The sequence below is a fragment of the Ammospiza nelsoni genome, chromosome 3 (assembly GCF_027579445.1).
Source record: "Ammospiza nelsoni isolate bAmmNel1 chromosome 3, bAmmNel1.pri, whole genome shotgun sequence".
Lineage (NCBI taxonomy): Eukaryota > Metazoa > Chordata > Aves > Passeriformes > Passerellidae > Ammospiza > Ammospiza nelsoni.
The window spans coordinates 48,553,461-48,625,549 of record NC_080635.1 but is presented as its reverse complement, the minus strand read 5'-3'; the positions used below and the strand labels follow the sequence as shown (position 1 = coordinate 48,625,549).

The 72,089-nt window shown below is 39.3% G+C and overlaps 1 protein-coding gene across 1 annotated transcript; it reads left to right on the top strand.

The window, feature by feature from the left end:
* Window positions 1–19,767: 19,767 nt before the first annotated feature.
* On the top strand, window positions 19,768–45,045 carry SAMD5 (sterile alpha motif domain containing 5). The gene is made up of 5 exons (XM_059467663.1): window positions 19,768–21,413; window positions 24,937–25,049; window positions 35,989–36,046; window positions 36,551–36,658; window positions 44,971–45,045. Exons 1-5 carry the CDS (start codon window positions 20,712–20,714, stop codon window positions 45,043–45,045), a joined length of 1,056 nt encoding a protein of 351 aa, XP_059323646.1. The 5' UTR covers window positions 19,768–20,711.
* Window positions 45,046–72,089: the final 27,044 nt, after the last annotated feature.

Below are 72,089 nucleotides of genomic sequence, written 5' to 3'. Positions count from 1 at the left end.
CCAGTGAGGGGTAGCATCCATCACTGTTTTCTAGTCTTGGGGATAATTTTTTTTCTGTGACACACAGAGCCTCTCAGATCTCTCTGTCTATGCACTTAACCTTCCAAAAGGGATTCAGATTTTTCTTTGGTCTGGGTCATGAATAAAATGGTCTTAGGAATGTAAAGCAGGCTCTTGCCCATCCTCTGAATATTGCCTTTTCTTTCAGACTTTAAGACTGTGGTCAGTAAATTATCTATTACCTGCTCTTTCAAAAGTCGAGCAAAGCTTAGTGCAAGAAATTTTAGAGCCCTTGGATTAAAGCAAAGACCTTAGCTAGAAGAAAATCAGTGTGTGTCAGGGTGAATAGGAAAACTACTAATGGTGACAATGGCAAAAAGTCAGGCCATAGCTAGCTGCCTTTATGATTATTTGATATGTAAATTATCCACTTGGCTGAAAAAGGCAAGAAGAGAGGAAAAAAATGCACTGGAAACTATAGTAAATTATAGGTATAATGAAAATTTGTTTCATTATTTTGTCTGCATTTTTATTTAACCACTAAACTGTCCTGAAGTTTTGTCTCACATGCCTTTAAATTTTTCAGGATTAGAAAGTGGCTTGCTCTTGTGAATGTCCTTGGTGTAAAAGTTTCTCTCACAAATCTCACGGCTTTCTCTCTTGTAAGCATTTAATGGGCTTTTTGTATGCTTTTTGAAGTTGAGTGACCTTGTGCCATGCACAGTCTTCAAAGGAATGTGAACTGATGACAGTGAAAAGGCCATACTTTGGGGCCATGACTTAATTTTGGAGATCTGGTATTGCTGCAGTGAGTTAAGCACAAGCAGCAATGCTGAAGTCTCCCTCCCATTGCCTTCCTTCTCATAAAGAAACAGCTGTGACTACAGAAAACACCCAACATTAGATATTAATTCACATTTGAGGAGTTTCATTTCAAAAAATTCCATGAGCAGCGTGCCAGGATACTTTCTACCTTTCTGAGCTCCACCCATTTAATTTCTTCATTCTCAGCACCATGTGAATAGCAAATGACACACAGACCTTGCAGTAGTCTTGTTCGTCCACTTGTTTCTATATAATCAGTCATAAAAAACAGTCTTGGTGTAAAATTTTCCACATTTCTCACCTTCTAAGTTTGAACTAGCTCTTTGTCATTTTACCTCCAGCAATAACAAAGTTTCTACAGAGAAAGAAATTGAAACCAAAACAAAGCAGAAAAATAAAGGACTGCACTAACCTACCTTGGAGAACAAAGAATAGTTGATGGACAAGGAGAAGCCAACAGTGGTATGATTTTCCTCTGCTCCAAAAGAAATATTTGGGATATTGATCTCCAGAGACTTAGTTTGTCCTGGCACTGGAGGAAAAGAAAACCTCTAAATTCTATGGAAATACACCTGGAAACTCAATAATTATTTCTTGCTCTATTTGTTTCTGTGCAAATAGTTCTGGTTGCCAGCATTTCTACATTGCAGTAGAAATCGTCTTGACAGGTTGTAGGTGGTGGGGTGGGATTTCACAAGAGTCAATGGCTTTGTTAAGTTGTAGTCAATGTTATGAAAGTACTTTTCCACGGCTTTAGGCACTCTGGCCCTGCTTCTTCTCACTGCCTTTCAAAATATAGACTTGCATGTAAGTCTGTATTAGGTTAGATTATTTTTCCTGGTTTTGTCAATTTTTTTTGGGGGGGGGCCATTTTTTTTGTTTGTTTTTGGCTTTGTGGGGGGTTGTTGTTCTTGTTGTTTTTTTTTTTTTTTTTAATCAACTCCACAGATTGAAGATTGTGTCACTGCTTCTGATATTCTAATCCTCTGGACTGGAATCTTTGAAAGAGCTGGGGTGCACAAACTCTTAAGGCTGAATTTTGACCTTACAATATTTCAAACCACTTCCAGGGCTCACTTAAACAGAGCCCCTACCTGCAACTTCCACTCCCTTATTGGCAGTAGACTCCCATCATCAAGTCACAGTACTTAAAAGACTTTGAAGAAAACAGCAGGTTTTGTTAGTAGATATAGTAAATATCCCATTAAAAAAAAAAAAAAAAAGATCTATCTCTGCTTTGTTATTGTCTATAGAATAAGAGCTCTTAAGTCCCCTCTTCCTTGTCACCATGCAAGCTTCCCAGTCATAGAGAATAAATGCCTTATAAAGACTGCAGTAAGTTTGAGTCAAATGTATTGTATATAACCAGGGGTAGATCCCCAAAAGTAATTTTAATTACATAAATCTGTACTTTTGAAGAAATTATTGTTTCTTATTCTGTTACTTAGTTATGGATCAGCAGCACCACAGCACTCTGTGACACTCTCAAAACTCCTGAGTAAGGTATCTTTCTTTTAACTCCGTGTTTTCTTCCTCTTAGCCATTCACACAAGAGCCTGTTCTTCCTTGTACCCAATATGAACTTCTAAGCCCGTTTTCCAAATCTCTTCTGACCAATCTAACTCTGGTTTAGCATGTTGTGGGGAGTGGGGGGTGGCTGACTGCTATCACAGCTTTCTAAATGCAAACATGCAAATGACCTTCAGTTTATCCTTCTTCAAATGCCTCTAAGCATAGCATGAATTTCCCCCAATATTTAGACTGCTAATACCACCACTTTCTCCAAGTCTCTAATTAGTATTTGCTTCTGTGTTGGTGCCTGCTGGAATTAATTGATATTTGTTAGATGCTGAAGGGCAGGAACATATGGTGCCACCTTGTGTGCTGTGCTGATCTATATGAAACCCTGCTGCTGTGACTGCTGAGTCAGTTCTTTCCTTTTCTCAGCAATAGCAGTAGCTTCAGGACTGACAAGTAGGGAAGGTGAAAGCATTTAACCCATCGTCTGAGCAATGTGGTTGCAGCTGCATAATAGTAATAGCTGCAAAATAGTAATAGAAAGATGCTGGTAGTGAGAAACACTCAGTGTTAAATATCTGCTTTTCAGGCTATACTCAAGTCAGGAAGGCTGCTTTGAAATAGGTTGATTCTAGTCCCCGGGGATAAACTCCATTATGCAGATGAAGTACATTGATATATTTCTGGAACACTTTTTTTTTTTTTTTTTTTTTTTAATTCATTTACTGTTGTTTATTTTTGACCAGAAGGAAAACAGGAAAATGGCTCCAAGGCTGCACTGTGGTGCTCATCAAGCGTTCGCTAATCTCTACCAAGTTTATCAAAGTTGATCCTGGCTATGAGTTACTGGGGCCTCTCCCACAAAGCATGTCTCAGTGGCACACAGGAGCCCAGCTCAGGAATACATTACCCTGGTTTCTATGTTTTGAAGAGATGGAAGAGGGTATGGTGGCTTTATGTAGAAGGCAAACATTATCTGACACTGTATATGGGCAGTGAGGTGTGAGGAGAAAAGCCACAGAGCCCAGAGGCAGGAGGGGCTTCCAGAACCACTGAGCCATTTTTATTCCTGCCCCATGACAGCTAAGCAAAGGCTGAGCTGCTCAAGCTCCTGTTCTGCGTGTCTGACAGGGGCCAGGTGCCACTTCTGCATTGCACTGACCCATAGCACAGCTCTGCTCCCCAGCAGTCTGCCACAGAGCACAGGGCACACACACACATCCCTCCTCAGGAAGCTTTGCCCTTGGAGGGATCCTTGCCCTACTGCATCCCCCAGCCAGGGATGCTGTACAGCATTAGGCAAATGTTACTTCTTAGAAAGCGAGGGCCGGATTATAAATCCGATGTGCTGCTGCAGGATTAAGGGATCTGGTTTTGTACTGCAAGTGTTGTGGGTGTTTGTTTTCTTTTAGTTTGTTTGTGTTTTGGTGGGTTTTTTAGTTTGGGTTTTTTATAAACTATCCTATTCAGGAACTGGTGTTAGTATTATTAGTATTAGCGTATCACTAGCTTCCTGACTCCTTCGTTCGCTTGCTCTCCTTCAGAATAAATAAACTGAAAATACACTGAAAAGCCCTAAAAGAAAATAGGGGAAAACCAAGTGTGCTGCCAAACCTAAACCTAAACCTAAACCAAGGTGGTTCCTGGGAATGAGAGGTGCTGAAGAACTAAATGGTCCATAGCTTTTGGCACTGATTCGGCACAGCTTGCTCCCAACTCTTCAGCAGATTACAGTACCAGGGAATTAGTGCAGAGCTGGGGGGGAAATCTAGCTTTGTTATTCCTAACCCATCCAGCTTAATCCCTTCTTAGAGAGAACACATGCATTGAATAAAACTTTATTGGCTTAAAGCTGACCAATCTATTGAGGTGGTTTGGGGGTTTCTTTTTGTTTTTTTTTTTTTTTTTTTTTTTTTTTTTGTTATACTGTGTTGGTTTTTTTTTTTTTTTGGACTTAAATACATGTGTGCAATCAAAAGTTGCATCCACATTTTTGTCAGCTGAGGAAAACCACAAATTGACTACATTTACAGACAGAGGAAGGTACTGTTAAGGCAAACATTCAATTTCCTGCTGAGAGGCGGTGAATCATAGCTCACAAAGCAATACACATGGAGTTTTTATTATATTGTAAAAATACTGGGGTGAATTTGTTGCCTGGAAGAAATGAAATGCAGTGAGATAGTGCAAAATGCCTTAATTTGTTCCTTGCTGACATGATGTATTTTGGATAGCTTTCCATTATATTACCCTAAACAGCTGGACATTGGAGTTGATTGGATATTTTAAATTTTCATAATTAATATAGTGGGGTTTTTTTCTGAGGGAATGGTATTTCTAGCATAGCAAAGGGTTGTTTTGATTTCCTTATTTCTCTCATTTATCTTCACATCTCTCTCACTGACTTTTTATTTCAGCACCTTTTGCTTTTCATGGGTCTTTAGTTCCATTAAACATCCAGCGCTAATTAGACTCTGTTGTCTAGACTGTACCAAACACTTCACTCAAAATCAAAGAGCATTTAATTAGTTAGTCTACAGGTTACACCCTATCTTGCAACATTAACACAAATGAACAGTTGAAATGCTTGTTACAGCCCAGCAAAAATGAAAAAAAAAAGCTTCTTTAATGGCAATCAAGATTTTAATTTCGTTATTGATGAAGGCAGGCATGACAAGTCCCTGTTACTCAGATGACTGTCGCTGTTTGTGGTGGAGGGAAGGCAGGGAAGCAGTAATGTTTATTTCTATCCTTTCCCAGGAACAGCTACACAGACAGAGCCCCTTGCCTGTGCTGAGCACTCACGGGGTGAAGCCACACGGTGGCCTTGACTTAGCACAGCCTGCCACAACCATGGGCAGGATCCATCAGATTTTCACTCCTGCGGTTATTTGGGATCTCTGGGTATTTATTCTGGCATTCAAATGGGGAGCAATGAAGTCAGAAGCAATGGCTAATATATCATATACTACTGTTTGCAGTGACTACAATAATAGAATGCAAACCATATGCTGGGGTGCTTCAAGAGGTTGAGGGAGGTAATTCTGCCTCTCTGCTCTGCTTTGCTGAGATGCCACCTGCACTGCTGGCAGTGCAAAGTTTACTAAAATTTACTAAAACTCCAAATCACCAAAGGAAGTGATTTTGTGAAAATTTTATCTTTCTTTCCTTAACAAAAAGGAAAGAAAAGGAACTCTTCTGCACTCTAAGTTGCCCCGGCAAAAAACCAGCAGTCATGAAAAATCATATGAATGACATCAAATGTCAGACATAATTCATGATTTCTGAATATCCTGGATTGAAAACACAATGGTTGCTACAGAAGCAAAGCACAGTAGGCTTTTTACTGAAGGAATTAAATCTCAAGTAATTACTATTCAACTGCTCAAAACTATGAATAATTATTTGCAGTCTCTGTAGTGGTCTGAGTGTTGCATTGAAAAAATGAAGATGGCTAAACAAAGCCAAAACCTTGATCTGAAAGTGCTTTAAATTTGTATGATCTCTGGAACACTTGGAGAAAAATATCTGCTGAAGTGAGTGAACAATTCTCAAAGCAGTACAGGCTAGTGACCAGCAATGTTTTCCAGGCATGCTTTACCCCTCCTTCCTTCTCTCCTCAATAACAATCATCTAGCAGCATTCAAAAAGGAAATTACTTCAGGTTCAGAGTCTGCCTCTATTCTGAAAGACATTTAAGTGTCTGTTGAAATCAAACTCACCAAATTAGCTTCTTCTTGCAGATGTATCTACATAAGTCATCTTTTCAAAGAAAACTTGTGCTGAAATATGCAGAACTGCTCAAGATGTACTTGAGATAATTTGCTGATGGCATTGGTTAGGCAGTGCAATCTAGAAGAGCTAGTTCTGCAAGTAAAAAGGAAAATAAAATTAACTAAACTGCTGGGTTAGCCCTTCAAAAACTTGAAAAAATATTTTTGATAGAGAAAAGAACAGAAGCAAAACAGAATTGGATTTATGATGCTTAGCTCACTAGTGAGCTTCAGAATCTACACTTCAGTCACTTGCTTTGGTTCACTAGCATTGCTAATGACGGAGACAGATGCATTTGTAGAGTCCCTATTGTCAAATGAAATAAAAATGATATTGGCATTACCAGTTTCTAAATATTATCATTTTACAGTGCTCTGCTGTCAAGAATGATTGTGCAAGACCTCTCTTTTTCTTGTTTATTCTAGCAGTAAAAACCTGATGAAATAAGGAAGCTTTAACTTTTTCCTCATGAAATTAAAATCTTCAAAATTAATCTGTACACTGACAAAAAATAGTATATATTCCTGCTCAATGTGTTTCTTTTTTAGTTTGTTTTTTGCTATAATAAGATCTTGCTACAGAAAACTTTTAATATGATTACATTAAATGCAAATAGGGAGGGACCACATATACTGCTGCTATCTCTGCATGACAATTTCCAATGGATGTGCAACGCCATGAGTTCTTCAGCTCCTGGCTTGAATCCACTTCTGTGGTCACTTCAAAGCAACCATCAAATGCCACACATACAGGATTTTTACCCAGTGCAGCAATTTTGCTCCTCTGGTCTTATCAGATTAATTTTTGCTCTTACACGAGGGGTCACCAGATATTACTGCGCCTGAGTGGGTCGCAGCTGGTGAGAGAGAGAGACGGTGAATCTTGTATCTTGATCAGAAGGCATATTTATTAAGATATTATATATAATACATTAAGACTATACTAATTAGAATATAGAGAGAGGTTTTGCAGAGCTGCTAGCTAAGCTAAGAATAGATAGAAAAGAATCCACAACAAAGTTGTGTCCAGGGACTCAGTCCCCTAGCTTGCACTGGTGATTGGCCCTTAATTATAAACATAGAAAATGAGCCAATCAAGGCTCCGAAGACAAAGAAATCCGAAAGAAAGGATTTCTGTGGAGAAATGTCTGCGACATCTCACCTTTCAAAATTGTATAAAATAAAAGAAAAATGCTGATGTGGAATGAACAGGAAATTCCTTCACCTATAAAATATAGAATACTAATAATTCACTAAAACAATCCTACAATATAAGAAAATTGCAAAATACAATGTAAAGAGAATTTGAGTCCATGCAGCTGAGTTTCAGGAACAGTCCAAGAGCCGAAGTTGTTTCCCTTGGAATATCTGAGAGTCCTTTTGGTCCTGAAACAGACTTCTGCAAAAGAGTTCCATCAATAGTTATCAAAAACCATTGACAGTCTTAATACAATTTTAAACAATTTAAAACAATTTGTACAATTTTGAAATGTCCTTTCTGGCCTTTCAGTGCTTCAGCGCTTCAGAGCTGCTGCCCTCTATTTTCAATCTTTTTTTTTTTTTTTATTTTTTATTTTTTTTTTTTGATCGAAAAGCAAAAGAGCAGCAGCCGGGCAGAGCTGTGCCAGAGAAGGAAAGGCCCTGGGGGCCCTGGCCCATGCTGGACCAGGAACCCCAAAACTGGCTCACAAAGGAGGACCCGGACCGGTAGGACAAACCAGAATCCCCAAAAACATAAGGAGGCCAAGTGATGGCCCTGGCCCAGGAATTTCCTGAGCCAAACGGCCCAGGCCAAACCCATGAGGAAGGCTCTGCATATCCACAGGCCTGAACCCTGCTGCCAGCACAATGGCAGCACGGGTAGTGAGATGCTTCCTTTCCCCTAAACCACTGAGGCATGCCAGCAGCAGGGAAATAAAAGCCTTCCCCAGCAATCCCATCTGGGGTCTGGAGATGTTTGTTTCCCACAGCAAACCAGCTATGGTCTCCTCCAACTGTGCCCTCTCCCTCTGCAATGCATCAGGTTTGTCTCTCATCCGCTCCGTGGCATCATCCCCATCCCCTCCGGGCTGGGGATCAAAGGCAGAACTCTCTGGATGCACCTGCCCCCCCATGCCACTAGGACACAAGAGAGGCGGCGGCCTCCATGGGACAATCCCCGAAAAACCATCCCCGAAACCGCCGAGAATGCTGATCTTAAAAACAGGCAGCTGGACTGCCACAACAGTGAGCTGGCGGGCAGCCCCCGCTCCACGGAAGGAGAGAGCCCCCTCCGGGACGGCTGCTGGGGCAGTCTCTGACAACGGCAAAGCCGCTGGGACGTCCGGTGGAAGCAGCGGGGGGGAAGCCGGAACTGGGGAGGGAACCGCGCTGATTGTGGGATCAGCCGCGGGCTGCTCCGAGGGTCCTGCAGGTTCAGCGGCGTTTTCTGCCGCTGACTCCAGGGTCCGCTGCGGAGGCGCAGTCACAATCGCCGTCGCAGCGCAAACAGGCAGCAGCAGAGCTGGGAGAGACGGCGGAGCGTCGCTGTTGCTTAGCAACAGGTCAATGGCCAAAAGTGCTGTCTCTTCGGCCTTCTCCGACACAGGCTCTGGCGGGGGCAGGGAGGCCGGTGAAACCGCAGGCGGGACCTCCTGGAGAGGCGGAGACGGGATCTCCTGGAGTGACAGCTCTAGCAAGGGCGTGGAGGAAACCTCAGAGACCGGTGCCGCCCCCATGTCTGAAGGCGGAGTCTGAGAGGCCGGCACTGGCTTGAGCGGCCACTCCCATCCCCCCGAAGAGAGAGAAGGGGGGGGAGGAGAAGACTCCATCTGAGCATGCTCCGGAGCAAGAGTAAAAAAAAACTTCTTCGCGCTGCGAAGTTTCAGCCCCCCCCGCCGTGAAGCAGGGGGGGGAAAAAAGCCCAAAGTCATCACCCACCGGGTCTTCTGCCAAGGGTGGTGGAAACGGAGCTTGGCCATAACAGTTAGAAAACAAGCTGCTCTGCATTTCAGGACAGGGAAAAGCTTTATAAATGCTGGGTAGATAGAAGGCAGGACACGTCCCTCAATGTAGACGCGCTGGATAATGGAGTCCATGCACTCCCAGACAAAAACATCTAAAGCGTATAAGACATCATCAAAGAACCCAAAAAGCTTTGCCCATCGAAAGAATTCATAGATATCTGTTTCTGACAAAAGGAAACCGTCTTCCCTGCACCAATATTTCCAGAGGGCTATGAGTTTTTCCTCTGAAGGAGTAAAATGAACCACGTACTTCAAAGGGTATCTCCCCCATATAAACAGCCATAATTTTCTTGCGGCTGAACCCTCAGGGATAGAAAAGTGAACAGTACCTTTTGAAAGAGTCCAGCTTGCTCTGGCCAGCTCTGCAGGTATGCTGCTCTTGTCTACCATGTTTCTTGAAGGTTTTTCAGAAGAAAGGTTCTCTTTGTGGTCAGCCTTGGCTGTGAACTCTGTCCAAATCAGGATCTTCAGTTCTTCAGCTCCTGGCTTGAATCCACTTTTGTGGTCACTTCAAAGCAACCATCAAATGCCACACATACAGGATTTTACCCAGTGCAGCAATTTTGCTCCTCTGGTCTTATCAGATTAATTTTTGCTCTTACACGAGGGGTCACCAGATATTACCAGGCCTGAGTGGGCGCAGCTGGTGAGAGAGAGACGGTGAATCCTGTTTCTTGATCAGAAGGCTTGATTTATTAATATATGATATAATACATTATAGTTATACTAAAAGGAATATAGCGAGAGGTTTTGCAGAGCTGCTAGCTAAGCTAAGAATAGATAGAAAAGAATCTACAACAAAGTTGTGTCCAGGGACTCAGTCCCCTAGCTTGCACTGATGATTGGCCCTTAATTATAAACATAGAAAATGAGCCAATCAAGGTGAATCCTATTGCATTCCACAGCAGCTGATAACAATTGTTTACCTTCTCTTCTGAGGCCTCTGCCTTCCAGAAGACACAGAAATCTGAAAGAAAGGATTTCTGTGGAGAAATGTCTGCGACAGGCTAGATTAGAAAATATTAAAAGAGCAGCACTGAATATTTTCAGTTTGCAGTGTAAGAAGACACATTTTTCTATTTGTACTTCAGGCAGAGGCAAAATGAAAATAACATGGTGTTCTACCTTTACTTTTTAGAGCTCAAAGCCCCCAGCATCATTGTCCTGGCATCCATGAACACTCACTCACATGCACCTCACTTAGGAGTGAGAGAGTGTTCAGATTTAGTTTACTTTGGAAGTTCAGTAAACCTTCTAGCATAACAAAGGTTTATCTGCATGCTTTGTAAAAGTGCCCTCAAAATTTTACCTAAGTTTTTTTTATTAAATTCATTATGTATAAAAATTTCTACTCATGAGGATTAAGATTGAATTACTAGGCTGAACACAGAGATATATATGTCCCACTTCTACAGTTTTCTTTGATCTCATTGATAGGATCTTCCATTTCATACTCCTTATCTAATTTACAAGAATCTTTAGCATCTCTCTTGCTCTTACTTCAAAAATGTGCCACTTCCAATGATTCCTCCTACAATTATGGTAGACAGGTGGTGGGTAGTTCAGCATAGCATTACTAAGGGAGAAAACATCCATGAAATAGGGACTTTAGAGTTCAAAAACTCTCACTGAAAACATCCATAGAGGACTATCTTTTTCTGAAAGTAAAAGAGCTCATTTATGTGAAATGGGATTTTGTTAAAAACTCGTAACACAAAACCCATGAACCCTTCACTGAAGGCAGGGCATTTTGCCTAGGCTGGAGCTGATGAAGCTTCCTTTGGGTTGACTTTTGCAGTTGTAAGAGAGGTGATTTTTTTATATTGTAAAAAGACAGGGAATGTCCAACCCGTATCTTTCCATTACCTGCTAATGGAAAGGTAGGCTACAGATTGCCTCATAAACCTATTGACTGGCATCACTAGAAAGAGTTAGCTCTTTATATCTTCTGGAAAAAGGAAAAAATATTCATACATTCTCCTCAGAATACTTCTGACACTTCAGCTAACCGGTCTGAAGCAATTATAGTTTTTAAGGCTAACACTGGTCAGAGACAGAGATGCATTAATCTTCCACCTGGTCTTCAACTGGGCTTGAATTAAAGAGGAATTGGCCTAATATTTGATTAATCCAAAATAAGCTAATTCATCATTATGTTAAATTTAGAGCAAACCTTGACTCTTAATTCCAAATCAGAGTCCTGAATTTTGAGGACATGATTTGACCTGTCTCATATCACTAGCAGGATTGCAGAGGCTCGTTAGATGGAAAGGTGGGTGGGTTTCATGAATCACAAGTCACTTTGGACTCCTGTTCTCTCAAACATCCGAATTAAGGTTTTGTTTGACATCAGGAATAGCTGCCTTCCAGGCTGTGTGACTGCTGTTCTTACCATAAGAGTTACTGCAATGATAACTAACTGGACCCCCCAAATTCTACTCTGGCAAGCAGTTGTGACACAGCTGGAGAATTTACATGCACAGAATCTGGGAGCACAGAAATGTCCCTGGTCCACTAAGGTGAGATAGAGCCTTTCTTGGATACTTAAAAACCAGAGCTATAGACTTAAAACTGTCTTCTAAATGCCACAACCTCAAATGACAACAAAAATCAGGATGTTGTCAAATGCCAAGGTGCTGCCAATGAGGCTGTTTCTGGGCTAGGTTTGACCCATGTCTAGATCAGAGTTGGTGTCACAGCTTGGATTATCTCATGTGTGCAGCCCCTTTCCACTTCCATAACACTCCTATATTGCATACTCAGCTGAAGTGGGTGAGATGTGAAAGTCTACAGATGCCTGGAAGGAATGAAAACATCCTCCATTCCCCTACCAACACTTCCAGGGTTAAAAAGCATCGGTGATTTGCACATACGGTATTTTTTTAATTATTTGCTTTGTAACTCATTCCTCTCATGTCTTCTACCAGAGGTATAGAGCTTAACTCTCAGATCTGTCTTTCTTTCTGCAGGTAAGGTCTCTACCCCTCAGCAGTCTTCCCAGATTCACTTCAAATATAAACTGATAATTAAAGATAGATGATGGTTCATGTTAATGAAAGTGTTTGTACATTAATGGAAAATAGCATGCAGGCTATCAAGAAATGAAGACCAAGTAATACAAAGATTAAAAAAAACTTCTCTTGACGTGCTGGCTGTTAAAAAAAGAATTAAAATCTAAGACATCAAAAATATAAAACAGATGTGTTCTCTGGAGATAAAATACATCATCTCAATTTTGTATTTACAGAACAACTCCAGGTTCTTTTAGTTATCATGACTCAGAGAAAGAGTAAACCCAAGTTACAGCTTCCTTTTCCTTACTCACATTTCTAATTATACTGTTGCATCAACTTTAGCAGAAATATACATAGTGTAAATGAACTCATATGACTGTGAGAACTCTTGTTTGGTAATTCCCTGAACTTATATTCTGCTAGCCTTGTGTTTATCCATCTAAGAAGTTAAAACCCCACAGATGCACCAGCTGTGTCTGCTTGTGTTAGGAAGATCCTGGGTATCAGCTGCAGGAAGGCTGGAATCAACCCTGACTTAATGAAGAGCTGCTGCAGTGTGGTGCTGTGGCAGTCAGTGGAGGCAAGGAGGGTGTGATGGGTTGGGCCCCTGTGATGTGTGATCGACTCCTGACATATCAAGGAATGTTGGAATTAGTCCTAGGCAGAAAAAAAAAAAAAAACATACAAGAGGCAGGAGCTGAGATGCAGTGCTGTCTTTTGGGACACCTAGTTGAATGACTGACAAAAATCTATTATGGTGAGAGAGGTGAGCATGACTAAAAGGTCTCACAGCATCTATTTTGACAGGATGATTAATTTCTCATTACTTATCCAAAATCAGGATGTCTGGGGGGAATTAGGGAAATATTTGATTCTTTCAAACATTGATTATTTAGAGAAAAGCTTTTGCACAAATCCAAACATTTTATTCTGTCTTTGTTTTGAAATGGCACAGCGAAAGATTTCTGATTTTTTGGTGGAGGCTCTTCACAGTCGCAGCAGTATCAGGACTCTTTATTTCAAAGCCAGGAGCCAAATCCTTAGCTGTTTCAGATGGTCCAACATACACAGCCCATGTTTTCATGCCAGCTGGTTCCATCTCCTCATCCAGGACTTATAGTCCTGCTGATGTGATGGATTCAGGTCCATAAGAGGACAAATCCTGACTGCTAACCTGCAGTACTGCTTGACTCCCACAATTGTTACCTGATAGCCACCTGGGTAATAATCTTACCTTCTTCCTCTGAGGAAGCACTTTGTGTTCAATGGCCCTCAAGAAATAGAACAACTATTTGCTTCTTTGCTCTTGCTGATTTCTACCTAGCACAGCTCCTGCTTTAAGAGCTTGTCTTTGAAGCACCACCCAGGAAGTTGTGTGTGTTTATAACATCTACAGTAGCTGAGCTCAAGAGAGAAAGGCAAATCTAGGATGGTGCTTTCACCCTTCACAAAAACCATACCTAGTAATGGCCACACTGAATCAGATGTGAAGCCCCTCTAGCTTGATATTTTGTCTAGGTAGAGGTGCCTAAGTCAAAAATAAGTACAGAACAGGGAAAACATTACAAGGAATTTTACCACTTAACTATTTTTGTTGGAGGTGTAGGGGTAAAGAGTTAGATCTGGATTCAGCAAGAGAAAGAGAAAATAACTGAAAGTGAGAAATGTGAACAAAAAAGCTATTCAGAAGGGATGTTGCAAAGGAAAAGGGGAGGAATTGTGGAAATTTGAGATGGTGAAATAACACAATTCATGAGGCAGACAGAACTGCAGAAAATTGCTCCAGATATAGAAGAAGGATGGAAAAATGGAGCAGTGGGGGAAAGAGCCAACTGGAATGGAATGAGGGAACCTGAACACATGCCAGGAGGTAACAGGAACAGCCAGTCTACAATCAGCTATGCACCTAACAGGAAGAAGTTTAAGGACACAGATGTTGTTACTGTATTACAAGAGTTCTATTATAATTATATTGCAAAGATTCCATATTGCTAGAGTTTCGTACGTCCTTGATATTTCCCATAGGCAGCTCCTCTAGGCACTGACCCTCCCTTGCCCTCACAGCAGGCACTGACTCCAGTTCCCCTCAGCCAGCCAATCCACTCTTCTATAGCACTCTGCTGATCGGCTACAGCTGTGGCCTCTTAACATCGGGCCTGCTCCTAAGCCTTAATAATTAACCCAGCTGCAACTCTTTAGGGGGTAAGATTACTTTCTATGCTGCCTTTATTTACTTATATTCTATCCCTCTACACACAGATGTAATGCATATTTACTTAAGAGAGTCTGGGTTTTGAGTAATTTTGAAAATCTCATTATTTTCTATCTATCTTCCCCTAAGTACTTTCTAAATTTGGGCCTTTGTGTATATGTTGCTGAAGAGAGCCAGAGTAAAAACAAACATGGGACAAACCAGGACCTGTCTGTCATAGGGCAGCTTTGATGAAGCTCTGTAGGATGAATGGGTGACACTGCTCTAGGAGCACAGAGAAGGCTCAGCTGGTCTGAACTGAAAGGCAGGGTTCTTTCCCTGGTATCCACCATGGCCAGGATACTAACTTGAGGTTTTAGGACACCAGAGGACCCCTTTGGAAGGGAGAGGATAATTTATGGAGGATTGAGGGGTTCTCCCCTTCCCTGGCATTTTCCACAGGAATTACAGATAATAATAATACAAACAACAATAATTAAAAATTATTGTTGCCCATTTTATTAAATCGTTTTCTTCTCTTTCGTTTCCTGGAAACCTGGTGCTTGATGTTTGTGGATTTTCAAAACATATTTGTTTAAGGCATGTGACTATACTGACTGTGAATTCGGTTTTGTTGGGCATTAGCCAATGCTTTAAATTAAATTTCTCACTGGGAAAAAGATCCAAGTTGAAAGCCTTATAAAGATTGCTGTTTCATGATTAATGAATGTGTCTTATGAAGAAGCTCTTCTTGATGAAGACGAGTAAGTAGAACTTCATAGAAAAAAGAAAACAGAAATAAATGACCAAGAGAGCAAAGCTTCAAGCTTTTTCTTCATTATGATTTCCAGACAGTATCACACAGAAGCACTAGATTGTAAATTGTGAGGGTGTAAATATTTATTCATTTTCTACCCACTGTGCTGATATTCAGTTGGTATTAGTAGGGATTTCCACAACTTATGCAGTAGTAATATTACTATTAGTAATTAGCAATTACTATTAGTAATAATTTAAGATTTTTTCTTATATTTATCTACAATAAGCAGTTCACTTAAAGAGCATTGAGTGTGAAGCAAAATGTTTTGGGTTTGGGTAAAATTCAACCATACACACCATATCAGCACTACCTGCTGGCTCAAAGCTAGTAACAATGAGAGTTGGTCAGTGTTTTATGTTTGTAAAGACAAACCCACCCTAAATTATTATAGGGAACTATTGCTTTGTGAAAATAGGTGTCTGTCAGCAGCTGGTAAAATAATCACAAAATTTTTGTTTTTGTTTAGGATAATTTCATTTTCTTTCAGGATAGAATCTTTGTTACAAAAGGCCAAGAAAGTAAAATTTGTGCAAGCCCATTTACCTTCTCATGGACTGTGATATCAAAAATAAAGTGCTTGAAGTTGACTGGTTGAATGGAGAATGTTGAATGGAGAATTTGCTAGTCTGTGGAAGAAGTTTGGCTGTAATAAATTTTCTTTCTGTTACTAAGGAAAAAGAGGGTAATTTTTAGACTGAATTCTTGTTACAGAACTTGTTCTGATGAAATGTATCTCATTAAAAAGAGAACTGATGCCTGTAAATTTTTACAGGAAAAGAGAATCACAGTAAATAAAGTAACTGTTCTGTTTCAAATGCACTCTCAAATAGAAATTAATTTTATATACACAACAAAGAAAAATGGATATTTAATCAGCTAGATCCTTTCACATTCCCTGTTGCATAGTCGCAGTGAGCATTAAGTTATTACAAACATAGTGAGTAAATTTAGAGTGGGGTCATGTTTTTGTATATTTTAAAGTTTCCTTTTAATTAAAACATTGCTTTGTTTATATAAAATCCTAAGTGATAAATCTGTTTTGTAAACAGTTCTATTTTTACATTTAAATTTCATATAAATTCCTGATTGCAATGTTCTCATTAGGGTTTTTTTTTGTTTGTCTTTTCTGTGATAAAACTTTTACTTACATACCTCACAAACATGTTTTAAAGATTTTGTCTGCTGACAAAATATGAGAAGAGGCTAGGAGAACTTGGTTTGTTTATTATACAGATGAAAAGGCAAAGGGAATCACACTGCAGTTTTTCATTGCCTGTGGGGAAAGCCATAGAGAAGACAGAGTCAAACCATTCTCAGAAATGCTCAGCAAAAGGACATGAGACAAAGGTCACAATTGCTTTGACCAGACAAGGGGAAGAAATTCTTCATGGTGAGAGTAGATCAGTGCTGGAAGAGACCACCCAGAAAGACTGGGGAACCTCCATCCCAGTGGATTTTCAAAGTCGATGGGGCAAACCCATTGGCAATCTGATCAGAGTTTGCAATTAGGTCTGCTCTGAGTGGGGTATGGGACTGGGTGACTCCCAGGGGTCCTCTCCAAACAAAATTTTCCTAATCTTCTATGAAAGAGTACTTTAAATAATGGCCATCTGATTTTTCAATGAGGAAAAGTCAATCTCCAGAACACTTAACAGATAGTACTTTCCATTAGAGTTAGTACAGCTGTGGGAATTGACATGACGTATACTAGTTTTTGAAGTTCTAAGTTTATTTCTCTGCAGAGTTTACATGGCCAAATCTTCCCTTAGATGCTGAGTTATGTTGCTGTATGTTTTTTAGGATTAACAGTTGGGGTAAGACATTGGGTACGTTCAAAGCTCTCACAGTCATTGTTATTTCCTTCTGGACCCTTTTCCAATGTATACCACGTACAGTCAAATAATCGCAACATTTTACACACAAGTATAAATAGCTCTATTTACCTGAACTAATAGCCTGGTTCTGCAAACATTTGCCTTTGTGTATGAGGAGTTCTAGTGGCTTATTCACCTTGTGCCCTAGTGGAAACCCTAGAGAAATATTTTAGAGTCTGGCTCTCCTCTTTTAAAAAAATCCACAGAAATATTAGCTTCCACTTGTTCATTGCACATTATTCCTTGCAGTACAGTCATGGGGTACTCATTCTTTGTGTGAATCTGCACAGAATTTCCTGTTCTACCTGAACACCTTCACAAATATCTTGTTGGAATTGTATTAATTCATTCACTATGTGAGTACTCAGCTTTAAAGTGTTTGTGTTCTTGTCTAGTTTTTTTTCAACCATCAAATATGTGAGTGCATGACTCAAAACACTGAACAGTAGTCAGGTATCCAGAGGAAATGCCCATGCGTCTTCCTTAATGTGTGAAAAATCAAATAAATCTTGAATGTAGAAAAAATAAACAACCCTAAGTGTCTCTGAATAATTTCACTGCAGTTAATAAAAAGCACACAAAGGACTTCTTCAAAATGAGTTTGCTATTATCAATCAAAACATGCCTCCATCTGCTCTGCCACTTTTTGACCTTCCTTCTTTACTCTTGAATCACCTTGCCAACATATTGACTACCCTCCCCCATATTTGGTGTTGTCTGGGAACTCCCTGAGTATGTATTCCACCTTGGCACTGGGAGCATCAATGACAATGATGAACAGTGCTGGCACTCGTATCAACACTGAGGAACATTCCCTCTAACTACCCACCCAGATCTGATGTCAGTCCTCACAAAGACTTGTCCTAGATTTATCTGTGGGGTTGAGGTGAGGTAGACCAGTCTTTTGTTTCCTGGACTTTTGATTGTCTTTCTTTTTTTCTATTGTTGTTTATTTTTGTGTTTCACTGTCCCATAAAACTTTACTGTATTTGATGACAGGTGACTTAATTTTTGTGAAACCAACATCAGTGCCAAACCACCAGAGAGGCTGACAATGTTGCAACCTTCCCAGCCTCCACAGTCCCATGGGAACCCACCACTTCTCCTCCTGCAGCCCCATCAGAAGGGTCTTACCCTTTCACCAAGCACATCCAAATCATAACATTTGCAATATCTTAAAAACTTTTCAAGACCCTTCCAAAATGCGCACATAAAAATGATATAATTCAGTATGTATTGTCAATAAGACTGATGAATAGGGCCCGCATCAGTCAGATTTCCTGCCTCATACCATCAGTTCCAGCTTCAGATCACAGAACCTCCTTGCTAGTTTTGCCGGTGCTGTCAGTCTTTCATCAGGTCTGTGAAGAGAAGATAATTGCTGCATCAATCTGTCTGTGGACTAGAAGAGAGTTTGACATATTATGTGGTCTGGAAGGAAAACAAGATTCAGGGGGAAAAAATAAAAAAAAAAAAAAGAAAAAATAAAAAAAAAAAGAAGATGGAAGGAGATTTTAAAAGGAGTAAAATGCTCTTCCTCCTTTTCTCCCTCTTTAGCAGACGACCCTGTCTGTGATCCTTTATGCCCAGAGGCTGCATTTAACCGCTGGTAAGTAGCTAACCTTTCCGAAACACCTTGCAGGGCAATGCTTGCTGTGAGAACGCCGCTGTGCTGCGCAATCATGTGGCGAGCTACATGAAGCCCGGGGACAAATGTGCGCCTAACTCTGCTAATAAAAGTCCTGCAAGAAACCCGTTCCGAATAACGCTCTCCGCCGAATTACAAAATTGGAGGAGGGATGCCCCTCCTCCGGCACCTCTGTGCAGCGGAAGGCTGCCGCCTGTCCCCAGCTCCCCTCAGCCGGCATGAGGAGGAATCTTCGCAGAAAAACAAGTTTCAAGCAGTTTAAAATGAAAATGGCAGGGGTCCTGCCCTCAGCCCCAGGCGAGGGGAGCCGCGGGCGGCGGCGGGGCCGGGCCTGCGGCGCTTCCCTCGGCGGCCCGGCGGGGGCGCTGCGAGCCCGGCGTTCGCGGGCAGCGCGCGGCGCCTCAGCGGCCCCGGGCGGCCCCGGCGGCGCGGGGGGAGCGGGCCCGGCGCCTCCCGCCTGCCCGCACCGCTCCCCGGGCAGCGCCGCTCGCCGAGACAGCGCCGCTCTGCGCCCCTCTGACCCACGAAGGGTCCCCCTTCCACTGCAAAGGGCTCGCTGCCCCGCGGGGCAGCCGGCGCCGCCGTCTGGCCGGCTGTCCCAAGGGCGCTGGGGAGCAGCTCCCCGGGCCGTGCTCCCCTCGGCGTTCCCGTGTCCCGGGGAATACGGGGCGGGCAAGCCCGGCCGAGAGCCTGCGGAGCCGCGGCAGCCCCGAGCCGCTGCCCTGCCAGGCTGCCTTGCCTCCCGGGCCGGCTGCACCCGGCCGGTCGGGCAGGGCAGGCGAGCGGCAGAGACCGCGGGCAGCCGGCAGGGAAAGTTGGAAAGGCCTGGGGGAGAGCCGGGGCAGGGGGTTGGCAGCGGGGCGGCGGGCGCGGAGGAGGAGCGGGGAGAAGCCGCACCGGGAGGAGCCGGAGGAGATCTGCGGGCGGCGCATCAGGCGCCTCCGGGGTAGAGGAGAGGGAGGACCCGGGCGGGGAGCACCGCTCCGGGTACCGGTGGCCGGGAAGGGAGAGCTCCGGCGGCATCCGGGGAAGGCGGGGGCAGCGCCGGTGACCTGCCGCAGATCGGCTCATCCGCCGCCGGAGGATGCACAGAGCGCCGGCCGCCCGCACGGCCCCGCCGCCGCCGCCTCCTGCCCAGGGCGGCTGCGGACAGCGGCGGGAGCGCCAGCAGAGATAGGGGAAAGAACGCGGGGAAAGTTGTGCGGGCCGGGCGTAGGGCTGCGTGCCCCGCTGGGGCAGGAAGGCACCGCCGGCATCAGCGCGGAGAAAGTGGAGCTGGAAAGCAGTTTCTGGTCTCGCTGCCAGCGAAGCGCATTTTACCAGCTTTACGGGGATGAAGGGAAACTGGGAAAGTAACTCGGAAAAGTGAGTGGGATTTTCTTTTTTTTCCTTCCCTCTGTTTTGCTCCTAATCCGAAAAGAGACGTTTAAAAGGAAAGCAAAAGCCGCCGTGTGCGCCCGCTGCTGGGAGAGGCGTGGGAGAGGAGCGCACTGCACACCGGCACCCCTACCCACGCTGGGCGAGGGTGCGGGATCCTCTCCCCCGACACCATCGTGTACCAAAGCAGCTACTTATAGTAAACAGATTCATCATACGACAGAGAGCAGGAAGGTGAGACAGAAGCAGAAACAGAAACTAACACTGAAAGGAAGAAAGAAAAAAAAAAAAGACAGCGACTGCGAATTACTTCCAGAGAAAGTGGGTGGATGTTGTGCAGCAGCGACCTGGGATTTCAGGGGATGCACCCTTATATTTTGCTTCTCTCCAGTCCGAGCCTCCCTTCTCCGGTGGCAGAAAGCGGCTGTACTCGGTACAAGAGGAGGAATAAGCAGGAGGGGTTCGGTCAGCAGTGCTTGCGGTGCCCTACTGATCTGCTTTAAGGATTTTTTTTTCCTTTTCCTGGTGGATGTTTTCTTGACCTTGATTTTGAGACCTCTTACTTGCATCGCAGTTTTTGTGGCTTTATGTCCTTTGGCGAAAAGTGGAAAGGGGAAGGCTGGCTTCAGTGCTGAAAGTTGCAATCGTTATTATTTTGGAGCCAGCATGTGCACCAACATAGTCTACGAGTGGCTGAAGACCCTGCAGCTCCCCCAGTACGCGGAGTCCTTCGTCGATAATGGCTACGACGACCTGGAGGTCTGCAAGCAGATCGGCGACCCGGACCTGGATGCCATCGGCGTGGCCGTGCCCCACCACCGCCGCCGGATCCACGAAGCCGTGCGGCGGCTGAAGGAGGCGGACGAGAGGGCGGCGGGGCTCTACTTCACCCTGGAGCCGCCGCCGCCGCCGCCCGCCCCCACAGGGCGCTGTCCCCGCCGGGCGGGGGGGCCCGAGGAGCCGCGGCGGGGGGCGGCCCCCAGGGCCCGGCCCGGCGGGCGGCGGGGGGCGGCGGGCGGCGCGGGGCTGGTGGCGTACCCCAGGCTGAAGCTGAAGATCATGATCCGGGACAAGCTCGTCCGCGACGGCATCAACCTGAGTAAGCCGCCCTACTCCAACAAGGTAAGGGGGTCCCCGCCGGCCGCCCCCCCAGCAGGAGCCGTGGCTGTCGGGAGTAGCGGGGCGGATGGGCTGGGGATGGGGGTCCAGCAGGGCCTGGTCCCGCCTCTGCCATGTGCCGGTGCTAAGTTTCTCCAGTTGTGCCAGTGGTGTTTTGGAGGGGATTTGGTAAGGATTGAGCACCAGCAAGGTGCGAAGAGTAGTGGGGCCAACAAAGGTCAGATCCACCATCACGTTCTGGCACTGGTGGTATGGCATGGTGCTGTGTTTAGGTTTTGCCTCCCTTTCTTTTCATTAACTGTTCCTATTAGTCTGGTTTAGTTTGAGGTGGGAAAGTGGAAATTGACAGGATGGTCTTAATGGTTTGGGCGTTTCTTTGTCTTTTCTGTGAAACTTTTCCATTGTGTTCAAGACGGATGTCTTCTCTCATCTTTTGCTAGTGGTCCTGTTTTAGTCAGTTTCTGTTGGTGAAATGGCTCCTGAAATAAGCGATCATCTGGCTGGAGGAAGAACTCCAGCAGCTGAATCCAACTGTTGCCTGGATTTATTTGCTGGAATATGGTAGTGACTGGTGAATGTCAAAACTATTCAGCAGGCTCCAGCGCAGGTCAGCCAGTCTCCAGGATGCACAGTCTGCTGAAAGGCCAGAAAAGGGTACATCTCAGTAGAGTCCGTTCCAGGCTGATGAAGCCTCAATATTTACCTAATTCTTATATTTTGAAAAGGTGTAATGCAAGATTCATCAGTTTTGGAAGTTTGAAATTGTTTTGTCTGAAATTTTTGGTAGATTTCCTGCTGAAAATGTAATGAGCAGAATAAGTAAAACAACAGAATAAAATTAATAATACTGTAGAGAAGAAAATTATTTGTGAAAGAAATGAAGGTATTATAATGTATGGGGGTTTAAGAGTTCAGGATGAAGTGCTTCAGAGTAGTTTGATAACCCAAGTTGCCTATATTTTCTTCAATGATTTGAAGTGTCATTTTTCAGAAAGACTGAGCAGTTGATGTTGACCTTCAACTTGTGGGTACTCTTTCTCTCTGAAATGCTTATAAATGTATGGAGGCAAGGTGATGGGGAGGGCTGCAAGTCTGGATTTACAGAATTAAAATTGAGAATGTGTTATCTGCTGTCATGGACATGGCTGTGAGGATAATGGGTAAAATTCAATTTGGATAACATTGTGAAGGTGCAGATAATAAAACTACAAATTTCAGTATTCTAATTTTTTAATATCTTGGTGACAGAGGCCCATAGTCACTTCTCAAGTACAGCATAGTTGTCTGGTTTGGGATGTTTATTTGTTCCCTTTTTCTGAGCTTCTGGCTGAGGATATGCTAAAAGACGTTATGTCAGATTTAACACTCATGAACATAAGTACAACATCTTCCAAAAGTTACTGTGTCATTTTGCAGAGATTCTTTTCCCTCCAGGGTTTGGAGTAACACATCATTAGATTGAAATTACTATTACACGTTTGATATAAAAGAAATTCCATGGAAGTTATGGCTTGTCAGTGTAGCTGCACCACATTACCACCTCCACAGCTGTGTTGCACTTTTCCATTTGACTTTGTGTGTGTTCTTAGTTAACAGTTCAGTCTTTCCAAGTGGATCATCTGCCTTCTCTCTGTGGTATTTTAAAGTTGTGTAGAAGTGGCTCTTTGGAACAAGGTTTGGTGGCAGACTTGGCAGTGCAGGGTAAGGATGGACTCAGTGGTCTTACAGGTCTTTTCCAATTTGAATGATTCTTTGATACTTTTGAACAGGAATTGTAAAATTTATAAGATGCCAGCATATGACATCAAGGCAGTTCAAATTCTTGGCATTGATTTCTTCTTTAGCTCACTTTATTTTAATTTGATGAGTCTGATAACAATGTGGATTAACTGTCAGGACAAGCTTGACTTACACAGAAAACATTACTTAGCTTTAATTTTTTAAAATCTAAATGTCATGTTTTGAAATACAAAGAGAAACAAAGTTTATTTTCCTAGTTTGTTTTTTTTTTTCAGGCTGAGGTGTCAATGTATTTATTTTGGATAATAAATGCATATAACATAATTTTTTACAGTAACAGAAACATTCTCTGTGTGAATCACTTCATATTGTAGCAAGTTGTAAGAAAGCATAAAGCTGGCAAGATTTGAATGTGTGTTGCTCAACATGCATTATTCTGAATGCCACCCACTGTAGCAATCTATCTCCAAAATGGCTTAAAGTAAATAGCAGAAGATCATGTCACTGTACATTATTCATTGGGTGTTGTTTGGAGCAAGAAAGATGAAATACTGTATTTTTGCATTTGGGAAAGAGCCATATTATAGCAGTGTCTTAAAAAAAACCCAACAAAACCTAAAAACCCCAAACTTTAGAAAATTGTTGTATAATTTAGGCATTAGAGTTTTATATAGAACATACAGCATATGTAGACTATACAGGCTTCTTAATGTCAAGAGGAATTGAATGTATTTTCTGCAGCACACAGGACTGAAGAATCAACTTGAAGTTAATGTCATGGTTTTTTTGTATACATTTACTAGTCATCCTTGTCATGTGGACATTCTGGAGTGAGGCACTAGACCACTATTTGACAACTATTTGCATTTCTGGTTGTGCTGAGCTGCATACTAGTTTTCCACTTCCATGGCTTACATGGAAAATGCCATCTTTTCTTCTTAATATCTATGCATAGAACTTAGTGTCTCTGAAAGGAGGACCCTGCTGGTGTGTATATGTGTGTACATGTACATATGTATATGCATTTGTTCCCTGAGGAGTACTTCTTGGACTTAGTTAAGAAGTTCTCAAGCAAGATTTGGTGTTTTATTTTAAAACATCCCTGAGAACTGGAAGTGTTGCTCCTCTGGCTTCTTCAGAGTCTTTTGCTAGCTGGCTGGGCTGTAAACATATCAAGAGATCAAAAATTAATATTGTATGTGGCTGTGGAGATGTTAAAAGCATCCTTTTGCTGTCTTTCCTTTTTGCTGTAGTTTCAGATGAAAGGTGGAACAACAGAGTTGGCAGAATAGAAATCTATTGCTATGGTAAAATTTAGTTTAACTTAGTTTGATTTCAGTCAGCAGAAATGGCTAACAGCTACTTTACAGAGCTTAACATAAATCCCTTAAAATTGGAATTGAAGCCATGTGTGTGGGTGACTTCAGACACAGAGAATTATCATAAGCCATCTTGATTATTTCCATGGAGAATTTGTATGAGGCCTCACCTCCTTATATTGCATCCTATGTGGATTTCAGGTAAACTAAGGAACGTAACAGTAACTGAGGAAAGCTGCAAAGGAGTCAGATTTTGTTCCATGTTGGTAATGCTCCATAGTACTCAAAGCTTTATGTTTTAGTTTTTCACCAAGCTTGCTATTGCTGGCTGGTAGACCTTAGGAGTCTCCCATGTCTAAGAAACTTCTTCTGGAGGTGATGGGATTTAATGCCCTTCAAAAAAGAGCCCATGACCAAGTGAAACTTTTTGTCATCTTGAAACATCTAGTTGCTCAAAAAAATTATCTTTGATGGTTATAATTCTGTCATTAATTAGAAAGTTAATTATGCGCAATGTAGAAAGACTTTTGACAGTCTTTTACCCCTAGAAGTTTTGGGAAATGAATTGATGGCAGAAGGAAACCAAAATGAGCATATACTACCCCCTGCATTATAGTGAAGGTGAATGTAGGAAAACACAGCACTGATCTGAAATAAGGGGATCTGAGAAGTATAGCCATGAACTTCACAAAAAACACTTTTTTCTTTGGTAGGCTTATTCCAGAATGGATAATGTCCATGATGGGTTTGTGAAGAAGTCACTAAATGTCACTGTGGAAGAGGGAGCAGAGGAGCATTCAACTCTGTCAATAAAAAGACAAGTAGGGTACCTTGTTGTGGAACATGCCAAGAGAACTTTAGTATTCTATTTATCTTGAACGTAGATTAAGTGACATTTAACAGTTTACTGTAATTTCTTTATTATTTCTAATTGAAATAAATGGCCTGACCTCTTTCTTGAGGAACTTTATTCAATTTTTCATCTGCATGGAATTGCAAGTACATTAAAAACATACATGCATTAAATCTCCCACACCAATTAAGATTATTTGCTTAGCCTCAGTAAAGTTATAGTCATGGAGATTTCCATATTTATTAGAGAGAATAAACTGTAGTATGACATATGTACATGTACATGACCTCATTGTCACTCACTGTGCTCTTCATGATTATCAGCATGCTTGGAAAACAAACACTAAAAATTCAGATGCATGAGATCATAATCTCAAGAGTTCAAGCAGATGTAGAAAAGTAAAATGTCAGATCCAAATGAGTATCTGCTTAAACACCCAAACACGTTCTTTTTAAGTTATGTGCTGATAATATAGCACAGATTTATGGTTCTGATTAAGTCTTTGTTTAATCCTTGCCACTACAAAATGAGGAATATTTCACAAAAGTTAAGTTTTAAGAGGTAAAGAAGACAGCAATTCTACTTTGAAATACACTGGTTCAAGCTGGGGCTGGGATAATGTAATCAGTACTTTAGATATCTACAGAAGTGAATTCAGCAAATTAAAAATATTGTGCTTTGAAGAAATAACAACACTCACCTGTACTGGAATTAAACATGAACCTTTTTCTAAAGACCTGGCTGCTTTAGAATAACTGCATCAACTCTGATTAGCAGAGCGTTCTCAAATATGCCTTGGGGAAAGCTGCCTATTGACAGAAGTACTAGTGCATTAAGTAGTAACAATATTTTCATGGCAATAAATTAGCAAAGCTACAGGCAATGTTCAGGAAGTGAAAAGGTATTTTATATAAGATACCATGGAATTTGCCTTTGACTTCACAACTCTGTTTTCTTTTAAAGAAAACTTAGCACCTCATATATTTGGCAGCTGTTTCAAAGTCCCGGTTTATTAAACTCACCAAACACAAACTGGAAAAGATCTTCCAATCAGCCCATCAAAGCAAAATGTTTCAGAATGTGAACAATACAGTACTATATTGTATTTGCATTTTAATTGTTCCTGAATATTTTAAAGTGTATTCAATCTCCTCTGGAAATGTTGAATGCAAATCTTCATGGATTTCATTATTTTTCAGTTAAGAGGGATGGAAGATCTCATTAGGGTACATTACAGGTGGCATCCTGAGAGAGGATAGTATCGACTCCACAGCTTTCTTTCCCCCTTTCCACAATTGTGTTAAGAGTAATTTCTGAGCTGTGATCGAGGTGTGGTCTGGCAGAGGAGTAGTGTGGGACTGAGCAGCTGCCCTGCAAGGGGAATCCTTCCCACATCCTCCACAAGGCTCTAAGTTTGAAGGAAAAGCTAAACTTAAAGGTTCCTGGCAAAAGAGAAATGCCTAGCCTCTGGCAGTTCCCCCAAAGGACTTGATTCTCTCAGAGCTCTGTAGTGCAAAAATGAACTGATTTTTCTCACCTACTGTGGGATTTTGTGTAAATACTGCACCTCAAGAGGGACACCACCTGTGTTGGGACAAAAGTCTGTATACCAGTTTCACTTCCATGCACTGATAACCTATCTTGTTTAAAGTTTGGTGATCATACATCTTTCTGAAATGTAAATGCATTTTAAGGAAAATATTTATGTTGATAACCCTACCCCCATAGCTTCTGCTTCTGCCATATGTAGGATGATTAAGCCCATATCCACAACCACATATGTGGAATACAAAAAAATCCAAGATAATTTCTCACTAAAGAAGTAATCTTGTGAGCCATGTTTCTAGTTTTGCATATGACCAATATTAAAATCTCACATATTCCATGATATGGGCAGCTGTGTCACTGATTTCTGATGTGGAATTGAATAATTTGTTTAAAGTCATGACAGATTTTAGACAGATGAGGCACTGGGACCCACTGCTGCAATGTCTTTGTCTATTGCCTTAGGATTAAGAGTAAACTTCTTTACATGTAAGTAACAGAAAAGTGATCAAGGAATAGCTGGTGGCCTGGCTGCATGGCAATTAGTTATGCTTGTTAATTCTCCACGTTAATTACACCCTGTGTGCATGTGTCATTCTGGAGGGTCCCTATCCACTAAGGTGTATAGATCCAAACATAACCTGAAACATGCTAACAGCCATTACAGAGTTTTTGATAAGTGCAGCAGAGAGGTTTGAATTGACAGGAATACTATTATTATAGATTAGGAATAAATTTATTATATCACTTACAGGAACTTGCTTACTGGTTTGAGACTCTTCTACAGCAGAAGAGGATGTTAATACTAGAATGTAGGTTCAATGTTTGAATTTCTTGCTTTGTCAGTTTGAATGAGCCCCTCTGCTTGGTGTTTGACAAAGCTATCTGTTCAATCTCTTTGTCTAGGCTAATATGACATCTCATATTGATGTGCTTATCTTGACAAATGTGGTGGCTTGTGCGCCCTGCAGGAATCGTCTTTTATTAAAAGAGCACAGCATGGCTATGTTTAGCACTGCCACGTTATTTTGGGAATGGCTGTGCAGCAGGAAGGGGAGATTCGGGTGAACCTTCCATGACACTGGCAGTCTGTGAGCCAAGCTGGCCCAAAACTGTCCCCAGTGACTCATCCAGCCTCTTCAGTTTGTTACTGCAGATAGTAAAAAACTTTTCTTATGATTTTGCAAAACAAAAAGTGGCGTGTCACGTGAAACACAAGTAGAAGAGCCTTCAAACAGTATCTCATCTTCATTCTCACAAACTCAGCAGGATGGGAATGACAGTGATTCATGCCTCTCGTGGGAGCCCTGTTCTTCCAGTTGGTCTCATTCCCAGTGAAGTCAGTGGGGGTTTTGCCAGGGATTTCATTTGATGCTGCTTTTTGAGTGAGGTGTTCAAATTTAAATCAGCTAACAAGCATATCCCTACAGGCTCTAATTGTGGTGGTGGACAAGAACAGGGCTACACGAGTTTAGAACGATAAATACAACAGTAGCATGAAAAAAAATCAGAATTTTTCTAATCTTTAAGTATCACCATTAACAGCTCAAACAATAGTGGGGCAGACTTTTGAACACAGATATTGCAGATCTGTGCTACAATAAATGTTTGGTAAATATTCTCTGAAATCTCCACCAATGTGTATTGGTCGGAGGTAACATAGTTATTTACAGTTGTCCTCTCAGTAACTTAAAATCAGGGAGAAGTAGCAATAATATATGGCAAATAAACCTTATAGGCAGGTACAAATGTATGCCTTCTACACATTTGGGTTTTTTTCCCAGAATAATTGCGTTGGTTTTGAGGAAACACATCCTGATGCAGGCATGTGGTGTTATCACTGCATATGATGTCAATCTTCTGGGGAAATTAAGTCTGGTTCTGATGTCTGTGCCTCAAAAATACATGGTAAACTAGGCCTGGTTAAGAAAAGAGCTAAAAGTCTGGGAAAAAAAACTTTTGCCTTTCAGTCATGGGCTAAGGAAAGCTTGTAATGTTTTCTTTTCCCAGAGTTAGTTTAAGTGGCCACTTGGCCATGCTTTCACATGCACAGAAGGAAATATTTTTATTAGGAGAAAAAGGCAGTGGCTTCAGTGGCTGAGTTCTGTAACTAGGCTATTCATGCTGTGTAGAAGGCCAAAAGCCAGTATAAACCAAAAACTTAGTAAGTATATTCCATAGAGGAAATAACAAAACAACCTCCAGACAAAACTAGGAGCGTGTGCCATTTTTGCATCAGTGCCCTTAGTTTGTGAATAGAGAACTTTGTTGGAAGTGGTACCTCTGCCTTTGGCTCCACATTTCCCAGCTCTTCCCAGACCCTTCTGTGTACTCCAGAGCTACCCATTTCCTGATTTCTCCTAAATTATCTCCCCAAAGTCTGCCTCAAGACACCCTATCTTCTTCCCTAAAAACAATCTTTTTCCCATCCAAGAATATACATCTTTTGCCTTTGGTCTTCCTAACATTTTTTTCTCCTATTCTGCATTCTGTGTGAGTTTCATTGCACCTCCCTCTCCTGCTGCCCAGTGTCTCAGGCTGCTATTTGGATCCTTCTCTCTCCTCCCTTTTGTTCTAATGAGAAACTTTCTCTCCCACTCAGGAGAGCAGGGCAATCACTTCCCTGCCCATTATGCTCAGTGTCCCCAGCTGCCTTCCCACTGACTTACACAGGTGGCTGAACACAGGTTGTTCTCTTAAAATGAAAGCTTTAAACTTTGATGTTAAAAATTTCAGTCTTAAAACTGCCATAAGCAGCAGTCATCCAAAGTCCCTCCAGTCCCAGTTTTGTGGCAGAAAGAAGGGACTGATCTAGGAAAAGGAGGATATATAATAGCTTTTGAACTGCTGTGTGGTACTGCTCTGATCTTTTTGAGGCAGGACTCAATGTATTCTTAAAAAAATGAGTTCTAAGCTCAATACAAAATGCCTTCAATGGAAAAATTTTGAAAGGCTTTTCTTTTTTGCATAATTTTCTAGTTCAAATAGTATGATCATAACGACTGCTTCTAATTGCAGCATCTCTGAATTCTTGTCCCTTTGTTTTTTGTTTGCCAAAATGTTTTTGTTGAGATTTTATTTAAACCTTTTCTACTTATAACTGCTTGCATTGTACTGCATTAAGAATTTTTATACAAATGCATCTCTGACCTCTTGTTTACCTCATAGTTAAGGTCCCCCCCTAAATATCCAGTAATTAGTTTAGCAGGGGTTTTTCTACAGTTAGGGAATGAAAAATACCAGAATAAAGAATCATCAAGACTACCATAGGTCTTTATGTGCTAGTTCCTAAGATAAAGATTTCAACCTAAATATAAGGGCAAATGGTTATTTCAGCATCTGAGTCTGTATTCTTTCTCACATCACACCAAATGTCAAAAGGGGATCTCATTTTAAAACACTAACTTGTAGAAACTAATGGTGGAAATTGAAATTGCTAACCAAGAAGATTTGTTCCTTTTAAGGTATTAACACTTAAAAGAGAAGAAAACACCAAATAACGAAAAGGGACTAAAAGTAATTTTGATTTAACCTGCTGTTTTCATGTGAAGAAAACTTTATTGGACTTTCTTGTGATAACTTCTAAATAAGATTTTGCCAAGAGGATGTTTCAGAGAGAGCATTTTCACATGCACTTAGCATTTGCACAGTGGTAAAAATAATGCTCTGTAGTTTGTGGAGTAGGATGGAGCAAGAGGAAGTTTGACAGGAATACCACTAGCTGGTTTCTGTCCAGCTCTAAAAATTGCACACAGTAGGGACATACTTCATAGAGCCAATGATTAGAAGTGATAAAACGTGTGTCATTGCCAGTAATGTCAAAACCAAACAAACCCCCCAGTTGCTCATTTTATATCTCTTCAAGAAGTAATATTTGTGTCCCTAGCAAAGGTTAAGGCAAAATTCTTCAGTATTTCTCAGGCTTGTGGTGTAAAATCTCCTAGTTTGAAGCAATGTTGAAAAATTCTCTTTTCAGTAGTGTTTTGGGTCCTGATGCAATAGTTCCCCAGGAATTTTTTTTTCTCTTTCAAAGAAATGCATGCATGTGCTATCAAGTGAAAGGAAGGGAGCTTATTTGCTATTAGGCTGATGGAAATCAGGTGAGCCAGACTTGCTCCTAAGTGCTCCCAGGCTGGTGGCCTCAGTGCTCATTTACCTCTACTTTATAAATATGAGTAGAACTGCATAACCTTGAGCTGGTTGGGGTATTTTTTTCAAGGGAACTTTGCCTGCAATGACTCTTGTCATAGGTAAGTTTTATGCATGTCTTTGAAAGCAGGGATTATCATGACAAGAAGTGGTCTGAATCTCTTGTGGAGGTTGTTTTATGCTAAGAGTGTAGCAAGTATGTGCTGGTTCGGGTGTTGTGCTGTTTATAAAACATTGTATCACTGATGAAATTGGGTTACTTTCCTATGAGTCTTCAGTAGTGGGAATTAATTCACCTCTATGAGAAGTTGTGAAGGTTTGAGGTATTTCCCTAAGGAATTGTTTCATCATAGCAATGGAAACACTTAAAAGAAAATTTATACTCTTAACTTACGTATATTAAAAAGAACTGCTTATGCAACCACTGGATTCATTAAGTCAATTCCTATGGTGTCTATCAGGAAATATGCTGTATATCCTTCCTCTGTTTTTGTGATGGGTTTGGAAGAAGCATGGTTTTGTCTATGTTTTTATAGAACTTGTTTTATAGACCTCTCAGTGGCTGAAATTGATGTAATAGTTAATATTATTGATCTCATTTTGGAAAATAAGGCAGAACTTCCTTTGTGCTGAGTATATTTCTTCCTACAGGGACAAGGAAATGAGTATCATCTTCTCAATAATAAATAGCAGCTTTGTACTTACAATGAATATGAATTAAATGCAAGGTGAAGGTAGTGAAGGAATTTCAAGGGCTTATTTTTCTTTTCTTTTCTTCCCCTTGTATCTCCTGTCATGTTTGCAATGGAAAAGTGTCTTTCTCTAATTTGAATTTGCCATACAACTAGACAAGAATGTGATACTTCTACTTAGCCCATTCTATCTTTAAAATCTTCCATCCTTTTTTGTTATTGTTTTTCCTGATAGTTTGTGCAGTATGAATATATGCTTCATGTACTTGATAGTTTTTCATTTCATAGATGTCTAATTGAAAGTTTGTGTGTGTTATTTCTAGCTAAGTGCTAGCTTTTATTTGCCTTCAAATCAATAATGGTACATAAATTCTGCTCTAAATGTTTAGAGCTGGCATCCCAAAAGTGACTTTCAGAATGACTCTGTTGTTATCACTAGCACCTTGCTGCTTTATTCAGCCCCTCACAGTGCTCCTTGGTAGATTGTTTTTTTTTTTTTTTCTGCTGTTCTTTTTTTTTTTTTCTCCTTCTCTTTTTGATCTGTCTTCCTTTATTTTAGTATGTGTTTGCCTTGCTAAGTGTTCCATTTACCAAAAAACCCCCTAATTTTCTCTAGACTCTTTCAGATAAGTATCTGATTAGTAATTATCTACTAGTGGTTATGTTTATCTCATGGACAATAATAAGCTAACAGAGAAATATTTATGGCTTTAATATTGCATGGGTTTAGGGGCACATATGAATATTTAAAAGCATTACAAAACTCCATAAAACTAGAACCTGAACAGACTACAGAATTGAATTTTTGTCTTGCTGTATTTTCTTGTGGTCTGCTCATTAGTTGCTTGAAGGTGAGACCTACAGAATATGTAATTGTATGATGGTGGATAAATAGCTCTTAGATAGAAGAGGAAATTTCTGCAGTTATCTTTTCTATAGTAGGGTTTTCAAATTAAAAGCATATTATCACTAGATTCTGTCAGGTTTGTAGGCTGTGGCCATTACTTCCATCGTGTGAGTTAGTGGAAATTTTGCTATTGATTTTGTTGGGAATGAACTGAGGGTTTTGCCAAGGAGCTACAATTGTGCTTTCAAAGTACTAAATAAAAATGTTACCACTATGGTTTCTGGTTGAAATCTTGCCTAGATTTAAATGGTTTTTAAAACATATTTTTATTAGCTGCTATTTTCACGAGCTGGTAAAGTCCCTTCTCCTTGGAATGAGCTGCTGAGATTGTGGGTGCCCCTCCCTCCTCTGCCTTTAATGTTGTCAGCCAAATGCTGTTGAATAAATCTGTATCTCTTTTTTTCTGCTTGTTTGCTTCTTCCTCTTTCTTTCTCGCTCTCACCCACCCCTCCCCTAATGCCCACCCACTCCTTTCCTTTTTCCAGTTTAGAGGCTCTTAAGTTGTAGCCTGTCAAACAGTCTGGTGAAATTCTGGATGGTTTTCCATTTTTCAGCTAGAAGTTAGGGAATAGAAGATGTCGTCAGTAAGAATGAGATTCTATTTTTTTGGTACATCAAAAATATTGACAAGTCAAGAAGTGGAATAAACTGATAGTTATGTTATAATTATCTACTGATGCTGTATCTCTTTCAAAAGAATTCTTAACCTATTTAAGAAGAATAACTCCATATTTTACTTATTGGTGCCTTACTAGACCTAAACTGCCTGGGAGGAGCAAAACTTGAAAAGGTGGTATGAGCTATAGTAAAGAAACTGCAAGAAAGCCAGACTGAGGAAAGAAGGGTTTCTGCACTGTGGGTTTGTATCATGCTGTTCTGGAGCTGTATGCCCCAAGGATGAGATCACTCTGACTTTGGTGAAGGGGTGGGATTTGTTTGGAGATGGGTAGATTGGTTTGCTTTTGTCTGGTCAATCCTAAAGGTGGAAATTTTACTGACATTGTTACTAATTTCTTGTTCTTTTTTAATTTAAAAAGTCGTGTTCAGGGGAGTTTTTGGCTGTCTGCCCATGTGCTCCCTTGCTTTTTCTTCAGAATCTATGGTTTCTGCTCTCTTTTCTGATAAATACACAGATTTTTTAGACCTGAGCCCATTGCTTGTGCTCATGTAGACCATCAGCCTGAAAAAAAAAGCAAAGGTCTGAAAGGGTATGGGGTATGCTAATAACACCCTGAGGATATTTTCTTTCTATATCCCCAAAACTATGTATAAAGAATATTTAAACCTGGCTTTCCAAATACTGTCAGTGTCTTTTAAATACAAGAAAAAAATGGAAAAGAAAAGCATATTTTTTTTCAGAGGTTCATGTTTAAATCACAGCTCTGGATGTTGTTTAGACAGCTTGCAGCTGAAGAATGTTTCTTGCAGTTTTATATAAGCTTCTTTTTTCCCGTGTACAAATAAATGGTAGTGCTGCATGGAAATGTGTATTTCTAAGTACCAGAAAAAGGAGTGAAAATTGTTCAGCCGTTTTCCATGTGTTCCCTTTCAATGTATCTAAGATTTGTCCAAGCGGATGTTGCTTGAGTTGTAAAAATAATTCTGTTTGTGTGACATCAGATCTACATAAGGAGTTAAATGTCCTTCTACTGTTCAGCTAACTGGTAGCACTAACCTGTAAGTTTTTGTGACTGAAATACTTTTCCAATACCTTTGAGTAGAGGTGACATACTGGTAAGTATTTTTTTCCTCAACTGTAAGCTGGATTTTTAAACTGGTGACTGACAAGCAGTTGTATAACTTTTCAAAGGTCACATTACTGGTGATCCTCATCTTGGCTATTAATTCTTTTACAACACTAAGCTGTCTTTGCTGTTACATTTTTTTCCTGAATCTTCCATGCAGCAGTTTAACTTGTTACTTCTTGCCATGTCTGCTATGGTCATGAAGAATAAAGGGTTTTGTCTTCTCTTCTGGTGACAAGCTTTAGCTGCCCAAGGATGTTACTGAGTTCTGCCTAAAGGGGTCTAACTAATAAAGATGGTTAATCAAGTCTTCTTTTAGGTTTTACTTGCTAGACCAATTCTTGTTCTTTCAAGTTTGTCCCCTCCCTTGTTGGACTTTAGGGCTCTGGATGTTGAATCCCATTGGGGCCTTGCTGGTGTTGGGCATAACTCTTTGCAGTTGATAAATTGGTTTGTTTGCCCCTATATGGCTGATATCACAGAATCACAGAATCACAGAATTTTCAAGACTGGAAGAGACCTATAAGATCATCGAGTCCAGCCGATGTTCTAACTGTTCAGCTAGATCATGGCAGCAAGTGCCACATCCAGTCTTTTTTTAAATTCTTCAAGGGATGATGCCTCTACCACCTCACTGGGTAAATGATTCCAGTTTCTGACCACTCTTTCTGTGAAGTATTTCCTTCTTACTTCTAACTTACATCTAGCTTGACGCAACTTGAGACTGTGTCCTCTTGTTCTATCCGTTGTCGCCCGGAGAAAGAGGCCGACCCCCAGCTCACCACAGCCACCCTTCAGGAAGTTGTAGAGAGTGATGAGGTCACCCCTTAGTCTCCTTTTCTCCAGGCTGAACAACCCCAGCTCCCTCAGTCGCTCTTCATATGGCTTGTGTTCCAAGCCCCTTATTAGTTTCGTTGCTCTCCTCTGGACACGCTCAAGTAACTCGATGTCCCTCCTAAAGTGAGGGGCCCAGAACTGGATACAGTACTCCAAGTGAGGCCTCACCAGTGCCGAGTACAGGGGAAGAATGACCTCTCTGCTCCTGCTGGCCATACCATTTCTGATACTGGCCAGGATGGCATTGGCCCTCTTGGCTACCTGGGCACACTGCTGGCTCATATTCAATCGACTGTCAACCAGCACCCCCAGGTCCCTTTCCACCTGGGCACTATCCAGCCATTCCGTCCCCAGCTTGTATCGGTACAGGGGATTATTATGGCCGAAGTGCAATACTCGGCACTTGGACTTATTGAAGTTCATCCCATTTGATTCTGTCCATATGTCCAGCCGTTCCAAGTCTCTCTGGAGAGCCCTACACCCCTCTAGTTGATCTACACTCATACCCAATTTGGTATCATCAGCGAAACTACTAATAAAAGACTCTAAGCCCTCATCCATATCGTCAATAAAAATATTGAACAAAACTGGTCCCAACACAGAACCCTGAGGGACACCACTTGTGACTGGTCGCCAGCTAGATGTGACACCATTCACCAGCACTCTTTGGGCCCGGCCATCCAGCCAGTTCTGAACCCAGCAAAGGGTATTCCTATCCAGACCACGGCCAGCTAGCTTGTGTAGGAGTATGCTATGGGAAACAGTGTCGAAGGCCTTGCTGAAATCCAGAAAAACAACATCTACAGCCTTCCCTGCGTCCACTAGCCGGGTTACCTGATCATAAAAAGTGATCAGGTTAGTTAGACATGATCTACCCCTCCTAAATCCGTGCTGGCTAGGTCTGATACCCTGGCCATCCTGCAAGTCTTGCATGATGGCACGTAATATGAACTGTTCCATTATTTTGCCAGGTATAGATGTCAGACTGACTGGTCTATAATTGCCAGGGTCATCCTTTGCGCCCTTTTTGTGAATAGGTATCACATTGGCCAGCTTCCAGTCATCCGGAATCTCACCAGTAATCCACGACTGTTGGTAAATGATAGAGAGTGGCTTTGCAATCTCACTCGCAGACTCTCTCATCACCCTGGGGTGGATCCCGTCTGGTCCCATAGATTTGTGAATGTCCAGGCATTTCAATAGTTCTATAACTGCCTCTTCCTGGATAATGTGGGGACCATTCTGTTCCCTAAAACCATCTACCAGTCCAGACGGACGGGAGTCTTGAGGGCAAGTTATCTTCTCATTAAAAACCGAGGTAAAATAGGCATTGAACACTTCTGCCTTCTCCTCGTCTGTAAATACTAAATTACCACCTATGTCCATTAAGGAACAAAGGCTGGTCTTACCTTTTTTCCTACTATTAATATATTTATAAAAACATTTTTTGTTGTCCTTAACAGCAGTCGCTATCCTGAGTTCAAACTGGGCTTTGGCCTCCCTAATTTTTTTCCTGCAAACTCTAGCAGCCCTCTTGAATACATCCTTGGAGACCTGACCCTTTTTCCAACTCTGATACGTCCTCTTTTTATTCCTAAGCTCTTCCAAGATCTCCTTACCCAGCCAGGCTGGACGTTTGGCCCGTTGACTGATCTTTCGGGATACAGGAATGGTTTGTTCCTGCGCCTTCAAGATCTCTGCCTTGAAGTAAGCCCACCCTTCCTGAACTCCTTTATTTTTAAGGGCGGCTTCCCAAGGGACACTCTGAATTAATCTCTTAAACAGGCCAAAGTCCGCCCTCCGGAAGTCCAATATCCTTTTTTAATGCTGTGATACTGTGGATTCATGCCTTGGATCCACAAGGCCCTGAGACCCTGGGTAACAGAACCAGACGTTTATTTTACATCATTGGTGTATGCAGTGCTTTGTGGTCAGTGGTGCTTTCTTGCTGTTGTCCCTGATGAATAACATTCCCGTATATGGAGGGATAGTATGTAAGAAAATAAAGATAGTGCAGAAGGTGGTCTCACACCTGAGGAGTTGCAGCTGTACTAATCACCAAAGATTAGGAGCAGGCCTGCCCTTAACAGGCCACAGCTGTGTCCAGTTAGAAGAGGAGTGCTACAAAAGAGTGGGTTAGCTGGGCAAAGAGGGACTTGGGCTTTGTTGGTTGTGCTGTGAAGAGAGTCGGAGTTTGTTGGTTGTGCTGTGAAGAAGGAGTTAGTGCTGTAAGGAGATGGCCATGAGAAATCACCGAGAAGGTATGGGAGCTTTGCAATACGATGACAACACCTGTATATTTTCCGGGCTCTCCCTCCAGTGTAAGCCATTTGGAAGTCTAAAGCTGTTGTTCTATACACTAATGCTCTATCCAATTGCATGTGGCCTACTGATGTAAAAAATTGTTTCTCTACCCAAATCAGTACTAAAACCAGTGATTGTTGCTGTAATGAGGATAGCCTCCTGCAACACTTATCTTGATGTCTCTTGAAGTTTTTGTTTGTAAAAATACATTTTCCCTATATTTTGTACTCATTTGGTACTTTGATTTATACTGTGCTTCTCTAGTTTACTAATCCAAATGTCTAGTGAAACAACTTCAGAAAATCTAATGAAGTTAGGATTTTTGTCATCCACTTACTTCCTTTTTTTGTGGCAATTTATTGTCTGGTATACCAAGAAGTTAGGTTGAGTTTGACATAATTGATTCTAGACAAGTTTGGGTTGACTATTAAACATCTTGTCACTTTTTGATTAATGTAACAGAAGCATTTTTATGTGGGAAGATTAATAAGTATTCTCTGTACAGCATAAAAATCTTGTTCCAACAAAACGCATTTGTTTCAACCTTCTGTTATCTTCCTTTATCCAAAAAGTCACTGCTCTTGGTCACTTGTACCTCCAGTTTTGGGCAAGGGTGGCATGTTTTCTTGCTGAGCAGCAGCCTGTCTCCTTGCATGCAGTCTCAATTTCCCCCCATGCTGTGATCATAAATCCAGCCTTGTAGGTGAGTGTCTCTGCACAGCTGTTAACCCCTACATGGATGGCAGTGTCTGTCAGACAGAGCCACCTGTGTGTCCTCTGTGTTTCAGCTCCTGCTGGTTTTCTGGTGGGTAGGGGAAACTGAGGTAACCTTGTTCTCTACTTTAAACCCTTTGTGCCTGAGCGGGATTTGCCTGTAGGTGCCACGGGAATGTGTGTGTGCAAAAGGAGAGTCTGCAAAGGATTTGTCCACAGTATCATGAAACATTGCACAGTAATTTAACCATGGGAAAGGATGTGCTACCAAGAGGAATCGAGTTCATGGAAAAGCCCTGGACAGTTCAAATGCACAAGCAAGAGAAAAAAAAAAGCCAAAAATGTCACTCTTGTGTTTCCTCAAGCCTTAGCAATGGAAGGGATAAATGAGAAAAATCTCTGTGTTTGCATCTCTGTAGTGCTGTATATCTTAGTCCCTACTTGTATAATCAGCAGATCTTCTGTTTAATGCAGTGGAAGCCCATGCAGTGTCTTTGAATGTTGTCTGCATTATCCTCCTAATGGACTGAATGTGTTTTGATTCACAAATGCTGATCTTAATGAGAAAGGGGCAAGCTGCAGCATACAGGAGATTTTTTTTGTGCTTAATTGTTGAGCCACACATTCCTCTACTTATGTGAACTTGGGTGTTTTCAACAGTTTATTTTTAAATAGTAAACATTCTTAAATAATACTGCTGTTACTCACTTTCACCACACAATTCCTGAAAACGAACAGTTCGATATACTGCTTTTAAGGGAAACATTTGGAAATTGCTTCTACTCTGAAGCTTTGGGGAAATTAGGAAATTACTTAGAGAAAGTTATAAATCTGTGTAAAAGGGCTTTTAGATTAAAGAATACTTTTTCAACCATGACTGTGGCTCATAATAGGATGTTATGGAATAGAATGCATTATCTGATCCTGTAGAAATTACTGTGTTGAAGTTGGGAGATGAAGGGGTGGGTGGGGAGGGAAGGGAAAGAAAGGATGAGGAGAGAAAAGGAAAAGAAAAGGCAAAGTGCAGTTTTTACCTTGTTCTCTTCAGATTCTATCCCTGGAGGTTCTGCGGGAAGGATCTGCAAATTGTCTCTTACTGGATTTTTTTTTTTTTGCAGTGTCATTAGTTGAGGAAAACCCTCACCAGAATAAAAACCAATTTTTATTGCACGCTAAAATACACTTCAGTGACCAGTTGAACCAGACAGTGATATCAGTATATAGATGTGGAGGAATGTTTCTGGCATTGCAACTGGTTTATTCCTATCAGTCATCCTTAGACAAGCTCTGCAAGATCCTCAAAAGTGCTATTTCTGTTTTTTTTTTTAAATAGAAGCTGTCTTCTAATTTTCAGCCTACATTTATTGTGGACTTGCTTTTCATATTTTAAAAAATATGAATGACCTCTTTAAGTAGGTTATTGTGTAACAATAGAACAACCCAGACTCAGTGCCCTGTGCATTTTCTCCAACATGGGTGTATCTCCTTGCATGAAGAGATTAATTGCAACAACAGTCTCCATTTGAGCGATAACCCAGACTCACAGCACAGTAAGAGCAGGTCTATCTTTTCAATGCCTTTTTTCTGATAGCTAAAATGAGGAAAGCTCTCCTGGTCTCTCTTTGTCCCAATAGTCCACAACCATAAATATTCTGATATCCATTTCTTGCTAACCTCACTTAATGTGGGTTTGTTTCAGAATTTTTAATCTGATAATGTCTAGGATACACTTTCATCTCTCTAGAAACATTAAAGTCTTTTCCTGTTATGAGTTATTTAATTTTCCTGAGTTCCTTTCCACCTCTCCTAAAAAAAAGCAGACATTTCTAGAAGCAAATTTTCTTTTTATTACTAAGGAAATGCAGTAGAGTGGTCAAGTTATGTGCAAGCATTTTCTTTTTTGTTTCCTAGGTTTTGTCTTGTTTTGTTTTCTCTTTTTAAAAATTATATACAGTGTTTTACTACTTTGTGGAATATTCTTGTACACTGGTGTAGGTGGTAAGTTATCCCAGGTGTTACTTCAAGGTGTGTCTTGAAGTTTAATTACAGGTCCAAACTGTGTGTCTACCACTGCTGACCTTTTCAGTTTTTGCTTCTCACACTTAGAACAGTTTTTTTTTTCAGTCGATGAGTTTGGTAGCCACATGTATTATATAAACAAGCAGGGGTGCCAAATCTGATCCTTGACATTTTAAATTTTTTATTTACATATCTCAAAGCAACTGCTACTATCCCTGCACCTACTGCTTTCTTAGATAAAGTAAATGTTTGTAAAGTCAATTTTGCAGGTCTGCAATTCTTGGCAACAAAATAATTTTGAACACTGGTAAGGGAATTTATGGATTTCAATTATAGTTTGTAGTATATCATAATTCTAGTTTTATACCCTGTGCAGTTCAGTGTTTTGGATTTTTAATGGGTATGGAGCAGTAATCATAAAAGTGATTCAAAATGCACCCAGTAATTACAGAGATTTTCTGTTGCTTTGCATTAAAATGATTATGATTTACAATCAACGAAATTGCAGTCTGTGGTTTTACTTCAGATAGTCATGCTATTACACTGCTTATTAGTTATGGTCAGTGATTTAGAGCTTAAGAGCTGCACATTAGAAAGCTGTAAAATTAGTTATTCTTTAATAGATTATAACAGTAAATTTAAAAAAGACTTTATATTAGTTATAATCTTGTATATTAAAGAGTACACATGTAGCCCTTTGTATCTCCTTTTGTTGCTGGAAATTAACTTCAGCTGAAATGACTTAGATGGACTGCAATAGCCAGAGTCATGCACATATGCATGTGGGTTCTTTCCTCTTTGTTTCTATTATAGTCTAAGAGTTTAAGGTTAGCTGCCAGCCTCCTTTCTGTTTGGCATGTAAACTAAGTACTTTTTTTCACCCCTTCCCATCAAACCCCAAATGCATATCTAGGTATATACTGAAGTTCTGAGTACTTAAAATTATACAAAAAGAAGGAAGTTCTAATTTACTTGCAAATTATTTTAGAATGCCTTTTGAATAGAGTAAGCATATAGAGGAATTTTGCTCACATTTCTTCTTTCTGTCCACTTTCTCAGTTTTCTGTGTATTTTTTTTGTACCTTCATGCATCAAAACTCAAGAACAGACACCTACCCTTAAGTAATGTTATTTGAATGGATCCTACAAGAAAAATGAAGAGACTGTTTACTGTGACAGGGCGAGAGGGAATGGCTTCAAGCTGAAAGGGAGTAGGTTAAGATGAGATACTAGGAATAAATTCTTTACTGTGAGGGTGGTGAGGCACTGCAAACCATTGCCCAGAGAGGTGGATCCCTAATTCCAGGAAGTGTTTCAGGCAGGTTAGGTGGAGATCTCTGAGCAACCTGGTTTAGGAGAAGCCTGGAAAGGTGTCTGTGTTAGTGGGGTTGGAACAAGATGGTCTTTAAGATCCTTTGCAACCTAAACCATTCTGTGCTTCTGAGTTGGGCTTTGGGAACTCCCAGTTAAAGTTGTTTTAGAAATAACATGTTTCTTGAGAACATTCTTGAGCATTAGCATAGAGAGCACTTTTCTGTTCTTATTAAACTTGGATTTTAACTAAGATAAGATAGTGATCAGGGACATTAGCAGTCAAGTCACGATGTGAAATGTACTCCTATAGTTACTGATTATATACCTGTTCTTTAGGAATACTGAATAAAAAACTCAAAACTAGAGAGGTTTCTGAAAACTTGAATGACAGTGGTTTGTTTCTACATGCTTTCATGCAGGGCCTTTATTGTTTTTGAACAATAGTGTTACAAGAATAAACGTAGTATTTTATTTTAGCTTGTGTTTTATGTGGAATTCTACTTAAGGTTTCAGTCACTGTGTTGAATTAATGCTTGTATTAGTACCACTGATGTAAAATGTTCTTAAGAATGGTCTTTAGAAATTTTTCCATATTAAGATTCTTCATCAGAAAGTGGGTTTTGAAGTGCAACAGAGATCCAGTACTGGTTGCTTTGGGTTTTGCACACTCTGGCAGATTCTCTCCAGCCTGGCATCTTGTTTAGTGGACATGATAGGGTGAAACAGGGTGTATTGGGAATTGAAAATAGCAACATTTTATCTTTCTTTTCTTAAGGACTTAAGTACTTGTAAAATCAAGCAGGAGAAATGCCAACCAAAATTGAGCTTGAAAAAAATTTTTGTCATAGTCTATTTGTGTTTAGAGCTTGTTGGATATTTTTTGGTTAAAATTATGCACCTGAAGTGTTCCATTTATATTCTGCCATTTTGAATGAACTTTTGATTTCTAATGAGACTTGGCCCAGGCTCTCTGCAGAATCTCTCTGATCTGTAAAGCCTCATCTGTTCATTTTTCCTTCTCAGCTTCTTCACTGGAGGGTCTGTGAATCCCTAGCTGGTACCCATCCCCAGTTTCTGCAGCTGATCTCTGATGTATTTGTGAAGGCCAGATGGATGTCTAGGGTGTAGCCAAGACTCCAGTGTTTGAAGCCCAGAAATTGTCAGGATGAGGAGGAGTTTGCCTAGGAGCCATTTATCCTGTAACCTCATACTCTTAGCTACTCAGTGAGATTGCATTCTTGCATGACTAGAGAAACCTTTTGCCTAATTTGGTTTTAACTACTGTACTTTCACTGCATTGGTTGTAGTCTGTATTAGAATAAGGCTCTCATTTTATAAGCAATTTAAACAAACAAACAAAGTCCCAAACCCAACCTTTTTATGAGGCAGTTAAAATTAAATTTCTACTATCTTCGTCTTCTCTGAGGACAGACACACACACAGCTCCTCTTTGTGCCCTTTGAGAAGCTTTTATTTGCATAAATCTTGTGATGTGGGCAAGTTTATGGTCATGTGAAGATGGGTAGCAAATGGAGATGGAGTAGAGGCAGAGATGAGGACATAAGTGATGAGGGAATTCACAAATGCCTGTTTACAGTCAGAGTTTGACTCTGCCTCATTATACTAGGTGACTCTCTGTCCTCTGCACTGTAGATTCATGTTTTGTGAGCAGGATTATTTTAGCCAAGTATTAACTGGGAGGGGTACTGAGTGATGGATGAGTAGCCAAGGACCCTGACAGAGTCCTTTGCTCAAACAAGCTTTTCTGCTATTTGTCAAGAGAATTCAAGTTTGCCTGTTTCATTATAGCTCTGTATTTGTGGAAATATAACTGTTGGGCAGTTTAATTTTTGATGATTTGTACAGTAGATTGTGTTGGATGAGTTAATACTTGCTGCTAGTAATTCAGTGGTTTCTCTGTTTAGATTCTCTTTTCCATGTAATACAGGAAGGACAGAAGAACTAAGACCTTAAGTTTCCAATAAGTCTGTAAAGCATGAACATCTGCTGGAGTCATGAACTGTGTATTGACTGTGTTTGGTAACAGGGCAAAGGCAGCTGATCATGCTCATCCTTCTCTTAATTCCTTTGTCAAATGTCACTACAGTTCCATGTAGGGAATAGAGGCATTTCCTTAATGAAAAGGAAATAAGATAAACAGCAAGCAAAAGTGAGATAGACTGCTAGTATGCATACTGCAGCTCTTAGTTTTATTTAATCATAATTGTCAATTGTCATGTTAAATCCTTTCTTGCGAAGATCTCAGTACTTTTTTTTCTATGAAAATACAGTCTCTAGTTCTAGTTTTACACGCTGTTGGCCTTTGACCCTACTAGTTACCCAAAGTGAATGTAGGTCAGAGTTTAAATTTGGCTGTTTCTTTTGGCAGTTATTTTCTCTAGCCTTATTTGAATATTTGCTTATCCACCAAATATTCATATTATATTTTTTTAATAGGGTCTCAGTGTTTTTATGCAGCAAGATGAGAAGAAGGTATACTTTGCAAATATATTTTAGTAAGCCAGATTTCAGATGAATCTACCACTTGAAGCTCGGCCTAGCAATAGAAATTATGTTTGAGGCCTTTGGACCTTCATGGGGCAGTAGTAATCTGTAGCTAATCTTTATGTTAGCAAATTCAAAGACTATGTTAATGCATATTTAACCCTGAAATACTTTTACATATTCAATCCCTTTTGGAGTAGAATATCATGTAAAAACGTGTATTATATCCTGCTAATTCTGTTTTGATGGTTTAGCTTATAAAGCTTGAATAAGTTATTTGTGGTCTAAAAAGGCAAGACAGACCCATGACTTTTTTTACAATCATGACCTCTGCCTGCACAAAGGCAAAGTGAGATTGTTTCAGGTTGAAGCTTCCTAGATGATAGCAGCATTAGCACAGTTCACACTTGGGTGTTGACTCTGAAATTCTGCGGGGAATTTCCTGGACAGCAGGGCACATATGTTAGGTAGATGTACAAGTTACGCTTTCACTGTCCTGGAGCTGAGCTTAGTCTTTTCAATTTGTTAAGTAATGTTGATTCCCCTGAGCATTTCTCTCTGTGGGAGTATGACAGCAATAGTTTCCTGTGCAAAACAACCCACTACAGCTGTTTTCCAACACTTACTATACAAGTGTCTGTTTGCCTTAAGTCATGCTGAATTATGTTAGCCTTTTAAAATGAAATATTCTGAAACCAGCTGCATTTACATACTTTAGCTGAAGCTGCCTAATTAGCTTAATTAATGAGCATAATTAGCTAGGTCTTCATTGTTCTGTAGAGTTAGACTGCTGGGTAAGCCTTTGGGCTCAAAAACACTATTTGAAGTACCTGGACTTAACTAGGGTAAACAGGAATCAACTGACTACTTGCAAGATTAATCTTGGAAGTAGTAACAGATTATATGGAAATTACTGAAGGTACAGGTGGGTTAAGTCTGTATGTATGAAGGAGATCCTTGAGTCTGCTAGGATGTAGAATTGTCTGGTATTAATACTTAAATGAAATTCATATGAACAACTTTCCTTGTGGCAAATACAAAACATGAGTTTGAACCATGTTGCAATGACTGCATATGAGATTGGAGTGTAACTCATTGGGATCATTTAATGAAACTTATCAACAAAAGGTCCAGTCACTTCTATCATCTTTTTATATTTTCAGTTCCATATAGGTTACATGGGAAGCTTTAAGGTTCCTGCAGATGGCCCTCAGGACACTGGAGATTGCCAGCAGTGAAAGCTGCCCCATTCATCTCTGTTTTCAATGTCTGGTCAGAGTCAGTTGGCTGATGGTAGAGCAGCGTCTTGTTTCTGATGTCTGAGAGCAGCATACCTGCACTGTTGGAATGCTTGTACCTGCAGCCTGAGGCTGTCCCGGGCTTCCACGCCCTTTCATAGCACATCCATGTGCTGCCATCACCATACATAAGTGTGTGCTGATTTTCTCAGGCTGTCCAAGGTACTGGTGCTTGCTTCTAGGTCAGGTTGTTTCTGTAAGGATGTAGATGTATTCTGTCTGTGTATCTGCATGGAAACAGTGAATAGGGTTGGGGTTTTTGCTTGACTGCTCACAAAATATGGGGGGCAGGGTTTGCCGCCAATGTCACAGATCTTTATCAGAATCAGTGCGGAGTTCAATTTGGTATGTTTTGTCCTGTGTGTTTTTTTTCATACTAAAACAGTAGTAGCAGGTGAACAATATTGAGTAAAACAAATAGAGATTTATGTTGTAGATACTGTAAATTTTAAGGCATGATGTATGGTAGATCATAGTGTCACAAAATAGATTTATGGAGTCTAGGAAAACTGAGAAACTTCATTATTTGCTTTGGGATAATTATTTTGGCTATAATAACAGAACTGCATCACAGCCATACCTTCTGATTCTTCTTGAATCAGAATTTTCATTTCTTTGTCCTAGAATGATTTTTGTGTAAATAGCTTTTATATTCTTTTTTTGTAATGATGTGATTAAGTGAGAGAGAGAGGATAGCTCATACCATTTTTTTCTTTACTGGTTTCCCTCTTGATATATTGCAAATGATCTGTTTGAACATTTTTGAGGCTTTATTATATGTTTCGCAGCATGCAGTATCAAAGCGTGCAATGCTCTACATCAGCAACCAAAATATTGAGGCTTATGTGGTGAAGATGCGAAAGGGAGATAAGGCATGGTTTTATGCTTTGAATTACTTACAAGTTCTAAAATATTATTAAATTAGGGAAATTGAGCAATGAAGAGAACACATGAAATGCAGCAGCTGGCAAGGACTTAGATAATTCCAAGTGTGATTGAGATCATAGTATTTGTCTGGATTATTAATGCCTTGTGTATTGGTTCCTGCAGCAATAGTGCTATCACTTGTCTGTGAAGCAGAATGTAGCAGACACTTTATTTCGGCGATTGGCCTAAATATAATTGCAAAAGGTGCACATTTAGGGGCTCAGTTGGATCCAAACACTTGTGACTGATTAGTCCTAGGACTAAGCTAGGATTCAGTACTGAGTATATTCATTCTAAATTGCGTCCATTTTAAATAAATGGGAATATTGTTTTAAATTGTGAGAATTTACTTCACCAGCACCACTTGTTTCAGAAAACACTGTAGATTAATGATGAATGTATAGTAGGGGCCATATGGATGGGAGAGGTAGTGTTGAAAGCCAGATTAATTTATTACAATCAGCTTGTGTCTGGAACAGGTGAGGTAAATCATTAGTTGCCAAGGACATCTCATGAGTTTGAATAGAAGCAATACATTAACTGAGGAAAAGGCAGGCCAGAACTTTATTATTCTCTTGTTCCAAGTATAAAGGAGGAAAGTGGTACAAACAGGACACTCTGCCTTACAAGGACTAGGGAAGATGTTTTGGGGTTTTTTGTTGTGTCAAATTTTTATTGTTGGGAGTGGCTACATTTTATTTGTTTTGCAAGTTGTCACTGGTAGGTAAATGAGCTCTCTTGAGTGTGCCTCTTGCTACTTTTGCAGGGTTTTTTGCTTCTGACTAATCCCAGAACTTCAGAATCTTCTGGCTTCCCTTTCTAAATTTTAAAACCAGTTGTTATACTTATTTGGGTGGTAAAGCTGGTTCCATTTTTTATGATAGTATTTCAGGAAAGCAGTATTTTTATTAAGTATGGGCGAATTTTTTTTTAATGTTTTGGTTTTTTACAAAAAGCAGCAGCAGTCATAGTTTTTAAACCAGAGCTTAAATGGTCAGTGTAGAATAGACTACTTGACTTTGAAGTACAGACTTGTTTAAATAAAACTGTGTTGCGTTTTAGGGCTTGTTTTTTCTCTACCCCCTAGGAAAATGGTGACACTCTGGTCTGGAAAATTGAAGTGATAGTTTGACTTTAGGGGGAAAAAAAGTAAGTTTTGATGTAAGACTTGCAAGATAAGGAATGTGGGAAGGGGAAGTAAGGGATATGATGGGGTGGAGGCCATGCAGAAGAATTATTACAAATGTATTCCTTGTCTTTTGGAAATGAGGAAGGAAATGTAGCAAAGACAACACATAGAAGGCTGTGATGGAAGTATATGTTAGTATTTCCATCCTATGCCCAAGTACAAAACCTTGTGTGTGTGAGTATGGTGGCTTTTTGGCAAAGTTGTTTCATGTTATGTGGAATACATAAAGCAGTGGCCTGTCATATAAACTGATAGTTATTGTTGTTAAATGTTTGAATAGTAGCTAAATGCTGGTGGATAAGAAAGTGACTTGCTTTAGTTAACTGGGATCTTCTAAAGCCCATCTACATTTTCCATGTTTGTTTATACCCTTAAGATTTGCATATCAGTATTCCAAAATAAACTTGAGTCTTGGCATTCCACGGCAGGTTGTCTGTCTGCTGACAACCTATACATGTGGGGTTGTCCCTCTCCTGACCTAACCTCCTTATGGTCAGGATTTGTTGCAATGGATTGATTCCAGAGTTTTTTTTATTCTGTGATGAAAAAGAGCAACCCACTTCCCCATTGTCTTTCTTCCTTCATGTGTACAAAGCTGGGACTCTACTGCAGCAGTGGCACAGTGCATCACACTAAGTTTGCATAGAACTGTGCTTGTTACATTCTTACAACGCAGAGCAGACCTTGACTGCTGCATGGGAAGTGAAATGTTGAGATCAAATACTGTAGTTCTAGCAGCATTGCAGGTTATAGTGCTAACTCTGCTTTTTCTTGGAACCATGTCTCTTGTGTGTGATGTGCAGAAAATCTCTCCATGTTGCTCTGGCTTATCGTGATAATTTCAGGAGTGACAATCTTCTGTTTCATAGTATCAATTTTGAAACATCATTGCAGATGCTGCTTCTTGTTGACATGCTAGGAAGGAAGGTAGCCCAGCCTAGGAATGGTGCCTCTCTCATGATTTCCATTCGTCCAGACAAGATGACAACCTTTTCTTCTTCAGGAGGCTGTTTGGCTGGGGGTCTCAGGCCCTCATGTTTCCAGCCCTTGCCCTTTCTGTGTAGGTTGGTGTGCCTGGGAGGGGAGCTATGTTCTGGGTCTCTTTGGCCTTCAAAGAAATCTGTGTGGAGATAAGACAGCAGAGTTGCATCAATTGTCTGAGTCCTGATACAGGAATAACTGTGTTTATCAAATTAGTTGTTGAAAAAGAGGGAGATTTTTTCCTAGCATAATTTGTTATTTTCTGTCTCTTTTGCCTCTTCTCTAATAGTTTATTGAGGCACCTAGATGACTGAATTAATAAATAACTTGCATCTTTCTCCTGCTTTGCATACTAATCCAGTTCTCTGTGACCGCTGTGTCCAGTAGGCAGTTGTGATTGGCTCTGAGGGTTTTTTCTAAACTACTTAGATCTCCTCTGAACTGCTCAGCTGGTGCTTTCCTGCTGCAGTGGAAGGCAGGAAATGTAATCCCTGATTGGTGTTGAGGAGCTGGAGTCCTGCTGAGGGCTCTGTCATTAGTCTCCCTCTGCTTCTTAAAATCCAAGGATTTCTTTCCTAGAGGTAAAATATCAGTTACTGGAATGCATGTACAGCAGTGTAAAGAGGTAACACATGAAACAAGTGATCTTCTGATGATGAATTCAAGAAATATGATCTGTCACAGATGGCAGAAGGGCTGTAACAGAGATAAATAGATGCAGTTTAATTCTGTACTAAAAACACCAAAAAAAACTTTCATAATAGCAGACTTGATTGAACTCCTCAATGCCATCTACATGAAAAAGCAAAACATTTGAAAGGGGAAATTCTTTCATGAGTATTAAAAACTAATGATAGGAAGGTTTACTGAAGTGGACATGTTTTTTTGGTTGTTTGTTTTAAATTTTCATTTACCTTTAAGTTAAAAGACACAGAGGTGGTCCATCTTTAAACAATTGATGGATTGAGTTTGAAGTCCTGGAGCTGGAGTCAGGAAAATAGATACACAACTGCAATTGAATGGGATGCTTCATATGTACTTGTTTGTGTAGTGGGGATTTATACGTGTTTTTAATGAGCTTTACACTACTTTAGTTCCAGGACTTCACAGATAGCACAGGATTACCCTGTACATCATGTATTGGCTTCCCAGCTAGAAGCAGGGGGTCTCAAATGATAAGAAATTTTGAAGGATAGTAGAAGGAGCAATTGTAGGTTAAATTGGACCAAGATGTTCATGAAAGAATTGCAGGAGAAGAAATGCATGATGTTCTGATCTTGGACCAAGTGATCAATGTAAGGAGTTAGGTGTCATTTAAAAACAAATTCAATCAAATAAAAAAATTCCTGAAACTCCAAGATTAGTCCATATATAGTTACTGTAGGCAAATATTTTATTGCAGTAAATATTAGATAGGTAAAATATCCTCTATAATTTAGGTATACCATGTTCAGCTAACAGTGAGTGATTTGGAAGACTATTGGCAAAAAACTTATCTGCAACCTAATATAGATCATCTGAATTTATTATTTAATACCTCTTTATCAGTATCACCCACTTAGCCTACAGAATCTATGACCTGAGGTGTCAGGCTAAATACTGACAGTATTTAGTTTTGGTACTGAGTGTTGTGATATTTGTTAGTGAGAATTCTCTTTATGCCCGGTTATCTTGTGCTGCTGTGGTGAGGAGCTCTTGGTCTAGCCATCTGAGTGGGCAAGATGAAGTATGAAACAGAAAAATTTGTCAAAGGTAGAGCTGAACTGGGACTGGGTTTTCCAGGTTGATTGCCTGTCTTCAAAGCTCTGCTGAAAAAGGAAAACAGGGACCTTTATCCTACCAATTCCTATCCTTGGTTCAGCAGCCTTGTAGTCTTGTTGGGGGTATCTTCTTTTTGGCAGATTGCAAATGTGTGAAGCCCAATGCCTTCGTACATTAGGGGGATATAGTCTGTACTTGGTCTTCTGGTGCTGCCATTGTATCAAGTGACAATTCTGTATTTTGCTTGGAGTATCTTGCTGAAGCAAGACAAGAATTTTCCTGTTTTCCCCTTTTGGGTAGAAAGGAGTAGAAGTGACAGCTGGATGAGCTGGCTGGCAGCCTCCCAGTTCCTGTAAACTCTCAATGACAAAGGAAATGTAAAGTTGGAGTGTTATATAAATTGTTTTCAGTGATAGAGTAACCTGAGCATAAATAAAATAATAGAATTGACAAAAATGCTTTTGTTATCTTTATATTAAGCAAAGGCTTGGTAATATCTCCCCAAAGCTAAGAGCACAGTAATTCTGCAAATCATAAATACAGACCATTTTCCTCTGTGCTAGCTGGCTTTTGTTTCTGTTTGCTACTTTAATTAACATTGTTGCTCAGTGTCAATTATTATAAGTTAGTCATTAATATTCCAGCAATTTGATTTTAATAGGATTTGAGAAAGAGCCAGTTCATAGTAAATAAGTTTTGTTTTCTAGCCAATGCAGTTGTATTTCTGTAGAAGAATATGTACAAATCTAAATTATTATGCGCTTAAACTGAAGTATGAGAGATTTTTATTTAAGAAAGCTATAGATGATTTTTGGAATAAATTAATTACTTTCCATCAAAATTATTTTTTTACTAATTGGGAACAATTATTTTAGTAGGGTTTTGGGTTTTATCTGTATTATCTCAGCAGTGATACTCTCAAGGCTGTGGGAATACTTTTTAATATTGCATGTGATAATTTTTTTGTTCCTTAAATCTTAGATTCTGTAATCTCTTGACCTAGATGCCTACTTAGTGAACTAAAAAATAAAAGTACTTGATTATGTAGAGATCTTCATCAGTACATTTCAAGAGTTTTACAATGGAAATAAGTACCATTTTACAGGTGATGAAACTTATGTGTAATAGCAAATTAAATCACCTGAATGTGCTCATTAGATCAGTTGAAGATCTGGAAATAAACCTCAATATTCCAGTGCTGCTCTCTTGTTTTCTTTTCAGTAAAAAAAATACTTTCTTGTGCAGGCAGTTTTTTTTTTTCTCCTGAACTTTTTTCCCCCAGAAAGAATAGATGGCAGTTACTGATAGTAACAGGTATCATACATGTGTGCAGCTAGTGCTATATATAGAGCATGCCTATTTCTATTGCTTCTTGCAAACACCAATTATTCTAACTCTCTCTGAGGTTATATTTTATTATACATTATAGGTATCATTAATATTCCTAATTATCTACAATGCTAATATAATTTTTAAATTCAATCAGGCAAAACTGTCTTTACTCCAATGACCACATCACCACATCAATCTCTATGGTTTAAAAGAATGAGGGGAAAAAAGGAGAGTTTTAGTGTATTGCATAAAGTGAGTTTTCTTTCTTCCATGGAATTTTGTTAATTTGGGGTTTTTTTAAGATTGATTATTTTTGGTTTCCAACATAGATCAAAGCAAGAAATTCCAAAGTGGGATTAAAACTCTTTCTATCTTTATCATAAATGTCCCATAGACATATATTGGGTTTATTACTGCTGAAATAGAATATTTCCATGGTATATACTTTGCTGATCCATCACTGTATTACATCTGCTTTTCCTGTGGGTGGGATTGTCCTGTTGACACTTGTGGTTAATTACAGTTTGATGTAAATACAGGTCTCTAGTGTTTCAATGTAAACAGGCCTTTCACTCTCAAGTGTTGTTCTTGTCTGTTTTCCATACAGTAATCCTTGGGTTAATTGTTCTCTGTGAGACAGGCCCTCCTGTGTGTTGGGGAATCTTCTGTGCTTTTTATAATTCAGAAACTTCCTTATTTTTTCATTATTAAATACCCAATGAAATTGATGTTGAGCTGTCTTATTTTTTTCTCTTTGAGAGGGGATGGGGGCAGTTTGATGGGGGTATTTTTGTTTTTTGTTTTTTTGAAGATCCTCCCAATGGGGAGGAGCTGTACAATACCAAATGGGCAAAAGGCATCAGATAAAATATATGTTCTGCACTGAAGTTAAGTAGTACATTGAGTGGAACAATAATCCAAAAACAGGCTTACCTGTTTCTTGTGGGAAGTAGTAAAGGTAAGATGATTTCTAGAAAGTTGTAGAAATAGGTTTTAAAAATAGAAATAATGGAGAAATTAGAACCAGTTGTAGCTGTGAAGTCTGAAAGTAGAAAAAGTTATAATAGTAAAGTAAGTGAAGACATGAAACAATAAAAAAAGTTCATAACAGTTTCTGACCTTGGAAATGCCAGATTTAGGAACATCACAACTTGACAGACTGGGTTTGCTATTCACCAAAACTTGTAATGTGAAAACTACAGTAGACTCAAAACTTGTAGGTCATGGATGTAAAATGGATAAAGAAACTGTGCCTGACACAGCAAATCGGGAACCTTTAAAACTGCAGAAATTGTCTATTCACTCGCCTGTTCTAAAATCCCTTTCCCACTGCAGCTGCTGCCAGGGACAGAATAGGTACCAGCATGGTCTAAAAAACCACTGCAACATTTTTCCTCTGCAACAAATGATCTGTTTGTGCAAAAATCCTCTCACTGACCTAATGACTTTTATTCCTGCTCATGCTTTCTGTTCATCTAGTTCTCCAAATCCAAGCATAAGCCTCTGCCTTGATGAGTTTAAGAGCTCAGGCCTCTCTTGTTCATATCTCCTGCCTTTGTTCTCTATGCTCTGCTATTGAAAACTGAGTCAAAGTAAGTTTTGTTCTATACCTTCCAAAACATTTTTAGTAACTGCTGAAAATAATATACTTTATAACATTGTCTTAAAGACTGAACACTGTGGGGTTTTTTTTTATATTTCACTTATATTTTAAAAAAGTAAAAAATGCAATGTGTGCTGTAAACAATCTGTATTTGCTGAAAGGTTTTACTTGTAATCATTTGACTTTTGTCTCTCAATTTCAACCTCATAGAGAATACTAGTGTTTGGTATGTACTTTCATGTTTATTCTTTGTCAAAGAATTTTTCTACTAAGGTTGCACAGTGGTTTTTTTTTGTATTGAGTTACACATCTTTTTAAAACTTGTATTTAAATCATTGATCTATTTTTTCTACTTATTCCACTTTACTTTTCTTAGTTCAGTATTTTAATATCTTTTTCTTTTCTAAACATTGCATAAGCAGTAGTTTGAAAAGATGCATGAGTGAAATTCTCTGTGTAATCTGTCTAGCATTTTGTGGTTGCACTACACAATTAAGTTGGACACAAAATCAATTAATGACAGCCTCATGGTTAACATACTGGCACCATCAGACAATTACTTGAAGTGTGACTTTTTTTTAGCATAACGAAAATAATATTGGACATAAATATGCTTTTAATGTATCTGAGTATGCTTTGAAATAAAATTGTGGTCTATAGACAAAACTTATGTTCCTTATGGAAAAGGGAAAGTTAAAGTCCAGAATAGGAATATTTCAGAATGTTGATTGCTTTTAATAGTAAGACCAATAGGAGGTGTTCCTGGGTTTTTGAACATCAAAAGAGATTGTCAAAACATCTTCATGTCACTGACAAAAGAATCTCTCCTAATTTCACCTGTGTCTCTGTATTTTTTGTGGAATCCTAGAATGATTTGAGTTGGAAGAAACCTTAAAGATCATCCAGTTCCACCCCCACCCTACCCTGCCATGGGCAGGGCCACCTTCCACTAGACCGGATTCCTCAGTACCTTTTATAACCTGGACTTGAGCATTTCAGGGATGGGGCATCCACAACTTCTCTGCACAGCCTGTTCCAGAGCCTCACCAGCCTCACAGTAAAGAATTTCTTCCTAACATCCAATCTAAACCTACTCTGTTTGGAGCCATTCCCCCTTGTCTTGTCACTACATGCCCTTATAAAAAGTCCCTTTTCAGCTCTTTTGTAGGCCCCCTTTAGGAACTGAAGGGCTGCAAAAAGTTCCTCTGGAGCTTTCCCTTCTCTGGCTGAACAACCCCAACTCTGTTTTTTCGTCACAGTAGATGTGCTTCAGCTGTCTATTTCATTTTTGAGGTCCTCCTCTGGACCTGGAAATTAATATCCTGTTACAAACTTATGCTGACTCCTCTGGCATAGCAGGTTGAGGCGCAGACTTATGTGCCGTTTAAACTATGTGTAAACCTCTTCTCCTCAGCTCCCCCTCCTGGTTCTGGCCGTGACTCCCTCTTCTCACCTCCCCAGAAAGGTTGGGGGAGATGTGCCTGCTGTGACATGAGCTTCTGAAGGACTGACTCGCTGCCTTGGCAGATGGGCGGTGAATCGTAAATTCTGTGCGCGTTCGGTTTTGCAGGGCTTGTTGTTCCAGTGAAGGAAGTTAGAACTGTCAACACCTAACAGTGCTTGTGGATAATGAATGTAATGTAAACCTGAGAAGTCCATGAACAGCATTGGCTTCCCACATAGCAGATGAAATCCCCTTCGTCTCTTGTATTTTGAGAAAGCCTCTTAATCCTATTCAGGCGTTCGTAATAATGCAGTGCTTTGGAAAAATAATTCTGCTTGTTCAAAGATGCATGTTAACAAAAGAAGTTAAAAATATTTAAGCATCCTATGTTTAACATGTTTGGAAAATCATTCCAGGATGTTGACAGCTGATTATTAATTACAGTGTCATGGATAAATATGCCATGATTATGCAGCACATAATTTTATGTAACTTACATACACATTTTCTAGTGCTTGCGCAGTGTTTTTGTGATGGGTTTTAGTAAAAAAAATATATAGAAGAGGTGGTTTTGTATTCTTCACTAATTTAGTTGCTTTTAGTTGAGTGCAACATATAATTATCAGTTAGTGGTATTTGTGATACTTCTTTATTCTTCTAGAAGAAAAGGCCTTGTATTTAAGTATTTTTTTTTTTCTTTTTTGGGGAGGAGGGTAGCAGGAATGATCCCTTGGAAAGGTTCTTCCAGAAAGACTAAACGCTGGAAACCAAATTGTGGAAGAGGCCTGCATTTCAAAATCCTTTGAAATGAAAAAAAATAGGGAGTATTGTAGCATAAAGTCATCATCAAGGAAGTGGTCATGAAATGTATGAAGTAATTGATGAGATGGATGTGGAGGTTTTTTCCTTTTGGTTTGTGTGACTTTAACTAGAAAGCAAATGTTATTTGAAGATGCAGATGCCAATTAGCCATGGATTGTTTTTGACTAATTCAATTTAAGTGGCTCAAGCTTTTTAGTTATGTAACCCTACATGATTGGAGGGATTTATAGTGAGAATGTATAACTCTTATTGTACAGTCATATGGCTGCTCTAGAAGTGTTCAATAATTATTTATTACAAACACTAGTCCATACCCTTATTCACACACATACATTACATTTATAGACCTATAAGATTCTGATAAGAATTAATTTTACTGTAATAAATGACTTCTCTGTGTTACCCTCAAAATTTGTCCTTTGTTTCAGAGGTGTGTGTTGTCCATCCTCATGCAGTAGAGTACTAAGTATATTAGTTAAAACAATAGAACCAAGTATGACAGTGGAGTGCAAAGTGAAGTTCAGCAGCAGCACGTGTGCATGCATTTGCTGAACTTGCAATGCTCTTGGTAAGTCATGCTGTTGTGGGAACATCTGAAAAAGAACAGATGAAGCTGTGGAGAACTTACACTGGCTAAGAAGGCAATAACCCATTTTATGTACTTCCTTGAAGGTGTCATTCAGAAAGGACTTCTAACTTCCTGAAATAGCAAGGGTGTCCAGATTAAATCTACATGGCGGGAAAACAACTCAACTTCTTTCTCTCCAGATTCTTTTCAGGCAGAAAAGGCAATAGCTGCTTTGTCCTGGGTAGTTACATGCAATGACCTGACTGATATCGTCTCATAGTCTCTCTGTGGAAACTCATCATCACTGCTTCTATTTTCTCTTCAATACTGTTTCTACAATATAAAAATTCACCTTGTACAAACTCCAAGTATCAAATTCAACAAGTGACAACTTTGTATGATGTAGCTGTACAGTAGGGCTCTTGCTTAATTTTTAATTAATACCAAAATATATGCTTACATTTGATCTGTATGCTTACATTTATCTTTGTTGAATGGTCCAAAGAAAAGCTGCAGAACATCAATGTAAAATTGTAAAAGCTTGCCTTCATTTTAGCTATTATTGCCTATAAAATGGATTTTTTTTGCAATTTATATTATTTACTCCTTTGTAATACAGAAGGGAAAGTTGGTTAGGAGAAGAGATGCATTAACTTGTGGAAATTTGAACGCAGCTAACAGTGAAATACAGCACTGTGGGAATGACTCCAGCTAGTGGAGGATATAGATAAAGCTGCAGTGCACTAATAAAACTGATACACTGAGCAATTAGCTGGCTTTGTAGAATGAGGGTCTATAAACTCTAATGATGTTAACTTACTTTTAGTCATGTGAGCTATTCTACTAGAAGAAAAAGTATCATTCACTCATGTCTAAAGTTCAAACGTTTCAATTCTTAGTCCCATGGAAAGTGTTTTCTGGAATAAGACTTGGTATAAAACAGCTATTACTGTAGTTTTTGCATATTCCACAAGACAGACAGTGCTTATTTGGAGAAAAAGCAAGTTTTGACCTTGATTTCAGGGATTTTTTTTTTTGTGTGTTGAGTTGGTTTTTTGTCTGATTTTGGTTTTCTTGTCTTTTTATGCTGGTAAGTATTTCTTGGTTTAATGTGCTACATATGCTTTACTGATAATTCCTTTTTGTTTAAGGCTTGGGCATCTTCTCTTTTGTTGTGGAGTGTAACTAGCTAATTTTTTTCCCCCCATTTGGTCTTGGGCAAAAAACTGCATGCCTTGGTGATCAGCTTGTTATGGAATGGAGAGTGTTTTACATGGATGTTTAATAAATGTATGTGTTTAATTCTAATCCTTGTTTGCGTAATACTTAAGAAAAAACAGTAAATGGCTGCAGTGAATAGCTCCACTGCAGAGCCAGTCTGGGAGGAATTTCTCCAAATTGAAAGGGTTGTTGAGAGTTATAAAGAAATAAGCTAAACAGTTGGGAAAAAAAAGGAAAAGTTGGACTTTTCAGTTACTTTGCCAAATAATCTCTCTATAAATTCTCAGGAGAAAAAATATCAAAAGGCAAATAAGGCGAAATGATTATTTTAAAGAAGACTATTTTAGTAACTTAAAGCTTGAAGAAGACTTCAGAATTTTACAAATATTAGTACTCATTTCAGATCAGAAATAAATGGGTTAAGCTCTGCATTTAAATCTGCTTTCTACTTTCCAGCTAGTTCTGCCAAAAAGTCATTCCACTGGAACGTTAGGAAGGAACTAAACTTTTAAACATAATTTAAGACCGGAAAAATCTATTATGGTTGTATTTTCTATCATGACTTTTATAAAAATGACAACATCTATTATTTCAAAAGTGGAACAGTCTTTCAAATATGTACAGGGTAAAATAAGGAACCGTCCCTGGGACTGAATGTCATGTCACTGATTTCTGTGTTCATTTTAATCGCTCAAAGTGTTTGACATTCTCCAGGAACTAGTGCTAATGGCTTAATTCAGTGAAATTCTCTAAGAATAGGAAATCTGCCCAGTCCCTGAAAAATCATTCTGGGGCTTGCTTAACAGTGCAAGTGCTTATATAAGAGTGTGTGAGGTCTTTTATTTTATTTAAATAATGTACTAAAAATATTTCTCTGTTGATTTGGGGTTTTTGAGGGACATGTATCTCTGAAGCATAAATGTTACTTTCTCCTTTCTTTTTACTTAAAGCCATTGTGGCAGTAGAGCAATACTTGATGCCTTTATCTCTGTTGAATAACATGTTATCTTTGAAATATTTTGAAATTTTTATTGGACCACCACCGAAAGTAAAATGTACTTGTGGGCAAGACAGGTGTAGACTGGTGGCAGTGATCTGCAGCCATGTACTGTCAAGGATGTGGGAGGCCTTGTATTTATTAATAAAAGGGTAAGTTTATCAGATGTTAGAATCACTGCTTGACTGGAAATTACTTGATTAACTGGAGAAGGTAAACCATAGACATACAGTTGAGGCGTGTTGTTCTAGAGGCAGAAACAGATGATTGTGGCCACTGTGAACTGAAAGAATATTTCAACATCCTCTGTTTTTAGACTAATGGGTTGTGTGTTCAGTGAGGGGATCATCTGGGATATATGAAGAGGGTAAAAAACCAGTTCCCAGTCTTCCAGCTGAAACAATTTCCCATAAATTCTGCTTAGCCTCTCATAAACTAAATATTCTTCTAATTGACAGTAAACCAAAGTATTTTCAACCGAAATTATAATTTTCAAAAAAGGATAAATAAAACTCTCTCACTTGAGCTATAGCTGCAGTCAGTCTCAATAGCACTTGGATGTTACAGACATCCTTAATGCTTATAATCAGGAAGGAGGTGATTAGCCAGATATCCTGCTTTGCAAGCCCCTGCCTTGGTAGTGGTTTATTAATTTTATTCTATTCAACATGGTGCAGGTTTACCTACTTTGACAATCTATAGGGGTTCCTATATGGTTCCTTTGACAGGGTCCTAAAAAAAAAGTCATTTTAAAAATGGCTTTAAAAAGCCATTGTGAAATGATGCATTTCCAGGCTATTATTTCCACCCCTCCATACTATACTCTAGCAGAAACCAATATGCATCTGTGGTTCCTTCTGTCTCAGTGTGGTTCCAGAAGACTCAGGAGGTCAAAAACCAGAAAATACCAAAATCTAAGACCAAAAAACCTCACAAAATTAGAAACAAAAATAAAGTTTAAATATTTAAAGTAATCAGAAGAATCTGTTACCCTGGAAAACAGAAGGCAAACCTACTTTTCAGCCTTCCAAATTAAAGCCGTAGAGATTGAGGGGAGAAGTACTTTCAGAGATGCATCTGAAAGTTCCAGAAATAAGAATTTTGGAAGGCAATAACCAAAATAATTAAATATTCTCCATGGGGATTATGTTAAATAAGGGCAGAAAACAGTTCTGTGTTCAATAAACTTTGACTAGATGGCAAAATAAGTTCATATGTTCTTCAGCACATGTTAAATTACTTGTTGAAGTAGAAAATAAAAGTAACATAGAAATAATTTGTCATTCAAATACCTGTTTCACATGCCACGTTCTTTCCTATTGCCATACAGTGTACAGAACAGACGAGATGAAAAAATCCAGCTGCAGAAACAAGTTGCAGCATTCCCTGACAAATTGTAGAGAGTGTATGTTACTTAATGAGATGAGACTTCAATCAGAATGATCTGAAACTAAGCACAGGGAGTTTTGCCTGTGTTTGTCTGGTTAGTATTAGTGAAATGCATGTGGTAAGGATGTGATTGATTTTTAAGTTAGAAACCTTGAGTTTACATCTCCACACCTTTCTGCTCCCCTCCTGAAAATGCTTTTGCTCTATTGGATACTCTTATTTTAAATAATCTCAATTCGTCTTGCTTTTTCTGTATTAATGATACAGTATGTCCTTTACTGCCTAAATGAATTTCAAGTTTTTCAATTAAATTTATAAATTCAGTTTCTAAAAATACTTACTTCTATAAATGCCAGTTTCTTATAACTTGATCATATTAGTTGAGCAAAATTTTTTTTTATGAATTGTAAGCGAAAAATGGAGAGTTCCTAAAATGTTTAAGTCTCCTGGAACTAGTAGTTATCTTTGTAATTGTTGAGAGATTTACAAGTCACGTTACTTCATAAAGTTTTTAATTTTTCAAAGAAGAAGAATGCTTTTCAGAATGCACTGGTTTGCACATTCTTATGTCACTGGGATAATTCAAGATCTAGCCTCATACAACTCAATAAGCAGTTAAATAGCATGCTTTTACATGTCTGATATGTAATCTGCTTGCTATAAGAGGGTTAATTATAAAGGAGAAGCCTTGAACAAATGAATAGCAAACATGTGAATAGCAAACAAATGAATAGTAAACATGAATAGCAATTATTTTTCAATCTTGCTTGGGAGCAATGGGCATTTTTGTTATTAAAGGTGTGTGTTTAACCAGCATGAACATTAGGGGAAAAACTATCAATGTCTTAATACTGACTTTGTAAAGCTGTGCTCATTTTGTTTCTGAACTGGACTACACACATGAAATTATTTTATTAAAATCAAATAACTGCAATATTTTCAGTAGTTTTAACAAAAAAAAACCCCAATCAAAACCAAACCAACTTCCCTGGTGGTGTAAACATTTTGGTTTTGCAGTGTAATGCTATCTGTCAATATTAAGTAAAAGATGACACTCATTAAACAACCATCTCAGGGGGTGTTGAGAATCTGGGTCTTGGTTTTCTGGAGAGAAAAAAAATATTACTTTTATTCAGATGTTAATTTCCTGAAAGAAAAGTTCAAACACTGAATATTGACAGTTCTTGAAAGTTGTCCTGTCCCTATTCCTTCTCTTCCCCCCCCACCCCCTAAAATCCTTGTATCTTTCCACCTGGGTTTTGTATAAAACAAAATGGTATTTGTAGGTCTTGATTTGCTAAGGTCTGTTTTTGATTAACCCAGGGTAGATTATCTAGTTTTGAGATTAACTCGAGCAGACAGACCTGTGGGCAGTAGGCTGGAGGGGCTGTGCCAGCCCGGGCTGCCCCTGGGGACAGCTATACATGGGAGTTGCAGATGCTGCTTTGCTTTGCCATTTGCCCCATACGCTGTTTTGTCATCTCCCTTATGAACTGTGGTAGAAAAACTGAGTAACCTACAAGTTTAGGAAAAAAATTAAATGAAAAAAAAAGTGCATGATGCTGGAATAAAAACACAGTTGGAAACAAACAAAAAAAATTCTGCAGTGTTTCTCCTTTGTGAATATATTTATGCTTTCACTGTGAAAGGAAACTTCTCTGTGTTGGAGGTTCAGCCATCCTAACATCCGATGTTTATCATGAAAGACAGCGGCTCTTCTAAACCAATTGTGTAGCAGAATTGACGTAGTTAGATCTTTTCTCAGGCTCCTGGTGTATATTAAGAAGAGTTAAATTGGATTGTCTTGTGTTACTGTAGGTTGTACCTGTGTCTCATTGATCATTTTATATGGATGCTGTGTCCTTTTCTCTTCCATCATTTCACCTTACCTTTTTAGTTCCTCCACTTATTATGTTGTTAATTGTATCTTTTCTCTCATTTCCTCCAGAAGTCATTCCTTATTTGCTATCTGGAAATTTTATTTAGGTTCCTAAGTTTTGATACCAAGTTGTCTGCTTCAGTGGGTACAATAATTTTGCTCAATGTTTCCACTGAGCTGTAATATTTCAAATATATTGAAAAACACTCTTGTGGGTGTTTTTCAGGGGTGTCTCTTAACCCTGTAACTGTCTGAATAAACTCATTGCAGTACTTTAAGTTTAAAAATAAGAGCAGATTTGATGGAAAATCATGTACACAATTGTGTGGTTGAATTTAATTCCATCTCAAAAAGCAAAATATGAATATGACAGCTGTGGTTGCCTACAATGTCATTCTGAATAATATTAAATGCAGTGGCTGAATGTAGTCTACTTATACTGATAAAAATAAGAAAGTCTTTTTCTACTTCAAGCTTCTCCCTTGTGTGCACATGCAAAATATGTCATGAAAAATCTAGATGTACAGTGTCTTGGACTCTTTGCAAACCCTGCATATTACTGCTTTTTGAACTGTGCACTTCATTAAAATCAGGGCAACAACTTTGGTAAAAAAAGCCTTTTATACAATAAAAAAGAAAAGCAAATGGAATGTCATGTCAATCTGCAGCACTAAACAAATATAGCATATGTAGATGCATTTACATCAAAATGGCATGTTTAAAACAGTAGTTTAATTTAAAATTCTTTTGGGTTGCGTACAAATAGCCAAGAACTGAGACCCATGAGACCTGTATAGGAATATTAAGTAAATGATTGCAAAAAAATGAAATGCATCAGGCTAATAGAACTATTAAATAGATGATATTTAAAGAGAAAAACTGTGCATTTGACAGCCTTTTACTGTATAAAGCATTCTGAAATACAGCTCTTTACACAAGCCTATGTTCGTTTATTTCTCACAGTATTTCAGAATGCTCATCTTCAATCTACCACTTTTCAAAATGAATTAGTTGGCATCTGCCTTTATTAAAGTCTTCAGAAATCTTGCTAAGTTGGTTTAAATATTTATTTACAGTAATTACTAGGGAGCCTTGCAGTATAATTAATATTTATTTATTATCATGGAATATCTTGAGTTGGATTGGACCCACAAGGCTCATCAAGTCTAATTCCTGGCCCTGCATGGCACCATCTCCAAGAGTCACACCCTGTGCCTGAGACTGTTGTCCAAACGCTTCTTGAACTCTGTCAGGCTGGTGCTGTGATCACTTCCCTGGGGAGCCTGTCCCAGTACCCAACCATCCTTGGGGTGAAAAACCTATTTGTAATATATGATATTAGGATGCTTTGCACATTGTGTTGTGTCATAGTTCTGAATTTTTCTTGAAGAAGAAAAAAATCTCCAGGTTTTTTAAGTGAAGTTAGTAGAGTGTTGATTTAGAAAATGAAAAGTCGTGTTAAATTATTTAGTATGATAATCCCATTATATTCTTAGGGTTAAAATCTGTATTTATTTAAGGGTATGTACAATAGGAAATGTATATAAGGGTAGATGTGGTAGAAACAAGTTACGGCTCATCAGGTTTTATTCTTCAAAATTTGTCTAGCATAACTTGAAAAATACCAAAATTGATTCTCACTTTGTTTTCTTCTCAGTTGAAAATCTATATGCTATAGTAGGAAATACTGTTTTGTAGGAGAAAGCTGGCACTTGCAAATGAATCTCATTGGGAATTTTGGTGAGAGGAAAGAAGCATATATGTACACTTACAAGGCCATAATGGTGTGTAGCTAGGTGCTTATGACTAATTTTCTTATGCTGACTGTAACTTACTCTTCCTGAGTCTGTCTCAAAAGATCCTATTTTCAAAATAAGGAGAAAGGATTTCAGAAGAGGAGTGTCTTGACTTTTTAAATTCTAGAAGCACTTTGGGCTGTTTTTAAAGGGCTGAGTTTTTCCAGCAGACAATCTTTTCATGTTAGTTAGGTTTTTTTATATAAACAGAATACTGATCAGCATCACATCTACCTTGCACCACTTGCTTCGAATCATATGCTCCTCACAATAATGTTATGGCAGGGTTTGAAATGCTGTCTAGAGAAGTAACATAATCTAGATAAGGTAGTGCAAAGGTATAGACTTTGTGGATCTGTGTGGACTCACATCCAAGAAGCATCAGGCTATGGCTTGTGCTGCAGGCTGTGCTCTGGAAAGCCTGGCAGGACATCTATACCAAAGTTCTGTTCAGTGCCTAGAAATCCTAGAAATGGCAACTCCTCAGATAGCTAGAGTCTTTGGAGCATATCTCCTGGTGTGATGGTCCTAAAAGAAGCTGTGTTCAGGTGATGCAAGTGCAGGATATGTGGGGATTGTGCTTACTTTGGTAGTTGTCAGATCTAGAATGGTAAGAGTGTAATTTGGAGAATTATGCTCTCTTTCTCTTTGAAGAACATGTGTAGGTGCAGGTGACATTATTTTCTTCAGTACTAAACTTCATTTGATCAATGTTTTTTAAGAGTAGCTTCTAATATTTCCATGTTTAAAACATTTTGTTTTACTGAGAAGCTGTTTCTGCGTTTAATCTTCCTATGCCGTGTTATATTGTTCCCCTTTTCCCTTCATGTGCACAGGTGAAGCAAGGGATTTTACAGCAAAATGACAAAGTCCTCTAACCTCTGGGTTGCAACTTCAGTTTTTTCCTCTGTCAGAATTTGTAGATAGGGTCATAGTTGTTTTAGAAGTGCAAATATAATATCTTTGCTAAGTGCTAACTTAATTCTTACAAAATATGTTTTAAAAGAACGAGAACAACGGGCCTTTAATTGTGAAAATTTGCTTATGACTCATAGATTAAAACAGTACATAGGATTTCTCAACAGTGCATTGCTTCTAAAATATAATGAAGAAAAATCACTTCTGAAATTATTTATAAGTGTGTAATAAACATAATTTTTGATTCCACTTTATTACTAGGGATGAAGCAGAGTATAGAAAGCTAAAGACCTTGGCTGAAAAAGCCTTGGATACTTATCCTTGTGTGCTAAAGGGATAAGGACACGTGGGGGAAGAAAGCTGGGTTATGATGAAAGAAGGAGTGTTAGGTTACCCTTGATTATGTTTATTTTGGCAGTGTTGCAAATGTGGATTCATGATGAGATATGGTTTTTTCCACTTTCTGTTGCACAGCATATATGTACATGTTTTCTTTGGAAGTGGTAGAGAAAAGTAAATGTCATAGGATACACTGGCAATACTGGTGTTTAAGTGTACTGTTCTCTCCCTGTAAAGTTTGTTACTATGTTACTCAAGATGAGAACAAGTTGTTAAAAGTTCTCCAAATGATGTGTGCTTTTATTACGTTTTTAGTGTAAGAAATGCAAGTAATTTTTTGTGGGTTTTTTTGAGTGTTTTCTTATGGATATTATACAGAATAGAAAATGAAGCAGATGTTTCAACAGATGTCACAGGGGGCCTCTGGAGGGAATGGATGCTTCGTGCACCAGAGGAAAGAAAACTACTGAAAGGGGGAAATCTAGAATTGTGTGGCCTGAGGTCCACTGAGCTCAATCACTCATAGATTTTTGAGGCTGCAGCTGTTAAGAGCGGAAGGTTTTTGTTTATTATTCTAGTGTGAGGACACAGATTCAGAAACCAACATCACAAACAGAATTTCTTCTCATTTAGCAGCTATGAAATTCTCTGTAAGGATTTCAGGGGCCTATTGCAAGCTTCTGTGTAAAGTGCTCCATCTTCAAGAGGAGTGTCAGAAGGAGATTCCTCTGCCCTGGGAGGAAAAACCTTACTCGGGCCACTGCAGGGGGATGTGTTTCTTGGGGAAGCTGCCAGGAGAAAATGAGGCAGACTAATCTGGAAATGTTTTCTGGATTGGAGAAAACTCCTGAAGTGGAGGAAGGATGAAGAAGAAAAATTAAAACCAACTTTACATAAGGTAGAATGGGATATGAACTTAGAACTCTTGCTGCAACTTAAGTGGTACCAGTTGCAGTGGTTAATCAGCAGCTCTACATTGAGACTAATTCAATTTCACAGCAAGGAAGAATCATAGCAACATTCACATCCTGTCTACCAGTGCTCTGCTCAGGAAACAGCTTTCCTATCACCCTCCTGTCTTTTTAAAACTAAAAGGCCTTTCTTGGTTGTAATAACCAAAACTTGGAGTTAAAATTAGGTGATGGGCATCTCAGTTATCTTTATTCCATAAGGTCTTTTACACAGAATGTGGATATCAGGTCCAGCAGTCCTAAGTCAGCACAATTCTTGGTAAGGTGTTAGTGCTGTGAATGTGATCTGCTACATTCTATAGATGCAGTTTTGTGGAAAAATGTCATCTTGCTAATGAATACGAGCACATATTAAGGAGAAAAAGCTGACCACATTTCATTTGGGAATAAAAGCTTTTGTCATGGGGGCCTAGTAGCTTCCAAATACCTGAATCTTCTGTCTGAATGACATAAAGCAACAGGAAAGATAAAGTGGTATGTCTTGAGAGTCAAAAAAACCTTCAGAAATGTTAAACAAGCCTGTGTCTTTTAATTATTCAAAGTAGACTGTTGAAAGGAGTGGGATGATGGAGAGGCCCAAGAGCAGCTCATGATTTCTCAGAGCCGAACTTTCCCAAATCTAGAGGCAGAAGACACAGTTTTCCAGTTCATTAAAGGCAGCAAGCTGTCAGTCAGATGTTTGAACCAGCTCGGCTGAGAGAGGGCACGTGCTTTGGTTGTTTACACAGAAATCCTAAGACTGGTGGGGGAACACTTTCACAGCCGCTCTTGGCAGCAGTTAGCACAGTGGCACACGGCTTTGATTTCAGTCATCCTTCCTGGTTTAGAGCTACTTGGCCATGTCCTCATATATTGACTCAGAGGGATAAATAGTATCCTTGGCTTTTCAGTACTTCAAAACTAAAATTTACATCTTGTCTTCTACCTGAGTTTGAATGTATATCTACTACTTTAATCTGTGAGTTACTGCTCCTAAGAATAAGTTGTATAATGGGAATCTGCAGTACTGAAATAGAATGGTTTCCTATAAATCCATTCTTTCCCTTGCTGTATGCTCCAATATGAAATACTGCCATCATCCTACCTTAGGGGAAAAGAAATACCAGGGCAAGAGGAGGAAAGAGATTAAAATTTTAAGAAGATTTAAGAATTCCTGACAAAATAGTTTTTGCCTCATGCTTTTCAAAAACATGAGAAGCAGAAAATGAAGGGGAGAGAAAAAGCCAGCAAAAAAAAAAAGCCCAGAAAGATGCAGCTATAAGAATGTATGAGGTGTTGGGAATCTTTTGGTCTAGGTTTATCTGCATATGGGATTTGAGAAGCATCTGTGAGCAGCAGAGAGCTGCATGAACAGCGCCACATGCAAGAGTTTAGATAACACTAAAGAGCTCTAATGAGAGGAGTGGAGCAGAACCTGGAACCAACCTGGGCTACCATTGCCAAAACAGTGTGATGTCCGGCAGAGAGATGACATCAAATGGAAAACAACAATTGGCTGAGAAAGTACCCTGGGGTGGCAACACACAATAATCCATTATGATATGAATTTACTGTGTCACAACATTGGGATAATATCATGTTTTGGTGCAAGTATTGTGAAAGATCTACATGTGTTATCTGGTACCTGAATGAGAAGAAATGTTCTGACAAAGTCATCGTTGTGAAAATGTTGATGGCTGGAATTATACTCTGAAAAATATCTTCTATTTTTGATGATTTCTTCTACTTTTTGATAATTTAGTAGCTCCTGAAAAAAATAGCTTTGCTGATTCAAGGGCTTTGGAATTTTGTTGCTATTTTCCACATGTACCATAAATCCTATTACTTGTACTTTCAGCAGTAAGCAAGCTGATGTGCATGTGATATAGTGACTGAAACTTATGTAAGAAGTACAGAACTCCAGTGGCTTTAATAGTGTCTACAGCTAAATAGAAATAAGTCCAGAACAATTCAATTTAAAGGCAATAGGTTCTTCAGATCTTTTTTGATTGCAATACATTTTCTCTTCAATGGGTTTTCTTTTTTATTGACACTTATTTGTCGAGAGTCATGTAATTTGAGACAAAAATAATCAAGAATTAAATGTTATATATTTGGGAGTCTTATTTGAATATCTGCTCAATTCCTGAAAATCAGCCTGTTGTGGTAGCAGGTTTTTTGGTGCTTTTGGGGCATTTAACTTGCTTGCTTTTTTTTAAATAATTCACAGTGAAAACACACAAAGGTAGTCTCTTACAGGGTGGAGATTTATCCAAAACAAATTGTATGTATATTACACTAATGTATATATATTTTTGTGATTTGATTTATAAGTTCCAGTATAAGATACTCCATTCCTCACTGCAGAGCTATGAAAAAAGCTGCTTTTACACGTAAGTGCCAATGCACCTTGAAAATGAGAAATTAAAGCATTAAATAGTCATAATTTTTCCTTTTTATCATAGTTTTAAACATTTGCCTGCATTTGTGATACGAATATAAAGCAGGTGGTGAAAGTGTGTTATACTTGATGTGCACATTAAATAAACCCTGTGCACTGTGGACGTGCAAATGTATGTATGGTGCAGTTTTTCTTATTTTCCATTGAAGTACCTTGATTAAAAATCCAATGGAAAGATATGGGACTTTTGAGATAAGAATCTCTTACAGAGCAGTGGTGTTCTTTCCAAAACTGTATTTGTTAAAAATCATGAGGTACTTCAGATAAAGAAGTGAAAAGAGGGAAATGTGTGTTACTTTTTAGCAGGGCCAAACTTGTTGCCCAGCACACTGTCAGATTTCATGCCATGAAGAGGCTGAGGTGAATAAAGAAGAAAGAACGCTGTCCTTATGACTCCTTGATGGTGTTCCAGTTCCATTCTCTCTGCTCTCTTTGGGAGCTGGAGACTTTCTCAAGCCCATGAGTACAAACGCGTTCCGTTAATAAAAAGGAAGGGGAAAAAGTATCACATCTGTAGGTGTGTCTTAAGCCCTTAAGATGGCTCTTAATGGTTGTGAAAAACAGCATTGTGAAATCCTTACAAGTTAATTCCAGAAAAATCTCAGTTCCATTCTCAGAAATAAGAGTGCTGGCCCAGCAGTGGGCATAATTTAACCCAGTTCTGGGTTATGGGAGGGTATTTGCTGCAGAGGCCTGCACAAAACTCTGCACTCATCACCCTCATTCCGCAGTAAATCTCTCTTGTGCTGGATGTGGTGAGGAGCTGCCATGATTTTTTGATCACATGAGGAGCACAGACTCGAGACTTTGAGGCTGTTCTTGTTGGTGGTACTTGTCCCCTTAATGGTGATTCTTCATTACTCCAGCTCCTTCCTAATTAGTTTCAGGGCACTGCCATCCACAGATTTTACTGTAGTAGCCCGTTATTAGCTCTTCCAGACCACCACAGCTGTGTTGTCACTGTATTATTATCAGTTAACTTCTGTCTGTTATTTTTGCCTTTGTGCTTTTTAAGCACAAATAACACATTATTAAAAAATGGAAGCTCATTGGGTTGTTACTGAACCATATGCCTTGAGGGGAAAAAAAGTGCTGTTAATACTTTTGACAGTGTTGTAGAAGTTGGCAACATGCTCACATTCTCTGTGTATTCTTGACAGAAAGACAGACTGACTTTGACATTTATATTTTGACACTCTAAATTATTTGGCTGACATGCATATTAAAAACAAAACAAGAAAAAAACCCAAACAACAACCAAAACTCCCCCAAACTCTATTCTTTCCACTGCTATTATCTAAACAAAGAATTGAGAATCACATTCAACTATACTGGTATTATGAGACTTCTGTTATGGTCAAGCACAGTTATAAAATCCCAGATTTCTCTCTTCCCTTTCCAGTCTTCAATTTTGTGTCTCCATAAGGGTTTGTGTCCTAATTTTTAAATTTTATATGACCATTGTTTTTTCCCCTGTGTTAACTTCCTTTCCTTCTTCTGCATCATCTACCATAAAAATTATTCTCTCAAAACAAATACACGTTTGTTGAGTTGGCGGATTGGGTTTTATTGCACTTTGCTGCTCTCAAAACAGCATAATGATGCAAACAATTTAAGGAGAGGGTGTTTTAATAATAATTATTTCAGCTATAAGAGGTATTCCATGGCTGGAACTGTAGCAGTGACAATATTTTCTGTATATTTTTAAAACCATTACAGGAATCTCTTGCAATAGCAGCAAGGGCCTCTGGCATTACCTTTAATCTACTGACTGACAGATCACCTGTCATCTGCTGATAGTGACTGACTACTAAAGGCTGAATGCAGTTATGCTTCAACATAGCCAGAAGTTGTCTTCTCTCCTAATAAGTCAATGAGTGAAAAAAATGGTGAAAAAACTCTTAATTCTCTCAATCTATACCACCCTAAATAACTACATAGTCTGAGTAATGTTTTAGAATGTCAAAATGCTAAAAAAGGACAGAAAGACAAAGGGAAAGGTAAAGAACCTTAGAGGTGCTACTTAAGCCATCAAGAGCAGCCCTGTGCTGTTTGCTTAATTTTAGTAGTTTGGTTCAATATATTTTTCTTTAAGCTACTTTTCTGTTCAGGAAGTGTTTTCCATGCTCAGAAAATAATCTACTTTTAGTTGATGTTTGCAATTTAGATGTATGATTTGGTGACTCCTATGTTAGGGAACTTTTCATGTTTCTCAGGTAAACAGAATCATTGACTATATGTGATACTTTCTTAAATAGGCATCAAGAGGAAAGGGTGTCCAATCCGAAAGAAAAAGTAATATGAAAAAGTTGCCTGATAAGTTATGGAAAAAGGTTATTTCTAGAAATACAATGCCAATTATTTATTTTTAACCAGTTGATCCCACTTGGTTCATCTTCCTTCAGAGGCTTCAGTTATTAATGCAATGCAAATAATAAATCTTTCAGGTTTTCTTTACACTTGTCAGACACATTTCTATGCTGTCTATTTTGGCAGCAGCAGTGATGAAATACTCTATTTAGATTGTGGAGACTGCAGTCAATAAGATATCTGTCTTTCTCTAACACCGCATAGTAGGAATTTGTGGATTTTATCCCTGAAATAAATCTACTTGAAAAATTTTTCTACCGTAGGCTTTAATTTTTTTCTAGAATGGTTTTTTAACTTTTGATATACTTAGAGAAGGCAGGAAGGTGGATTCCCACACACAACATTCCTCTGAACATATTTTGCTGTGTTTTCTACTTGTTTCTTAAAATTCATATTTGTTCTTTTCCTGTCAAGTAAAAAAATAATTTTCTCTTTTTATAAACATGATATAAAAGGAGCCTAAAGTAATGTGTTTTTTCCCTTCATCCCAGTACATGATCCATCTCATTTTTTTCTTTCCAGATCATTCAGAGGACTTCTTTGCTTAGTTGTAGATGGGCTTTGAATTGTGAAAGTTTCTAAATGAAATAGACAGTTTTAATGGGGGAGTTCTCAGTATTGTGGGTCTCTGTTCTGCCACCTGTGTCTTTATCCTGTATCAAATAGAAATTATAATTGCATAAAACAAATAATTCTGTAGGGAAAATGTATTGGTTGGTAGAATAGTGGATGGATGTCTTTGTCTTAGACTGTGTAGTTATTTACTTTCTTTTTCCCTACCCCTTCTCTATTTTTAGACCTGATTGTGTCATTGGAGAGATAAACTTTGCAGCTACAGTTCGACAAGGGACAAGAAATGTTCTAGCCTATAATTTGATTATTAGTATGTGCTCTGAGGAGATGTGATGGTGGAGAGCAAGGGAATGCCTGAAGGAGACCGTGACAGTGTGGCAAGTCTGCACTAGAGCAGGCTCCTGGCAGGACCTGTGAACGTGTGTGGACAGTGGAGCCCAGACTTGAGCTGGTTTGCTGGCAGCATTTGTAACCCTGCAGGGTCCTGCACTGGATCTTTGTTTTCCTGAAGGACTGCACCCCATGGAATGGATCCACATGGGAGCAGTTTGTGAAGAGCTGCAGCCTGTGGGAAGGACTCAAGGGGAAGAAGTCCATGGAGGACTGTCTTCTGTGGGAGTGACCTCACACTGCAGCAAGGAAAGTGTGAGGAGGAAGGAGTGACAGAGTGTGATGAACTGACCACAATCCCAATTCACTGTCCCACTGCACTGCTCATGGGAAGGAGGTGGAGAAATCAGGAGAGAAGTAAACCCTGGGAAGAAAAGAAAGGGGAAAGGGATTTTCAAGACTGGGGTTTTATTTCTCTGATTTGATTGGTAATAAACTAATTTCCCCAAGGCAGGTCTGCTCTGCCCATGGCAGTAACTGATGAGTGACCTCTCCCTGTCCTTATCTTGACCCATGAGCAGCTTTGGGTACCTGGTGTCCAGATATGGTCAACCACAGCATCTTTCTACCTCATCCTTACCCAAGCAGTCCCTGAAGGTTTCTCTATGTGCTTCTCCCACTCTCTATTCAGTTCTTGCTTTTCAGATTGCATTTTGAGTGAGTTGTAGTGTGTTTTGGAAGCTCAAGTGTGCAGGTACTTGGTAGGACGGAAGTTAATGGCTAAAATTACTTGATCAATATTCTGTTAAGAAACTTCTGATTTAACATACAACTGCAGAATTTGTAAGTGTTTATGAGAAGAAATATTGATTTTGATTGTAATATTCAAGCATTACATTGCAGGTAAAATAAGCACTGGCCAGAGCTAAAAATTGCAAGATTTCTATGCATTTAAGTCATACTTTCACTTGAGCTGTAGGTTTCTTTCCTAATGTCACATAGTTTATTATAATAATCTGATACAGATTCATTAAGAGTCGTATTTTACTCAGAGGAAGCTGTGCATAAAGTGATGCTGTGGAATTTTAAAAGCATTCTTGGTATCTCTTCCCCATTAAGATTCTACAAGGAACT

What these genes read in the sequence shown, in the direction of transcription:
- SAMD5 (XM_059467663.1), top strand. Translation starts at nt 20,712, where the DNA reads ATGTGCACCAACATAGTCTACGAGTGGCTGAAGACCCTGCAGCTCCCC. An exon ending in ATCACGTTCTGGCACTGGTG is followed by an intron (nt 21,414 to 24,936) that starts GTATGGCATGGT and finishes TTTCTTTGGTAG; the next exon opens with GCTTATTCCAGAATGGATAA. An exon ending in TCAATAAAAAGACAAGTAGG is followed by an intron (nt 25,050 to 35,988) that starts GTACCTTGTTGT and finishes TTTTGTGAATAG; the next exon opens with GTATCACATTGGCCAGCTTC.